The 54,885-nt window shown below is 36.7% G+C and overlaps 3 protein-coding genes and 2 long non-coding RNA genes across 8 annotated transcripts; 4 read left to right on the top strand and 1 right to left on the bottom strand.

The window, feature by feature from the left end:
* Positions 1 to 2,621: 2,621 nt before the first annotated feature.
* On the top strand, positions 2,622 to 11,685 carry LOC103443905 (uncharacterized). Of its 4 annotated transcripts, none has more exons than XM_017334608.3 (8): positions 2,622 to 2,671; positions 6,195 to 6,360; positions 6,445 to 6,540; positions 6,841 to 6,973; positions 7,133 to 7,236; positions 9,804 to 9,975; positions 10,109 to 10,249; positions 10,349 to 11,685. In XM_017334608.3, exons 3-8 carry the CDS (start codon positions 6,491 to 6,493, stop codon positions 11,363 to 11,365), a joined length of 1,617 nt encoding a protein of 538 aa, XP_017190097.1. In that variant the 5' UTR covers positions 2,622 to 2,671; positions 6,195 to 6,360; positions 6,445 to 6,490; the 3' UTR covers positions 11,366 to 11,685. The 4 variants fall into 4 exon arrangements, with proteins under 4 accessions (XP_017190097.1, XP_070678265.1, XP_008381030.1 ...); XM_070822164.1 differs by having other exon boundaries at positions 2,623 to 2,671; positions 6,470 to 6,540; XM_008382808.4 differs by lacking the exon at positions 2,622 to 2,671 and having other exon boundaries at positions 5,903 to 6,360; positions 6,470 to 6,540.
* A 3,128-nt stretch (positions 11,686 to 14,813) lies between these two features.
* Positions 14,814 to 16,891, top strand: LOC139196359 (uncharacterized). Its single transcript, XR_011581185.1, has 2 exons — positions 14,814 to 15,218; positions 15,311 to 16,891. It is a non-coding gene; the product is annotated as an uncharacterized lncRNA (long non-coding RNA).
* Positions 16,892 to 25,373: 8,482 nt separating this feature from the next.
* LOC103443904 (ATP synthase subunit delta, chloroplastic) lies at positions 25,374 to 26,412 on the top strand. The gene has a single exon (XM_008382805.4). It carries the CDS (start codon positions 25,511 to 25,513, stop codon positions 26,270 to 26,272), a length of 762 nt encoding a protein of 253 aa, XP_008381027.1. The 5' UTR covers positions 25,374 to 25,510; the 3' UTR covers positions 26,273 to 26,412.
* Positions 26,413 to 27,202: 790 nt separating this feature from the next.
* Positions 27,203 to 35,045, bottom strand: LOC103443903 (somatic embryogenesis receptor kinase 2). Its single transcript, XM_008382804.4, has 11 exons — positions 34,483 to 35,045; positions 33,538 to 33,670; positions 33,368 to 33,439; positions 31,082 to 31,225; positions 30,367 to 30,438; positions 30,194 to 30,265; positions 29,997 to 30,109; positions 29,344 to 29,475; positions 28,927 to 29,268; positions 28,320 to 28,714; positions 27,203 to 27,776 (listed from the first exon to the last, which is right to left on the bottom strand). The coding sequence occupies exons 1-11, from the start codon at positions 34,571 to 34,573 to the stop codon at positions 27,462 to 27,464; spliced, it is 1,881 nt and encodes a 626-aa protein (XP_008381026.3). The 5' UTR covers positions 34,574 to 35,045; the 3' UTR covers positions 27,203 to 27,461.
* An 8,612-nt stretch (positions 35,046 to 43,657) lies between these two features.
* On the top strand, positions 43,658 to 44,452 carry LOC103443902 (uncharacterized). Its single transcript, XR_011580942.1, has 2 exons — positions 43,658 to 43,993; positions 44,072 to 44,452. It is a non-coding gene; the product is annotated as an uncharacterized lncRNA (long non-coding RNA).
* The last annotated feature ends 10,433 nt before the right edge of the window (positions 44,453 to 54,885 follow it).

Below are 54,885 nucleotides of genomic sequence, written 5' to 3'. Positions count from 1 at the left end.
AATATTCTCATCCTAATAGTTTAAGTCGGTTGTGCCTTATCTTAAGGATTAAGGGTATGCATTAATTTGAGCGTAAAATTTATGCACTTATTACAATATGAAAACCAAAAAGTGAATTTTTTTTCTTTTTTCTTTTATCACGAAGATAACTTTCATTACATTCAAAACTAGTACAGGCCCAAAAAAAAGCGGTTAGACAACTACAGAGAAAGTAAAAGGCTCAAGCAAAATGAGAGCGATAACCCAAGAAACAACGAGAGGCCCACATCAGCTTAGGCCCGAAGGCTGCAAAAAACAAACAATAAAAATCCTACTCTTAAGCCGCAAAGACCACACCGCCGCCGATGTCATATCCTCATAGAAAGCCAAACTCAGAACCGAGAAAATAGACACCAAATCCAAGTTCCCTTCACGAACTCTTGCAGATATATGGATAGAGAATGAGGTTAAGGAGTATGTAAAATAACCAACACTTGGCCTCGATGAGGATCTAGCATAACAATTGAAGGAAGGGAAATAAGGGAGGGAAGTGGATCTGGTATCCAATATCTGATCGGCAGCCCATCAATCCGAGGACATGGTGGGATGAGGATGAAGTATCACAACTAGGGAGAGGGGAGGACAGAAAAATAAAAGACATAAAGCAGTAAAAGCAGGTGATGGGCATAAAGCCAGGGATAATTGAGACTCGGCTAAAGGAAAACTGAGATTAAACTCAAGGGAGAACCAAGAATAAAAAAATGAAGGGAGAAAACTGGAAAAGGTGAAGGAAGATGAGGAAGGAAGCTGAAAGGGGAAAAGAAAAAAATGAGATGAAAGGGGAGGAAAAGAGAGGGCAAAGGAGAGAAAAACTCATGAGAAAACAGAGAAGAGAGATGATAAAAGAAAATAAGGAAGGAATGAAGGAATGAGGGGTGGATGCCTTTGGCACCTAAGCCAAAGGCTAGGGCTGGCGGCAAAAGTTATTGAGATTGTGGTTCACAAACAGAGTTATAGAGAGAAAATGGGAGACTTTTTAGAGAGGTGGATTTTTTTTCTTTTCATGTTGGCTGTATGAGGTCGTGGTTGCCTTGTGTCACAATGTTATGTGGTTATTAAGTGCAAGCTTTTAGGGCTTTGTTGTGAAAAGTGCAAGCTTTAGGGCTTTCTTGCATTATGAGGTCACCAATTTGAGGCTTGTTTGAACTTCTTAAAGAAAAGAAATAAGAATCAGTGCCACATTGTATTACGGTGTAGTGGTATTTCTTTCCATTTGTAAGTGTGAGATCTTAAGTTCAATTTTCGACAAATGCGAATTTGAACCAAATTATTGTTAGTCATTGTGAGGCTTTGGCCCATTCCTCCACCCCATTGGTGTAGGTAATATCGTCTATTAAAAAAAAACAATGTGGTGACTCAGAAACAATTAATTATGAAGTTTTTAATTTTTTTTTTATGAATTATACATATCAATATTCATGGATTTTCAAAGCCCATTCAGATGCTTCAATCCTTCAGTCATATTTCGTCCAAGCTCTCATTGTATTCGTCTTTCTTCTTTCTTTATTGTACATATGTTTGAGGCTTTTTTGCATTATGAGGTCACCGGTTTGAGGCTTGTTGGAACTCTTGTTTTTTTTTTTTAATTTATAATTTGTGTCTTTCCTGATGTGTTTTTTTATCATACATTAAGATTTAATGTGAGAATCTTAATATTTTGGGTAATGTTAGGTAGACTAAATTTGCAAACTAAATGATGTGTTATCACTAAGAAATAAGCACATTAATCAACATTTAAGTAATAATCGAATCATTAGCTTATATGTCTTACAAAATTTAGTTTACAAGTGTAATCTCTCTAACATTACCCTGTTATTTTATTTTCCAACAAAGAAATGGATTTACTTCATTTATAGTCGTGGTCTAATCTCATCTAAATAAAAATAATTCACTTCTAATAAAAGCTCTTTCAACCGAAATCATTCACGAGTGTCTGACCATGTTTAACATTTTAGTTGTTTTGAAAGGAATTTCAAACAAGCTACTTAGTACTGGTTTAGTGGTATTCTAATAAAAGCGCTTTCAATCGAGTGTCTGACCATGTTTAACATTTTAGCTGTTTTAAAAGAAATTTCAAACAAGCTACTTAGTACTAGTTTAGTGGTATTCATGTTCAATTGTAAATGAGGAGTCTTAGGTTCAATTTTCGCTAAAGACGAATTTGAACTATACTATTGCTACTCATTGTTGTTAGAAGGAAATTCATAATCAACTAAAAACACTTATCTGGAATAGAACCTCCGTTGAGCAATCTTCTAAACGTTTGCATCTATCGTTGTATCGTTACAACTCTATAGCGTAAACAAATGATCATCCACTCTCTTTCGCTCACCTAATCACAACTCTATTCAATGGGGCTAGAAGGGTTATTTATGTGTGTAGAGTGTGAGAGCAGAGACCTTGTTATATAGTAAAAGAGGTGGAATCCAAGTAGGAAACTTCCCATCATGTAATTCTACTCGAACAAGACTTTTATCACCTAAACTTTAGTATTCATATTTGATTAGGTTTACTAATCGTATCAGGATTACTTTAGCTATAAAATCCTAATAATACACTCTCTTTATTAGCATACAAGTATTATTGAAATCAATCTCTGCAATCCTTAATCTATATGAGATGTTACATACAAGTGTGTAACTCTAATATAGCCTTACATTCTCCCACTAGAGTCAACACTTGTATACAAAAGACTCAAAATCGAATATTAAAATTGCTCTTAATGGCCATGAGATCAAAACAATAAAATCCATGATAAACAAACTTCTGTTTTGAGCTAATATCCATAAAGAACAAGAGGGAATGACATTTTACAAATTAAACACTATCCCCAATATTACTGTCATGAAATTAACAAACACATGAAGCTACAACAAGATATGAATGAATTAATGCATAGTATTAGTCTTATAAGTGCAATATGTGTATCACTAAGCATTTGGTCACCTTAATGACTGAAACCACAGTCAAACTGCAATACTTATAAAGAAGCCTTTATAATTGCATATCTGCTACAACACTCAAAAACACGTACCACTCACAGAATACCAATGGTCTGGTCCATTCTTTAATTTTCAATTTTGTATGTATGTCAGTCAAGATAACTCTCAATTCTGCTTCTTCCTCATTTAGTTATCACCATAAGACAAACTAAGAAACTCAAAGATCCCATGCTATAAAGAAAACAGATCGTCCTCTTGTAAAAATCAAATTCTCATCTTTTTATTTTCTCTTGGCTTTTACAATGGAAGCATTCATCTTTTATTTTATTTTATTGGGTAAAAGATTATTTACTACCCTCATGTTTTGTGGTTTTCAACATTTAATACATCAAGTTTTTTTCTTCTCAGATTCATACCTAAAGTGTAAATTTTGGGACAGTCTCATACATCCGTTAGTCAAACTGTTAAATCTGCCGTTAATTATGACGTGTCGCCTATGTGGACAATGACTGAGCACCACGTGTCATCCACGTTTTTTTTTTCTTCTTTCTTCTTCTTCCTTCTTCTGCAACTTTTTTTTTCTTCCTCCTTCTCCTTCTTCCTTCTTCTGCAACTTTTTTTTTCTTCCTCCTTCTCCTTCTTCCTTCCCCTTCTTCTCCTTCTTCCTTCTTCTTCCTTCTTCTTCTTCTTCTTCTTCTTCCTCCGAATCTGGGGAAGTTTTTTTTTTTTTTTTTCTTCTTTCTTCTTCTTCCTCCTTTTTCCTCCTTCTTCTTCTTCTTTCTTCTTCTTCTTCCTCAATCTTTTTATTTATTTTTCTTCCACCTTCTTCCTTCCCCTTCTTCCTTCTTCTTCTTCTTCTTCCTCCGAATCTGGGGAAGATGAAGGTTTTTTTTTTTTTTTGAGGAAGATGAAGAAGAAGGAAGAAGGAAGAAGGAGAAGAAGGGGAAGGAAGAAGGAGGAAGGAAGAAGGAGAAGAAGAAGGAGGAAGAAGGAGGAAGAAGGAGGAAGAAGAAGGAAGAAAAAAAAAAGTTGCAATCGGAGGAAGAAGGAGGAAGAAGGAGGAAGAAGAAGGAAGAAAAAAAAAAGTTGCAATCGGAGGAAGAAGAAGAATAAGGAAGAAGAAGAAGGAAGAAGAAGGAGGAAAAAGAAAGAAGAAAGAAGGAAAAGAAAAAAAACCTTCATCTTCCCCATGTTCGGAGGAAGAAGAAGGAAGAAGCAGAAGAAGGGGAAGGAAGAAGGAGAAGAAGGAGGAAGAAAAAAAAAAAACCTTCATCTTCCCCAGATTCGGAGGAAGAAGAAGAAGAAGAAAGAGAAGAAGGGGAAATAAGAAGGGGAAAGAAGAAGGAGGAAGGAAGAAGGAGAAGAAGGAGGAAGAAAAAAAAAGTTGCAGTCAGAGGAGGAAGAAGAAGAAGAAAGAAGAAGGAGGAAGAAGAAGAAAGAAAAAAAAAGAAAGAAAAAAAAATTCCCCATATTCGGAGGAAGAAGAAGAAGAAGGAGAAGGTGAAGGTGAAGAAGGAAGAAGGAAGAAGGGAAGGAAGAAGGAGGAAGGAAGAAGGAGAAGGAGGAAGAAAAAAAAAAGTTACAGAAGAAGAAAGAAGAAGAAGGAAGAAGAAAAAAAAAGAAAAAAAAAGAAAAAAAAAACGTGGATGACACGTGGTGCCCAGTCATTGTCCATATAGGCGCCACGTCACAATTAACGGCAGATTTAACAGTTTGACTAACGAATGTATGAGAATGTCCCAAAATTTACACTTCAGGTATGAATCTGAGACGAAAAAAACTTGATGTACTAAATGTTGAAAACCATAAAACATAAGAGTAGTAAACAGTCTTTTACCCTATTTTATTTTTAATTTTCTGCTAGCAATTGAAAAGTATCAGGCTTTTGTTATTGTCGGGGAACCTGGATGTGGAAAAACTACAGAAATCCCTCAATACCTTTATGAGGCCGAATAACAAAAAACAGAATCTCAACAATGCATATTAGTTTTTTTTGTTGGTTTTCCTATCCCACCTAGATATGAACACAATTTTTAAATAATAGCTAGAGTGTCGATTTCAGCATGGCAAGTTGTATCCACTGTATGTTTGATAGCACAAAATTTATTTCTTGATTGAAATCTAAAACATGTCGTGGATTCTGTTTATAAATTTAAGGGTTTACCCAATAGGTCTTTAGTCGTATTATGAGTAAGGTTCTAAAAAATGTTAGGTATTAGTCCGACGGCGGGCAGGGACCTAGCACCTAGGTTGATTTATGTAAATTTATTATATATTTTATAAATAAAAGAATGATAAAATGCAAAAATAGAAGTAGAAGAATACACAAAGTACATCCATCCAACAAGTTCAATATTTAAAAAACAGTAAGCATATAATCATAATGAGGAGTATTCTTAGATGATAGACTAAATTATTCTTGTTCATGATTCTTGTATTGGATTAGACATAATATCTAGTTTATTTCATTTCTTTGTATGTATTCCCTCAGTAGTGCTCCAATTCATTTTACAATTGGATGAACTTGTAGTCAATCCATAATTTGCAAATTAGGTATACCATTTCCATAAGTATACCACCATGAAACTAAAAAAGAAAAAAACACACAATTAATTAAAAAAAAAAAAACCACCTAAGCCGCCTAGGCGTTGCCTAGGACCATCTAGCTCCAGATTGATTTTTCGAAACGATTTTCCCTAAATCGGGGCGGGCCTTCACCGCCTAGGCCGATTTTTAGAACACTGGTTATGTGTAGCTCTGATACCATATGTTAGAAGGAAATTCATAATCAACTAAAAACACTTATTTGGATTACAAACTCCATTGAGCAATCTTCTGAACATATGCATCTCCGATTGTATCGTGACAACTCTATAGCGTAAACAAATGATCTTCTGCTGTCTTTCACTCGCCTTATCACGACTCTATTCAATGGAGCTAGAAGAGTTATTTCTGGGTGTAGAGTGTGAGAGCAAGGATCCTTGTTATATAGTAAAAGAGGTGGAATCCAAGAGGGAAACTTCCCATCATGTAATTCTACTCGAACAAAATTTTATCACCTAAACTTTAGTATTCATATCTGATTAGGTTTAGTAACCGTATCAGGATTACTTTAGCTATAAAATCCTAATAATACATTTCTTTATTAGCATACTAAGTATTATTGAAATCAATCTCTCCAATCCTTAATCTACCTGAGATGTTACATATGAGTGTGGAACTCTAATATATTTTTACAATTGTTAACTAGGGAGTGTTCGGACACAACGCACAGATCGCCCGCGCAAACATAGAGAGGTAAGCGGTACACGCAGGAAGGAAGGGAGTCCTTGTCCATTAAGCAAAACTTGTACTTAGCAGGTAGTCATCTCCTCCTCAGGTACTGATCATAATTCTCGATCATATCCTCGTCATCCAATTCCTTCAGCTTCTGCAACATCAAAATCCAATACGCAGAGAAAAGATTGAATCTTTTATTTGGGAACTAGGGATCTGGATTTTCATCGGCCATGTCGATGCTCGATTCCTTCTTCAACAAGGGCTTCAAAGCGGCCAAATGGTACCCCGTCACTCATCTCTCTCTCTCTCTCAGTTTGTCTCTCTTTTTTTTTTTTCCGTTTTAGTTTCGTCTCAATTTTTATTGAGATCGAAATCTTGGATCGATTTGGTACTTCTGTTTGTCTGTAGAGGAAGTGTGAGATTTTACAAAATTTTAATTTCTTAGAAAACCCATTTGAGTATGATATGCTGAAGATTTTAAGGACGGGGGTTTTGAATTATTTGCGTTCTGTGGATGTGCAATGCAACTTTGAATTTTGTGATTCTGTGATTTTATGTAAGTGTGTATTTCTATGTGCAGCAAAACCATGCTGAAATTGACAATTCCGCGGATAAAATTGTTGAGGAACAGGAGAGAAATTCAGATTAAACAGATGCGCCGCGACATTGCCAAGCTTCTTGAGACTGGCCAAGAGGCTACTGCAAGGATTCGGGTAATACATCTCTTCTCCTTATATTATCTATACTAAGAGATTCTGCTACTTATGGAGTATATGAGTTGGGTACCCTTATTAGAAAGTATGAAGAGAAAGTTTAGTTTGGGTATTTCTAACGATCATTTCGTAATGTTGTTATTGATATTTACATTTCAGGTAGAACATATTATTAGAGAAGAGAACATGATGGCAGCTCAGGAGATCCTTGAGCTATTTTCTGAGCTTATTGCTGTCCGCCTTCCAATTATTGAATCACAAAGGTTATTCTCTAAACTGATGATTTGCTTGTAAAATGTTCCTGTTCAGTTTCTATTTCTGATTGTTTTTCATAAAAAAAAATTATTTTAACCCAACCTTTTGGTTTAGCATTTCTGTAAGCTTATATTTTCTGTGGTCAGAACCCTAATCTGAAATTGTGTCAATATCTCATATTTCTCTCTAGGGAGGGAACATTTTGAGAACTGTATATATTGTAAGTCTAAAAGCTGAGATGATTTGGGGAGAATGGGTTATAGTGCATGCTGCTATGCCTGCTATCTTTTTTAATGGCTAACTATAGGATGGTTAACTTGGTTTCACCAAATCAAATTTAAGTCAATGTTTGAAAATTTGGAAAATATCTATACATATCTTTTAGTATGGTGAAAGAATGACTGTCAGTGGATTGTATAAAGAAGGAAGATTTAGTTTTAGATTGATGTTTGCTTCCACTTTCTGTGTAGAATCTCATTCTTAAAAAGCAATTGATACGTTGTAATCCCTTATAAACTTGCAAGCAATTCAGCAATGTGTTAGTGAAAAATCTGGGCTGATCTAGGGTGCATCTCTTGGATTTAGTAACAGGCATGTATTACAGAAATTATGAACCAGTATGATTTAGAAAAAGAAAAAAATAAAAATTTATTGTTAATAATCCTCAGTCCATAGTGTACTCATTGTTTCTTTTCCTTGGGGGAGAGGGATGGCTTTAAAAAAAGACCATTGTTGCTAGAATAAAGAATAAAATTTCTCTTAATCAATTAATCAAATGAAAGGATTTTTTATTTTTTTTAATACTTGAGGGTTTGAGCACAGGACCTCTAAAATCCCCTTGCTCCCCCCACCATATATGTTTCCCCACCCATATTTTATCAAAAAGTTTTATAGGAGTTTTATCACTATATGTTATTACTTTAGGATAATCTAAATTAGAAAATAATGCCCATGTTTTTTATTTTGACACCTAACTATATTTTCTGAATAACTTCTTTTCTTTCTTCTTTTCAAGTTTCCTTACAAGACCAAATAAAGCTCTGTTAGTTGCAACTTTGCTATAGATTGATGTGACTATTTTTTCTTCACGGAACACCTGACAAACTTAAATCTTCTTGGAGAAGAGCCTTATAAACCACATGTTATAGCAAAAAGGGCAAACGGCCCCTGCATTCCAAGTGGGTGTTAACAGAAGCAACCTCTTTAGACTAAGACAAAAGCACACATTCACAAACACACCCATCATTTTGAGATGTACATGGGTGCAGAGGTAAACTCGTTAAGAGAAAATTATAGATGAGAAGAAGAGTCTGCAATGGCATAGCTACATAAATTCTTACATACAATGCGTGGGACTTTGGATATGATGATATGGTTTCTCATAGCATTTTTTAAGTCAAGAATACATCATTTTGTTACTTAATTTTTAGTTTTTAGTGTCTGACTAAGCTTGTAAACTAGCCTATGTTTCTCATGGTAGGCAGAAATTTGGCTGCTGCATTTTGGGTTAGATCAAAAAAGCTTTTTGAAATAATTTGAAAGTGCAATGATCATATTTTCTTTTTCGCCTAATCAATAATATTACATGTTTGATTGGTTAAAGGTCCGAAGTCAAACATTTTTGAGTTTTTGGGAAACCCAAACTTAATCCTTTAATTCACTTGTTTGTTGCCCTGTAAAATAGATATGCATGAAAGAGATTCACTTATTTCCAGTTCCATAGAAAACATGCTGCTAACAGGCTTTCTCTCTGTAAGCTTGTTCTGGGTTTCTAGTTTCATATATACTTAATTTGTCTTCTAGAAATAGTTGGGGAGAGAAGAGAGAGGAAAAAGAAAATTTGAGAACTAGTGATTGGTTTTTCTTCTTGTGGAATACAAGCACTTTAGCTAAGCTGGACAGATGTATATTTCTTCCCAAATTGTTACAAATAAATTATCAATACCATCTCTTACCAATATATTTGAGTAACCAAACAGAGTTTGTCATTCAAGGATTGCAATTCAGTCACTAAACCCATCAAATGCTAGCGGGGAGCACTGTCTGCTCTCTAACCGGTGGTTTATTTGTGCTTCTGGAATATGCAGTTCAATAGTATCAGTTATAGGAAGTTTTGTTTGAGTTTCATATTTACTCTGTCCTTGTTCCTTGATGGAGGATCAGATGAACCTATTATGAAATTTCTGACTTTACTAAGACTTTACGAACTTTTGTGGCGATCCAGATGGCATACCATGCATTATACAACCCCAACCCTCATGTATCCCGGGGAATTCGATTAATTCACATTGCACTTCCACTTAACCCACCATGTTATTGTACTGAGGTAGCTTGCGACACGTGCACTTCTAGCATCACATAGCTTATTATCACGGTTAGTCTGTGTACCTTGGTCCTTGACTAGGTTCATATGGTTGATTATTCTCAAACATTTGTCGCATTAAGTGTTGTCTGTGATACTTGATTTTTTGGCATTAAAGTTTGTTGAAGTCAACACAAAAGAGTTGGTTAAGTTTTGTAATTACATACATTTTAAAATTCACATACTTTATTTATAACTTTTCGTTTGGTACAGGGAATGCCCTATAGACTTGAAAGAAGCAATATCCAGTGTGTGTTTTGCTGCGCCAAGATGTGCTGATCTGCCGGAGTTGCTGCAAGTTCAAATGCTATTTGCTTCAAAATATGGGAAAGAATTTGTAGCAGCTGCAACAGAGCTCATACCGGATTGTGGTGTCAATCGCCAGGTTTTTATGAACTTTCTTTTTGTAGTGTACTCCCTTTTTCTCCCATGATCTTTTGGTCAACTAAACTTGCAAGGGTGTTGTTCATTATATTTAGTTTCCTACTATGTGTTTGTGACATTCGGTTTTGGTACAGTTGATAGAACTGCTATCTGTTCGTGCACCCTCACCTGAGAAAAAACTGAAGCTTCTGAAAGAAATTGCTGAAGAGCATGACCTGGATTGGGATCCTGCTGCATCTGAAGCTGAAATTTACAAACCGCATGAAGATTTGTTGGTAAGCATATATGCCCCTGCTTGGTCTCATTTTTCGCTTGTCCTTTTTCCCTATTTCCTTTTCACCTATGTCTGCTTAAATCTGTCCTCTCATTGTCAGAGTGGTCCGACACAGTTTGTTAGTGGGTCTAAATTGCCCCTTCCTAAAGAAAAACAGGATGAAACATTGCAATACAGCCCAGATCAAGACCAGAAAGAACTGTCTGATTCTGATGACGGTTTGGACTCATTAGACTTTCCTGAAGTACCCAAGCAATCACTACGACCAAGTGCAAATCCAGCCTCAGCACCAGCAATGTCTCCTCCTTTACCAACCCATCCACACCCTGAAATTGATCATGACTTGTCAAAGAAATTTGGGTCCGTTGAAAGTCAATCTAAAGAGCCTTCCTTTGAGTCTGGAGAAGTGATGGAAGAAAGATCAGTAGCTAACAATCAGGAACAGTCTCATGTCTTGGTTGGTGCTGTGGAAGATAAGCAGTTTTTGCCATTTATTTCTTACCCTTCACTTTCTTCTGCGTCATTTTCAACGAGACAAAGCAATCCACCACCAAATCTTTCAAGAACAAGAAGTGAGGTCAACGTCGATTTGCAGGATGTGTTAGCTGCTGCTCAGGCTGCTGCGGACTCTGCAGAACGTGCAGCCACAGCGGCTCGCTCGGCAGCTAGTCTTGCACAGGTCAGAATCAACGAGATTACCAAGAAAAAAAGTGAAGTCGTCCCAGAAACTAGCTGTGAAAACCCATTTCATGTGGACGTTCCTAATCAGTCAGATACAAGAGAAAAACCAGACTCCAATCATCTTATCCCTGATGGTGGATCTGATGGTGTAATAGATTCTCCGGTACCCCATCCAATCCATTTATATGGCCAGGGATCAGAGATATCAAATGCTTCGTCTATCACTATGGAACCACTTAATGTTGATTTTGATTCCGCACATTCCAATGACCATGCTTCTGAGCATGAACCTGTTCGTCATCAGCCTCAGAGATTGGCTTCAATGGGGGATGACTCGTACTTCTCATACCCAAACTTATTTACATCGCAAAATTCAAATGTCGGATCTGATGCTCAGTCTTCTACAGATAATCCTTTCCCATCCCAAGGGCACTGAGGTATGAGTATTTATCGTTTTATTGCACGGCTCAATTTCGCTTTCTTTGATCTTGCTGAGCAGGGGATGTGTTTGTACTTTCACACAACTTTTGTTATATGGTGTATTCAATTATTTGTAATTTTGTATAGTAGTGCAGTGTACTTGTTTATGTAAGTTGAATGGGTGTGAGTTTGTGCCTTTGATTCTGTTGAGGTGTTCATGGTCGAGAATTCATGGTATGTAGTCTTGGTTACATTTGGGATAGCAATGTACCAATTGTATTGCTGCTCGAAATAATTAGATATATGCAATAAAAAAAAAAGTTTCTTGATATCTTATTTACTGTGTAAACAGAAATTTGAACTTGAGTGCAAAAGAGTGGCAAACCACGTACATAGAAATAATTATGATATGAACTTATGACGGCAGAAGTCTGGTCCTTTTTCTCTGATAATACCCTGTATTATGCCAACTATATAGCAGTGGTAGAAGACAATATTTTAAATGGAAAACTAACCAAAAACTCCAAAAAACTTTCCTTTTAATCATCAGGACAGAAGTTTTATAAAATGACAATCATGCCCTTCAAGCATTTGTACAAGATGGCTTAGTATTCAACAAAATTCACGTGGTTTCACCAAAAGAAGACAAGGACTGATAATTGCAGAAAATGTTGATGCACAAAATTCAGAAGATCATGGACCAAAGTAAATCCAGCCGTGAATCACACAAACGCACAAGAACACAAAGATGTATCGTGGTTCACCCCAATGTTTGGGTTACGTCCACACTGATGTTGATTATGTATGTATGTATGGATTACAATGGATCGGCAAGGGAGCTCTTTGTGGATGCAGCCCTTGCCATTTTGCTCTCTGTTTGGATGAGAGGGTATTGCCCTCTATATTGTGAGGCATGTGAGATGAGAGTCTTTGTTTGGTTGTCAGGCTTTGAATGTTGAGTCCTTAATGAGGGTGAGGGATAGTCCCTTTTATAGAATAAGGACTCCCTCCCCTTTTACATTTGTCATGGACCTAGGGATGAGGTCCAAAGATGAGGCCCAATATATGGTACCAACAGAAAACATTGGGATAAAAGGAAAGGGTGGCAAATATTTCAGCAGCCAAGACAACATAGATTCACATGACCTCCTTTAAAGTAAAGACAAGTCCGTTAGTTTTCAGAAACAGTGCTAACAGCTTTCAGAAACAGTCTGCTGTCATTACTCAAAAAAGTTGTAAATAGTTGAAATGTTATTTTGTCTTTCAAGAATTAGATCTTGTATATAAGGGAGTTTTTCCTCCCATGCAGAACACACCTCAACCACTCAGTACCTGAACACCCTACTCTCATACTCACATCATCTTCATACTTTCAAGCATCTGTAGTCTTCATAGCATCCTTGTAAACACTTCCTTATAAACACTTTCTAGTAAACAACTATCTTTGTAAACATTCCATATATCAATAAAAGTTCACATGTACATATTCAAGCAATCTCCAAGTCTTAAGTAAGCTTTATTTTCTTTCTTTAGTGTGCTTGTTTAATTAGACTTTTAGTCCAAAACAGGGAAACACTATTGTAGTTATATTATTAACCAACTAAATTGACGATTATACTTTGTTCGAGCACTCTGTTATAGTTAAATGCTTGCTATACAAATAATTGGACATTAACCATGGTACCTCTGAGTTCTTCATACCTCTGAGTTCAGCCGTTAAGGCCTTATACTTGTACTGTGAGTGGCCGTCATGCTGAAACATGTTGAGTTCCATGTGCAAGGTCTTATGTCTAGTTGTTATAATGGCCATCCAACTATTTAACCGAGTCTGCGTTGCGAATTTGGTATCAGAGCCAAATTTAGCATTTTAATAGTATAATTATAATAGTAAAGTATCTTGAGGACGGAAGTCATTAACATAACTGATATCACACTTGTTTATTTTGCATGAACAACATATATTATTGTCCTTGTAGACCTTGTTAGCCATAACCACCAGGTATTTATTGTTCCAGACACCTAACTATAAATAGCATAAAGAGAAGATTAGCATATATATCCAAAAGAATAAACAGGACTTTGAAGAAGCAAAAGTTTTATCTTGGTTATCTTGAATATCTTTCATTTATTTGTAAATATAATAACACAGAAGTACAACATAAAGTTTTAGAAGCAAAAAGAGCAATATATCAAGCTTTAGAGACCTTGAGAAAAGAAAGAGAGTTTCTAAGAAACCAGTTAGCAATAACTTTAGAGAAATGTAGACTGTAGTTTATGATAGATTATCTTAATTTAGAAATTAGTGAACCTCAAAAAAGAAAAATAACATTAGACCAAAATAGTTTAGTTTGTTATTTTCCATTGAGAAAGCATAATCATATTTTGCATAGTGAAGAAAATCCACAAGCCAATAGTATTGTAGATCTTATTATTAGTCAAGCAGAAAACATAAAATTAGAAAATAATTAGCATAATAATTTGTTAAACCAGTTGTTAGAGCATTTTCAGAAAAATTCCATAAAAATAATTAGAAAAAATTTAGATTATATTACATCTCAGTTAGAAGATAATAATACAAATATTCAAAGATTTCCTAGCAAAAGAGAGATAAAAGAGCTTGTTGATCTCTTAGATAGTAAGCCGAAACAAGTAGAATTTAGATCACTAGAAATAGTTGAGCAGTTAAAATTAGAAGTTTAAAAAATTCAATTATTACAAAAGGAGTTGAGTGAACAAGTAGATAAGTTGCATAATAAAATAGATAAATTATTAGTTTAATAACAAATTCTAGAACTAACAGAAAATATATCCAAGTTTTGAAAGAAATTAGTAAGTTAGATAAAGAACCAGTAGGTTTAACAGATTTTTCAATACAAGTATCCAGTAGTAATATTCCCGTTAGGCAAAATAATTTAATTATTCGATTAGTTTTAAGTTTGGCTGAAAATTAGATCAAGTTGAAGAACAAATTGCAGAAATAAACCAAGTTTTACATAACGCATCTTCATCATTTCCACCATCTTTGCTAGATAAATTAGAAAATTTAACTTTAAGTGCAAATAATAATAGAGGACCTAAGCTAAATCCTTTTGATAATAGAAAATGGAACTCTTTAGGAAAAAAGGAAAAGAAGTAGTTAGAGCTGCAGATATTTATCCAAATGAAGAAGAAGCACAAGAATTTATTCGAAGAGGTTTCGAGAGAACACAGAAAAATAAATATAACTTGTATCAATTAGGTTTATTTGAAAACAGAAGTAGAATTGTAAGTAGCATCAGTCAACATGAAGTTAGCTGTATTGATAAAGATGTGACGACCCGTCCCTAATTTTCATATGTAATTTCTCCCCGAATATGTAATTTAACAATTATGCCCTTATTGGCAAGTGACGTGGACTTATTCTTATCTATTTCCCTTTTCATTTCTCGCTATCGCATTTAATTGTACACGTTGTTGCGGGTGTACGAAAATACTATTATGGATAGATTTTCAATACTCTTTTCAATACAAAAGTCTAAAGTCTATCCCTAACTTCTACCTAGTCCATCCCGTGCACCCTCATCCATTATTGACTCCCTCACCTATCCCATCTCTCCCTCATTTCTGTCCCCCAATCAGAAAAGCAACCTCACATCACTCTCTTTCTCTTCTCTTTCTCCCTCGCCGAGCTCCCTCTTCCTCTCTGCAACCTTCACAAAAACACACCAAAACTCACAAACGTGACAAACCATCTACACCATTGTGTTCATCTCAGTCCCACGATCACAACCATGTCCCTGAAATCTGGTGTAGACGAGTTTTGACTCACCAACTTGGAAGGTCGACTTGGCGAGTTCGACATAACGATTTTCAGGCCATTCATGACTTAGGTAAGCCTCGAGAAACCCTTAAAACCTTCATTTCACTTCTATGGGTTGATATTGATCTCTTGTTTGTGTTTTGAATGTATGGTTTTACCCAGAAAATTCAAGAAGAAGAAGAACTTGCACGTCTTTCAGTCAAGGACCATGACCATTTGGTCACTTTCAACCCAATTTTCCGGTCAACCTCGACCACATTTGGGCTCCTACTAGGTACAAACTTGTTCTTTACATTCCTAACTTCATAATGGCTTTTGAATCACTGAGTTTGGTTAAGTAACGAGTTAGAAATCAAATCTGGAAGTTGGGAAGAAAATTTCAGTTTCTGGAAAATTTGCAACCGTGGTCATTTGGCCACTTTCAGGCCAAATTTCTGAATAACATGGCCCGTATTCAAACTTTCTGTGAATTGGGATCGATACATCACATTTCTAGCTTTAATTTGGCTTTTGTAGAAGTGGATTTGGTTAAGAATCGAGCTCGTTAGAGCTCTGGAAGCTGCAAAAACTGCAGAAAATCACGAGGAAGGTGAGTACACCTGTACTCGTGGGCGCGTGGACGCGTGTGACCATTTTGTACAGCCACTTTGGGCAGGGTGTTCGGCCTCCAGTCGGCGTGTGGTCACCACGTGTGTGTTCGTGTCATTGAGTAGATCGATTTCATATATTTAAACCCTAGGTTTGAGCAAACTATGGGGGTTTTATTTAGGTTTCCGTTATGTGCTTTAATTAATGTTATTTTAGTTATTTCACATATAGGGGAAACTTATCCCGAGGATTTACAAGGCCAAGTTAGGCTTGGGGGCTACGACCTAACAATGTACTTGTGAGTGGGTAGTTGTTTTATACCTATACATATTTATAGTTTCCATAAATGCGTATTTACTTCACTTTTACGCTTATATTGCCAAGTATCGTTATTGTGATATATATTGTGATAAATGCTGCTATATGGCTGAGATATTACTGTCAAGTCATTCATACATACTTATATACATGCTCATCTTGCTGCATCCCGGTGTTAGTACTCGCCCCAGGGCGAGGGCCAGTCTTTCACGTATATGTTCACATCTGCACCATTCGCTTGCCTTGGATCCAAGTTAGGTGCCAGTCTTGTTAGGTAGATTGCATTAGGCAATCCGACTTGTATATGATGTGCTTCTGCACCAGTCTTCACGTGATCGTAGTACTAGAGAATATTGATTACACCCAGTCCTGTTCGTGACAGAAACTATATGTTCGAACTTGTGTGTCAGCTTAGATGGATGAACACTTAGTTATACTTGATTATCACATGATTATTATTGTGGTATTTGATACATCATTACTTGGCATATTCCTGGTTATATTACTGCCATAATATTATCAAATTACTATACTTGAGTAGTATATTTTAAGGAAACTATATTTGTTTTACGGCGAGGGGTTAATATTTTCAAAGTTAAAGGTTTTCTTATAAACATTGTTTTGCTGACCCACTCAACTTTGTTTTTCGCCCCTCTAGAACCTAGATAGCTGTACTTTTTGCAGCACTCGAGGAATCTCGGCAGTTCTGATATTTTCTTCTGTTTAGACATATGAACTTATCACTATTATGTAATAAGTGTACTTTGGTTGTTTTGACTACTCTTCTGTAGTCTCACTGTCTATTACGCTTTGAATAATTGTAGTGGGTTCAACTCACGATTGCGCACTCTTTCACTGTTTAGTTCTAATTAGTTTTAATTTTATTCACTTTTTGCATCACTTACCCTTATGGTTACGTCACCTCACGGTGATGGCCAGCATGCTTCGACCTTTCCAGGTCGAGGTGTGTCAAAAGAAGTCACACTTAATTTAATTAGTAAAGAAGCAGTTACTTATTTGAGAAAATCACGTTTTAGTCAGATTCATATAGGAACAATATTAATTGGAATAGCAGGATTAACCAGAGCACAAGTAGGCACAAAAGCATTAGTATACATATATGATGATAGATGGGATAATCACCAATAAGCAGCAATAGCAACAGCTAAAGTAGACTTAAGTTCAAACTTAGCAGTCATAGGTTGTATTCTAAATTATGTTAAGACGATTAATGAATTTAGTAAATATATTAAAGTGAGCATAAGAACGAAAAATTATAATATGAAAGGAGAGTATAAAAATTTGTGTATTAGCTTAATGTATATAGGTAAAGTGTCTGATAGATATAATCATAAGTTTAATTTAGAGTTTCAAAATTTAGTTCAAACATTTGGTAGTAAACATGTAAATATGATAGAAGCAAAACCCGTAGATAATAGCTTTTTAGAAGGAACTCAGTGGACATTACCTAATTTACAAGTAGCAACAAATAGACAACCAGATAAAGTACCAATATATGAAACTAGTACAAGTCAAGCAACAATTAGGTTTAGTAACTATAAGCAACTAGAAAAAATAGAAGAAGATGAAAGTGAAATCGAAAATGAGAGTATACATATGGCTTTTGATAATTTAGATATTAATTTAGTTGAGCAAAACTTTGATCATATTGTAGATAAGCTTATATAAGATATTGATCATTTAGATGAAGAACAATATTTGGAAAAATATAAGACATATGATTTAGGACTACATAGAATTTCAGACGAAGAGATGAAAAATTTAATCTTAGAAATAGGAGTGGAACATATTTTAGGATCAAAAGAATATAATAATTTATTAGAATTGAAAGCATAATGTAATCCAGCATAAGAAAGTAGTACATTAAGAGTAGAAAATCCAGGACACGCAAGTAGAACTGATCAACAATTTTTGAGACCAACAAAAGAACAATATAATGAAAAAGCAAAAGTAGATTATATAGAAGAAAATATGATAAAACCTAGAAAAAATAGGATTCCATATTTGAGAGGGTTAGAACAAATTAATATAGCTGATAATATATTAAATTTAGATAATGTAGATCCATAAGATTGGGAAAGAACGATTGAGAGATGGGAAAAATGTTGCGTACATGCAGCATTAATGTTAGATTTTAGTAATTCACAAAATATGTTAGATTACTTTGAGCATACTTTGGATGGTTTAGTTTTTGATTATTTCTAGTCATGGAAAGTCCAAAATCCAGAATAGCATCAGGTAGCTAAAACACATTTTAATATTGATGATGGTTTTGTTACTTTGATTAGACAAGAGTTTTTAGATCATAATAGGTTAGATGGCAGAAGCAAACAAGAACAAATAAGAGCAATTAGAAATTTAGAACAATTACAAATTTGTGATTTACAGTATATAACAGAGTATACCACAGATTTCTTTAAATATTTAGGAAGAACAGGTAGAATTAGTGATATTAATTTATTAGATACTTATATGACAAAAATAAAATGACCAATATGTGAAAAGATTTGGAATAAATGGCAAAAGCATCCAAAGAAGAATGATATTGCAATAGGACCTAGAATTCAACATGTATATGATATACTTAGACAAGAGTGTAGTCAAATAAAAGCTAAGAGATAAATTAGGAAACAATTTTACATGAGTTGTAAAAATATAGATGTACCACAACAATATGGTTGCCATAAGAAAAATAAGCATAAGAAAATATACAAAAAGAAATACAAGTCATATAAACCTTACAAACAGCATACGAATTTCAGTATAAGACTTTCAAGAACATATAGGAAGAGAAAATATATTCCAAAACAATTTAGAAAAAGAAGTGGCAGACCTTGGATTAGAAAATATAAAGCGCCAAAAAATAAGAGTAGTTGTAAATGGTATTCATGTGGAGAAGCTGGACATATTAGACCTAAATGTCCAAAATTAGGTAAACAGTTGAAAGAAAAATTACATTTGATGGAGTTGTTTAAGTTAGAAGAAGATGAGGATATTCAGTTAATATACAGTTTAGATGATTTAAGTGATAATGAGAGTATTTATAGTATAGAGAGTATTAGCATGATAGATTCAGACTCAGAATATTCAAGTAGCACAAATAGTGATCTAGAGGAGTATATGTGTGCATTCATAGAAGAACAACATGAAGAAGAATATAAATACATTAATTTAGGTTGGCCAGAAAAATGTCATAAGTGTAATAAATTAATTGCAAATAAATACTATAATACATATTCAATATTATGTGAAAAGTGTTATAATAATAGGTTATTAGAAGTTAATTCAGCAGAAAATACTAAAATATTAGAAAATATTGTTCATAGTATAGAAAAACCAAAAAAATAGTTCTTTAATTACCATAAATTGTGAAATAGAATTAGCAAAAGAACATAAGATACAAACAACGGCTATGATAGATATAGGGAGTACAAAGAGTGTCATAAGAGAAGAGTTTGACACACCCCGACCCGGAATGTCCATTAGGACTCCGAATCGAGCTGTGCTGGCTAACACCTGGAATGTGACGAAGCCATAAAGTGTGATGATGTGGAAATATTGTGAATAAATTTAAACCTAAGAGTGCCTAAATACCAGAGTGCACAGGTGAGCGGGAATGAACCCACTTCACACGTGACATTAGAGCATAAGCAAGTACAGAAAAGTGAATTAAGAATCGTACCCTCGAATAATCTCCAATACTAAGAATCGCCACGATTCCTCGACGATAAGAAAGCTCAGCTAAGAAGACCTAGAGGATGAAGACAAGATAAATTATGAGTGGCCCAGTAAATAAAATTTTAATAGAAACCATATAAATTTCTATAACCTTTTGCTATAACATCTGTATAATTTCTAGACTTAGAATATAAATATATATCAATTCAAGTCATGCTTCACATATTTATAATCATATGCTAACTTATAGCATATTCATCACGTCTGCTAGCTCACCACGTATTCACCACATATGCTAGCTCAACACGTATTCACCACATATGCTAGCTCATCACATATATTCATTATATATATGCTAGCATTTCATCACATATCCCATCATAAATATATGCTAGCAATTCATCACATATCTCATCATAAATATATACTAGCATTTCATCACATATCTCATCAATCATGGCTGGCATGTAAGTCGGAGTCACCTCTAGTGACCTGTACGACATATTCATATCTCATCACATATCTCATCAATCATGGCTAGCATATAAGTCGGAGTCACTTCTAGTGACCTATATGACCTATTCATCAATCATGGCTAGCATATAAGTCGGAGTCACTTTTAATGACCTATACGACATATTCATATCTCATCACATATCTCATCAATCATGGCTAGCATGTAAGTCGGAGTCACTTCTAGTGACCTATACGACATATTCATATCTCATCACATATCTTATTAATCATGGCTAGCATGTAAGTCGGAGTCACTTCTAGTGACCTATATGACCGTGTTGGAGTTACTTGAAACATAAATGTAGTCATACCATAACCACATCAGTTCAACTAATACCGTAAACTTACTTGAACTTACCTAAACTTACCTGAACTTACCTGAGTGTCCTGCATTAACCTTTGCACTTCAGAGCGTTCACAATAATTATGTGCAAGGAATATACGTATGGATATGCCATGATGAAATCTAAACTTAAAACATTTCATAATATTTCTAGATATATAAACATACAAACAAATGGTCTAGGATGCATAAACTGTAATGACCCATTCCCAAACTATTTACTTTTGGGAGTAATCATCGACGATAAGTCTAATTAAACACTAGTTAAATTAACTATCAATTAATTCCCTTTCCTTACTTCAATTTCTTGATTATTCATGCAATGATTTATGATCTACATTTAACCACTAAAACATAGGGTCAAATCTTATAATCTTTCCACCAATGTCCCTCAAACTACTCAATTTCCCAAACTAGACTATTGTCACGATTATTCGTTCTCATTTATTATATGGCTGCATCTAACGTTTTGTTAGATTGCCTACGTACCCTAAACAGGGATCAAGCCATTCATAGTTCACGATAATTATTTATTGTAATATGCATATGGATATATCACGATGAAATCTAAACTCAACTATCTCATAGTATTTTATAACATATATATATATATATATATATATATATATATATATATATTTGTCATGGCATAACTTTCTTAGTTTTTATTTAAAAGCATTTATAGAATTGGCACATAATTATATTTTTGCTTTGTTTTTGGAAAGGCACATAATTAAAACTAAACAACACTTGATTAAAAATGTAAAACAGGGTAGCCCGGTTCAACTCGACCCATTTTAAAAAGACTGGTGATATTTCCACCCGTTGTCTTATTTCCCCACCCATCATTTAATGAAAATGTTAATAACATATTTATCCTTTTAAAAGAAGACTCTTAAACCCCTATTTATTTCAGTACTAAAATTTTGAAAAGACAAAAAATAATTTAAAATAATAAATAAATAATGGTGGATGGGGTGTGATATCTTTGGGGGAAAGAGGTTGGGAAAGATTTGGGTTAGAATCGGCCGAAAGGTTGGTGGAAGGAATGAGCATGTGCTGGACGAAGGCGAGAAACTTCAATGGAGAAAAAAAGAGAATTGAGTGTGAGATCTGCGGTTTTGACAAAAAATGAGGAAGAAGAGTGGTTTGGGGGTCCGGGGTCTTTGTAGGGCGACGATAGGTGTGAAGGAGATGATAAATGTCTAGCTCTTAGGTCTTGCATTTTCTTTCATTTTTTCTATTTTTATTTATTTAATTATAATATTATTTAAAGATATATTAGTGTTATTTAAAAAAATATTATGGTTATTTTGGGAATAATGGTGGTTGGGGAAATAACATTTTATTTTTTTAATTTTTTATGATGAGTGAGATTATCATGTGGGTGGGAAAATAGGACCTGGGTGGGTTTAGTAGCACTCTTTAAAAATTAAAAAAATTAAAAACCTAAAAGCCCCTTCCTTTATTCCGCTTCCTCTTTTCCCCATCAGATCCTCTCTCTCGCTTCAAAGCTCCTAACTTCTAAACCACCAACCAACCAAACTCCAGATCAAAATCAACCCTACCTTACCCGAGCATCATGCACCCGCCTCTCAAAACTATCTCCCTGATTTCCAACCCGTCCCGATTCACACCCAGACCCGTATCTGGATTCACCACATCCGCCTGCACTATCCCGATCATCATCACTCCCTGCCTCGCCTTCAGCCTCGCCTGCTCTATCGCCGGGAGTTTGTTCCACTCCGGCTTCCATGCGCACGACAGCATGATCCCTGCTGTCTCGGTCATCCCGTACTCGTGACCCACCACTGACCCGGGGTCTTATCTCTGCAAAATATATACCTTTTTCTCTACAAACGAATTTTTTTCTATCTGTTTTGGGAATAGAAATCGAAAAAAATAAATTTAATTGTTTTAACTTAAAGAAATCTATTGGGGTTTTGGTTTAGAGGGAGCAGAATGGGGCGGATGTGTGGTTGCCTCTGATGAGGGCTGATGGTTTTAAACTTTTAAAAGGGAGTTGCAGATCTTGGAGTTGTGAGGAGGGAGAAGCCATGGCTGAGTTTGGGGTGTGGTTAATTTTGATCCGGAATTTGGGTTGCTGGTGGTTCAGTGGTTCGGAGCTTCGAAGTGAGGGAAAGAGAAGAGCTGAGGGGGAATAGAGGAAGGAGTTTAGGTTTTTAATTTTTTAATATTCACGTGGGCTTATATTGGCATGTGAATCTCAATTATTATTCATGTGAACGTCACGTCATTAGTTAATGAAGATTCTAATGAAAAATTTAACGGATGTATGAAAAAAAACTTATATATAAAATGTTCAAAACCAAAAAACTATAGGTAGTGAACTGAGACTCACGCTTAAGACTATAACGAGGAATCTAGCGGAGACTATCCTTGGATAGCCTCCTAGAGCATTTCCCCGACGAAGTTTGAGGGGAGTCATTTGCCCTTTCTCGTTGAGATCCAGCCCCTCCGCCCCTTCTCGTTGCCATCCGACCGGATCTCAACAGCAACCGGTGCTAGAGGGACCAACAATGGGATTGGTGGACAGACGGTAATGGTCGGGGGCAGGGGAGAAGCAACGGCAGTGATGGGTGCCGTGCCGGAAGCGTGGCGGGGGGCAGCAGAGGAGCAACAGCAGAACTTGATGGCAAAAATAAACATATTGTATGATGTTTAAGTTTCGTTTTTTAATTTTCATGAATAAAAAACAAGAATATACTCGAAATCTGTCACGCAATCAAATTTTCTTCCTTTTCGTTCTTCTTTCTTTTAGAACAAATGTGAACACTAGAAAAGAACATTAAGGAGAAACAAAATTAAAACAAAGAGCTATTTAATTGAAGGTGCATATAAATTGTGACACAGGGACGGAGAATGGGTGACTATCAAACATTTTAAATGGGTGGTGGTTAATCCAACGGCCTAGATTCAAACAATTTTATTTTAGTTTTATATTTATATATTTATTGAATCAAACGGTTGAGATCGAATATAATTAAATTTAACGGTAAAAAAAAATGTAACAGTCCAAATTTAAATCCAATGGCTAAAATAATTAAAAAAAATTATTTAACTCAAAATTAATTTACAATTTAGTGATTTTTCAATATTTATTGGAATTTAAATATTTTTAGATTAAAATGTTTATAAAATTAATTTACGATAGTCTACATAATTTTGTTTTTAAAAAAAGCCTAAATTCATTCTTTAATAATATAGAGCTAAAATTTTAGGCCTGAATGGTTGAAATAGAAAAACTGTTTATCGGTTAAAACCTAAATTTTCTAGGCTAAAAATTTTAGGTTTTAAGCCAAAGGTTGGAGATGGTCTAAGGAGAAACAAAATTAAAACAAAGAGCTATTTAATTGAGGGTGCATATAAATTGTGATATATATAAAATAATAATACAAAAGAAATACATAGAGGTTGACACAGGGACGGAGAATGCGTGCCTGTCACATTGTTTGATTATTTGACACATTAAGGCTAGCCCAACCTAACATTAAAAATTAGTGTAGAATAACGTATAAGAAAATGCACACAAAATGAAGCCGAAACACCAAAAACCTAAAAACTATTTTAAAGTTATTTTCACTTTTACGATTTTATTTTCATTCATTTTTTTTTTCTTCCCTTCACTCGTACCGTCATTTTTCATTTCTCTTCAGTTGCAAAAAGTTAATACTAAAAAATAAAAACAATATAGTGATCAAGTGGATCTTAAAATTCAAAGAAAATTGAATAAAAATGAGAATATCCAACGCATGCTGCACTAATAATTTGTGATAGGGCCATTCGAAAATGCTTGTCTAACACACACTTATGCTGAAATTGTGCTTTAGCGGTTGTATTAAAGCACATCAATATTTTGATAAAAATACAAGTGATACTTTGATAAACATTAGAAATAACTCGTGAAAAAAAAAAAGAGTATATAACAGAAAGTAGTCCAAATACATTTTAAAGAGTAATGTTATTCATACCATGTTTTTATACCATATTTCTATACCACTTTAGGTGACATCTGATGTGGACAGTCGCATCATTTGAAAATTTTGCAAAACCCAAGGAAAGGAATGAGAAAGATTCATCGTATATCACAATCATCATTTAATTAACTAGTTTTTCTTAATTATTAGTTTATTAAATAATGAACTAAATTTAAAAATCTAATTATTTCAAATGATGTGGCTATCCACATCAAATACCACCTTAAATGATGTGACTATCCACATCAAATACCTTCTAAGATGGTATGAAAATATGATACAAAACATAGTATGAATAACATTACTCCATTTTAAAATCTAAATGCACTTCTAATTTTATCCAAAAGCGCGTTCAAGCACATAAAAAAAAAAGCAAACACTTTAGTAATCTAAAAACGCATTATATTATTTTAAAAACACTTACGAACAAATTTAGGGAACTTTAATGAAAAACTTTCGGTACTGTTCACTTTAACGAAAAACCACATTTTTACACTAAAAAAATTAATACTGGTACTATTCACTTTACCCTTTATTTTATCCTTATCGTTAAAATTCAAAATTTTCAAACATTTTTCATTAGTTTCCATCAAATTTAACTCGTGTAAACTCTAATAAGAAAAAGTTTCTCCTATAAAACATAGAAAATAAAGGCTATCCTTTAAAAGTTATCCACGCGTCAAATCCTTTATCTCGGTATCTCCTCCTCAAGATATAAGTGGCTATGAACTTCAAATTCCGGATAAAAGCTCATCGCATCTCAACCGTCAATCCCTCTCCTTCTCCCCCATCCCAACCGTCCGTCCATCCTCATTTAAATCCCCAAAAGGTCCAAGCCACTTCTTTCCAACAAATCATCAGAAAAGAAAAAAGAGAGAAGAGAGCCACCCAATTCCACCTATGGCTGCCCTCCAACACACCGCAATCTCTCTCCAATCCAAAACCACCGCATCCCCACCACTCTCCTCCGCCCTCACCCCGCGAACCACCACTCTCGCCTTCTCCTTCTCCTCCACCTTCTCCCCCATCCACCTCAAACTCTCCGCCTCCACCCTCACCGCCCGCCGCACCGGCTCCGGATCCCTCGGCGCCCGCATGAACGCCTCCGCCGCCGCCAGCTACGCCTCCGCGCTAGCCGACGTGGCGAAGTCGAACAATACCCTCGAAACTACCAGCGGCGACGTGGAAAAGATCGAGAAGTTCTTTGGCGAGCCGTCGGTGTTCGACTTCTTCATCAACCCGACCATCGACCTGGAGAAGAAGCGGCAGGTGCTGGACGACATCGCCAAGTCGTCGGCGCTGCAGCCGCACACGATCAACTTCCTGAACATCCTGGTGGACGCCAAGCGCATCGACCTGATAAAGGAGATCGTGAAGGAGTTCGAGGTGGTGTACAACAAGATAACGGACACGGAGTTGGCGATCGTGAGCTCGGTGGTGAAGCTGGAGTCGCAGCACTTGGCGCAGATAGCGAAGCAGGTGCAGAAGCTGACGGGGGCGAAGAATGTGAGGATTAAAACGGAGATTGATCCGAGTTTGGTGGCGGGGTTCACAGTGAGGTATGGGCAGTCCGGGTCCAAGCTTATTGACTTGAGCGTGAAGAAGCAGCTGGAGGAGATTGCGGCGGAGCTTGATTTGGGTGACATTAAGCTCAATTTATAACTCCACATTTGCTCTTAATATTTTATTTTTTTAATTTTAATTTTTTTGGGTTAATGTGTAAAACCATATTTTTGAGTATATATACATGTCATATGTATGTATGCTTTCTTCTTGGGGAGTTTGACATGGATTCAGGCAAATTTTGAAGGTTTTTTTGGGTGGTTTAGTTAGTTTGAACCTTGAACTCAATGGATTAATTCATGGCATCTTTAACGAAAAGCTATTAGTACTTTTCACTTTAACGAAAAGCTTGGTACTATTTATTTTACCATTTGTTTTAAAACTTAAAATTTTGAAACTTTTTTCACTAATTTTCCTTTAAATCATTGTGTTTGGTGATTTTGCCTTTAACATAGTCTCTTGTTTCTATTTAATTATTCAATTTACCGGCAAAAATAAAGAGTGTGTGGGTCCTGAACTTTTACATCTTAGCTCAGTTCTTAAAAATGACTCAAAGCTAATAAGACTCTCTGCTTAAATAATAGAGAAAAGAATGTCTCTTGTACACAACCTTACTCTTATTTTATAAAAAGATTATTTCTACGATTCAAACTTATAATATTCAATCACAAAAGAGCAATTTTCAGTACACGACCTTGAATAAATAAAAACCCACATGTATGTGCATATCATCAAACTTCCAAAAATTTGGATGAAAATTCGTGAACCTCGGTTACCGAATTAATCGTAAATTAGGGTGAAAGTTCATGTATCAATTGGTCCAATACCTACTTTCCCTCCTCAACTTCTGGTCATCACACCGGATGATCTGAAGAGAATCAAATGACAAAAATTCACAAGAAGTTTGCGAACAACATTCTAAATTAATCCAAAGCAAATTTCAGCTGCAACTACGGGACTTGAACTCATTCCGAGATGGGTTTGCCCGCGTATAAACGGACACCGGACCGCACGTAAGTACGGAGAGCATAAAGATTAAAAGTGCCACAGCTTGTTATATGTATACATAAATGAAGGGCTTTGTCACACTGCAGCAGATGATACAAATTGCACCTAACTAAAGCAACTCATATGCACAAGTGTAATGAATAAAATGCAGAATGGACTTATAAGATACATTAATCGGGATAGCTATCGTCGTTCGGAAAGAAAGAAAAATGTAGGTTAAAAAATTAAGTAGAAAATAATTCCTCCCTTCCTCCTTTTACCAGCGTCTACAGCACGAAGGTCACCTTGGACCAGATAACTCGACTGCATGCAAATTTTCGGTTGAGTCAACAATCCAGTCAGAATTTGGGTGAGGAGCTAACTCCACTTCTTGGCGGAGCACTTCGACCTTTTGCCACTCATCCCATCTTTCTGCCAACCCATCACCTTCAAGCATCCTTACAACTTCCGACATCTTAGGCCGGTCCATTGGGGAGCCTTGTGTGCAGAGCAGTGCAACTTGAATTAGCTGCTCTACCTCAGCCTCCACATAATTACTCTGGAGATCAGGATCAACCAGCATTTCTAGCTTTTTCTCCTTCAGTAATCCTTTCACCTGGAAAAGCACTCATCTCCGTTAGAAGTTGTAGAAATTTCGTATTCGTCTCTCTTGGCAATGCGGAGAAGCCCCACAAAGATTGTTGATAATTCCTCAATTAAATCAAAAGAGAAGAGAGGAGTTACGCAAGGCATGCGCATGAATGGGGAAAATATATGAAACCACAAAGCAAATACAAATTTTTTGTCATCTGACTCAACATATACCAAATATGACACTGGATTGAACTTAGACGACACAAATATACGGAAACTAGTCAGACTGCAATTCTCAAGACTTTCTTTAAAGTTCATTTAAGCATTCCTACCCTACCTTAGGCTGATACTCTCTCAATAGCTCTTACTTCCATTCTAAGATTGGATATCATTATCAAGAAATCAGCTTGTTGGTTTCTACAGGTTTACACAAGGGATAAAAAGCTACAATGCAACTTCACAGCTACAGTCCAAGAGAATGTTCAACTGCGGCAGCAGATCACAGCAACAGCGGCAGAAGCAAATTGAAATCAGAAAAATGAGTAATAATGGAACAGATACATACCCAATCAAGCAACATGACATCATCATCATTTGCAAGGCGAGCAAGATCAAAAGCCCTTTGACCAGTAATAAGCTCCAGAAGCATGATACCATATCCGAAAACATCAGTTTTCTCAGATGACTTCCCAGTAGACAGGTACTCTGGAGCTATATGTCCAATTGTGCCACGTACAGCAGTAGTGACGTGGGTGTCTTTGTAGTCCATAAGTTTAGCCAACCCAAAGTCCCCAACAACAGCCTCAAACTCCTCATCCAGCAGAATGTTCGCAGCTTTGACATCACGATGAATAATCTTCGGATCACAGTGATCATGCAAATAAGAAAGACCCCTTGCAGATCCCAGTGCAATTCGCTTCCGACTTGGCCAATCAAGAGGTGGTTGGTTTGGAGGGCGTTCTAGAATAATGCACAAATAAAGCATGAATATGACAAGGATATAGAATGGGACAATATACATTAAGAAAATAATAAGAAAGTGGAAACCAGGGTTAAGAATTTAATTTTTTTTTTCAGGTTATAATTAAATAAACAGCACATTGATGTGTCAAAGAAAATTTCCAAAGTAGAGTATCATCCTAAAAGTTTTCTAAAATGCAATGAAGCTATACCTCTTAAACATGAGGCAACACTCCCATTAGCCATGTAAGGATAAACAAGTAACCGCTCGGTTGGTGTCATACAGAACCCACGTAACCGAAGAAGATTTCGATGCACAGCCATGCTGATCATCTCTACTTCAGTTTGAAACTGCAACTCCCCACCAGGGGTGCGCTCTTCTTTCAGTCTTTTCACAGCGACTAGAGAACCATCTGCTAGGCGCCCCTTGTAGACCTTACCAAATCCACCTCTCCCCAGAATGTTTTTGTTACTAAAACTATCTGTCGCAACTTGTAATTCTCGCAAAGAAAACCTCTTGAGCTGCCCAAGATGTACTTCAGGATCTTCCTCAGCTGCAACAGATGAAGGTAAGTTTTTAAACAAACTATTGAACTGAAAGTGATTCATATTTCAGTTTAATTACTAACCAGGTACATCAAAGAAAAATTCTTGTGGCTTCCTCCGGCGCCACCATGCAAATGCAATTGCAGGGGCAGCAAATAGTAAAGCAGCACCAGCAGCAACTCCACCAGCTATAGCCCCAGTGGCACTATTACCTCCTGATGTAAGATGAAATAAAGATTAGATACCAGTCACTCGCAATTTTATAAGCCAATAAAAAGGTTACATGCAAACACTTCACCATATTTATAATTTAGAAAGATAGTGCAGTTCATTCAATCTCTGGAAGCCTCGAACGACAAGAACACAAGTAAAATGATGAAATCTAACAACTAAATATGCAATGACCGCCTTTGCAGGGAATGAATGCAATAAAGCCTCCCATAGGTCAGCAATCGCATTCTTAACCAGGGAAAAATATCGAGAAAAAAAAATAGTACAACAAAAAGAAAACAAAAAATACTGTCCAAGTAATGTATAAAATTGCAACCACTATAAACAAAACTAGTAACTCCTTGCAAGAGAACTTAACAATAATAACCAAGCTACATATAGATGTTAAAACTTAAAACATTCTAGGCCAAGACTAGGTAGCGCCATGCTGTCGCTTCAGGAAGAAACATGCTACATGGATCACCTGAACCCCTGAAATCTAATAGTCAACAACAGGAAGAATTACCTGGTATTGAAATTGGCGGTGGTGGGACAAATGGTGGGGGAGGTGAAAATGGAGGAGATCCTGGGCAGGGGCGACCAGTTACTGGGCCACATAGATTCATGTTGTTAGCAAAACTGCAAATGGGAGAGAACATTCATCAGAAATCGTCAACAATAGAGTCAGAAAATGCAAGAAAAGTTTGTACATTAACAAGAAACCTTATGGGAGTGAATAAAGAAAAGGAGCCATTGTCTGGAACTACTCCTGAAAGACCATTATTTGATAGATCCCTGCATTTTGAAAGCAATATCAGAGCATAGAATCTTGCAATGAACAATACTAAACATGAGATGTGACGTGTGTGAGAGACTGGGGTCAGATTGGCACTCACAGTACTTGAAGTGAAGAGATATTAGTCAATGACATGGGAATCGGACCTGCCAAGCTGTTGTTGTTAAGCCGCCTATCCTTGCACAAAGGATTTCAAGAAAATACATGGTAAGATCAACAATCAATCAACGAATATTCCTCATTTGAATCAATAATAGACAACAAAATAAATAATTTATGCTAGTCTAACAGAACAGCACAAGCACAATGTTTTATATATGTTTGGAATGAAATGTTTGTACACTTGTTTGTATAATATAATTATGATGATTTTATAACACCACCTGATTTGATATATGTTTGTGTTCGTGAAGGCCCACAAAGATTGAACTTAGGCTCGTTTATACAATCAACATCCCAGGGATTTTCTATGCTCACGGAACCCTAAACCTTTATTTTGCTTCATCTACAAATGAAGTGCATGGATTTGTTATTTTATCACTGAATGTACCTTTTCAAATCCAAATTTAGAATCTTAAATGTGAAGCAGCTCATTTCAAAGTATCATGGCATATATTATTTTCCTTTCTTCCATTTACCAAGATGAAATAATAAATATTTACAAAATATAATTGTATTTTTCCAGGCAAATAAATATTTCTTTCAATCATTGTTAGGTCATGAGGCTTCAGAATACAAGCCAAACATGCATGACATGGTACTTATGTCTACAATATGGGCATTAAAGAAATAAGGTAAAAGATAAGTATACCCACAGGAATCGTAGTTTTGACAGCTTGCCCAAGGTGTCTGGGATTGGACCTGAAAAACTATTCAAATAAAGATCCAAGCTCACCAAGCTGGTTAGGTTCCCCAGTTCCCTAGGAATTGGTCCACTTATGTTATTACTGTAGAGTTCCCTATCATAAAGGAAAGAAAAAGATAAGTTTAAAAGATAGTTTAGGAAAACTGTGCAATACTATCAGATGGTTCAGGCAAACAAATGATATGAAAAATCTAGATTGTGATCTTAAAGCGTGTACGCCAAGAAAAAAATAACAATGTTAGATAGTATTAATAAGTTATTTCCAGATAATCTGCCAAAAGAACCCAATCATTTCCTTCGGGTCTGGGTCTGGGCATACAAAGATGTTATTACAATATGGCTTTCCCCCAAGGATCAGCTGCAACAAACATCTCAAAGAATGGGCAGAAGATAATCCCAAAATCAAATATAAAGTTGTACATAAATAATAGCATGCAAATTTTATCCACTGTAACAAGTAAGCTATCACTGAAACTAGTCTAATATCATAGTACACAGCTACTGACAAACAATATTTTTGATCAGGATGAAAAGCAACCAAAAACAAAAAACCAGTTAACAATTTCGCAAACACTGAACGAATGTTCGATGACAAATTTGAGGACATTCCCACAAATACATAGGGGACTTAAATACTGTGAACTAAATAAAACTTGACTACCAATAGGGGAAAGATCTCTACATGGAGCCACATCTCATTGTTCAGAAATGGCGAGCTACCAGAACTGTGACAAAGAACTTTCAAAGTTTCTGATAGAAGCTTGCTACAAAAGTCTAAATCAATAAATATATTACAATTTTGGGTTGATCTAAACTGGCCTCAACTTGATTACAAAAGGTTGTATATTTTGCAGCTCATGTCAATATCTGGTTTGGTTTACTTTTCATCCAGGTATAAAATATACAAGTTCTAGTAGTCATAGAAAAACCTCCTTTAAAATAGACAACACGAGTGCTCATAAGGACAATAAGTGTGATTCTGCAAATGATGAATGCAACCACATATGTTATCCTGCTAACTGGGCAAGAACAGGTTGGCTGATCAAAAAGCTTGCACTTGCTTCCCCCGCCCATGTCTATACTCTGAAATGATTAGCTATTTACATTATCCTATGCAGTATGCAATCATGAGGCTTGCTTTATATTATCAACAAGCTGTGCTCCATAAGTTCGTCTAACTATCAACCATCATATGGTTGAATTGATTCAACTGTGAAATAAAAAAAAAGTACATAATGACATGTGTGTCTAGGGAATAGTTGCTTCAAAGTGAATTTTCCCTATAGATTCATCTATTAAATTAAATTTTGGACCTATCAGAATATATGGATTGTGCTAAAGATTCAAGATTCAAAACGAATTTTTATCTGTTTAGACAAAACTTTAGAAAAAAAGAAGTAAATAACTCGTAAAAATTTATTCGAAATGCTTTTATATTTCTAGAATTTTCAATACATGTTTGACATCTTCTATGCGAAAATGTTTAATTTTCAATCGTAAGCCTTTTCTACATCCATATGATCTATTAAAGTAGATCGGTTTTGCCCATATAATGAAAGCATTTCTACGTCCATGTCATTTTAAAGATACTTTTGAGATTGAGTAGAATAATTTGCAATAACTTAACTGTACTCATCAACTTGGGAAACCTCATTTTGTTTACCTTTACTTTTATAACAAAATCTAAATGAAGGCCTATCCCAACACAATGCCACCTTTTTCTTTAAAGTAAGCCCCAACCCATCACCAACCTTCGTAGTCAAGGTTTAAGGGCCTACTACTTACTGTTAATACTTCTCAAACTCTCATAACTTTAAGTCCTTCTGTTAAATAGATACCAGTACATCTAACTGAACTAGAAAAAATTCAAAGAGCAGGCTAAGTTCTTCACCATCATAGTGCTTGATTTACGTTTATTTGACGTAACTGTATTTGCACATCAAGTTTGCTAACCAATCTGACAACCATGACCCTAATTCAAGGTATTAGTATTGCCAGTGAAGTAGCTCAACGAAAGGTCTTCCAAATGGAGAGAATATAGTGCCCCCAACAACCTGATAGCCCATGGCCTAGGCTCCACCATGGCGCTAAGCTGATAACTACATTCTTTCATATGCATTACAATCAAATAACTATGTATTAAAGCAAATGGAATGAGTATAACTACACTAGGACAAACAATACTTAGGAAAAGAATGAAAGCAACAGCGCAGAATTAAACTACAAAGTAACTTACAAATACTGTAAATTCTTGAGAAGGCCAAGCTGCGGAACAAGTTGACCAGACAAGGCTGCGTTTCCAAGATCACTGAGATTACACATATAACAAATCATGAAGAGTATTCTTCTGAAAGGGAGTGATGCAAAAGCAAGTTCTTTAAAGATGTCAGGACTGAGAAAACATACACTCTTATGACGCTATTTTCATTGTTGCATGTAACATGAAACCACGTACAAGGGTTCACAAGAGTAGGATCCCAACTTTGCAGGACATTGTTGGGGTCCTCCAAGTTGGTCCTTAGATTATGCAAGGCATCGCCTGTTTGAAAAAACAAGAAAAGCAATTAGTTGCGGACCACAAGCCATAAACACACTAGATAGTGGTAACCTATCAGACCATAAAGTTTGAATTTTGAAGAGCACGCCATTCTAGAATATCAAGAACGAAATATAAAACCATCATGCAGAAAAAACATATAATCCATAGAGATACAAATTTGTGGGACTTGATGTGCAAGGCAAAATTTAAGCCTCACAATTGATCACAAGCAGAAACATATGATTGAATTCAGGTTTACAATCATAAAGTTCTGTGGGTACAACACTTCATTAACTACGGAAGGCAACTACTACCCTCAAAGTCTTATTGACTCATATGACTTACAAAATAGATAAGAGGTTTTACACAGAAATCACACATCAAAAGGCCATAACTGGGAAATCAAATAATGGCACTTAATATCAATTGTAGCAACTGAAACACCAATACAAGCCGTAAAATAGTACGATTCTTCAAGGCTTTATCACATTAAAGTTCAACTTACACTTCATTATATTTAATAGTTTTCAAAGCAAATTGAAAGCTTAAGAAAACACTCTAGTATTCAAGATTCATAAATGGCTTTCAAGTCCCAGTACAAGGTAAGCGACTAAGTTTAAATAAGCATACCAAATTCTACCACCCATTAAATTTTACAGCAACCTATTTCCAGAAATTCATAATATGAAGAAAATAAATAAATTTATTAAATTTTTTGTACTAAAAAGATAACAAATTATAAAGGAAAAAGAATGAGAAAAAGGAAAATCAGCAAAAGTAAAGCTAGCTGAAGAAAGCAAACAAGCACAGACCTTCCATATTAGCAAGCACCATTGTCATCCATAGTGGATGAGCTACCAAGATCAACCAGAGACAAACTGAATTCCCAACCCTTCTCTCCATTTCTCTCACTTGCTTTTTACAAGTCTCAGATCCAAATGGTTTCTCACCCCCAAACACACCATCCCAGAAACCCCCCAAACCCACCCCAACTCACTCAGATTACCAAATCCCAGCTCACAAATCTCACCCTAACAACAAACCCACCATTACCCACTTCCCCAAATCACAAAAATCACCCACTCTACCAAGATCAAAACCCTAAGATCTCACCAACAAAAACAACCCACCAATTAAAAAAAAAAATTCACAGATTTGCAACCATTCCATTCGCTTTCTCTGCTACCCTTTTCGCCAAACCTCCCCTTTTGCTCCCTCTCCCTCTCCTCTCAGCATTTGCGTGGGATTCTTATTTCTTAATAGTTATCTCTCTCTCTCTCTCTCTCTTTGTTTTTTAATTTTTTTTTTCTTTTTCTAATTCCGCTTTTTTTGAGTGAGGCGTGCGGACACACAGAGAGCGATGAGTGAGAGAGAGAGTGTGGAGTGAGAGTGCAAAAGGCCGGTAGAGGAGAGCTGCCCGAACAGTGCTGACCGGTGCCCGGTGGCAGACTCAAAACGCCTTCGCGCTCGTATCGTGGAAAGGGACGTGACCGTGGGCAGGGCAACCCCGTTTCTCAGTCAAATCCTGGGCTTGAGTACGTGGGGGCCCACATCATTAGCCACCTCTGATTCGGTCCAACACGTAATTTTATTTGATCATCAAGGAAGTGAAGTGAAGCCGAGCAGTCGTATTACAACACAATTTTATTTGATTACGACATTACTATTATTTTTTTATTTTCTTCTGGATTCTGAGTTGTTGTACACTTTTGTATTGTGTCACAGTATTTATGCACGTTGGAATTATTAGGCTCTATGTATCCCTGACAGTGTTTTCCTCTTTGTGGCAACCAGGTCTTGATTTAACCTACCTAGGTAAAAAATGAAAAGAAAGGAAACATGCTAAGATAAAACTAAAAATGGGCTTTGAAAAGTTTACGATAAAGTAGTGTTTGTCAGTAGTCGGATAAATAACTTGGAGTAAAGAGAATTACTTCGAGAGTAATAAGATTACACTAAATGATAAGTTTGTTCTATATAAAGTAGCTGAAAGATAAAACATAAGGACGCTCAACTCACAACACAAAAAGACTTTAAAATTTTGTAGCCTACCTTTTTTAAGTTCCTTTTGTAGTTCAGCACATCTGCAATTGTATTTATGTTTTAAGTATTGATTTCTTTTAAGAATACTTCATTCCAAAGCACTTCAGCAACTAGCAAAACTTGCTTGACTAGCAAGAGAGTTTGCAAGGAATAGGTGTAAACGTTCCTTATCTCTTGTGCTTAGCATTTCTTTAGGTTATTACTTTGTTGTTGGATATTTAATTTCCTTTATGTTCTTACATTTTCAAGAATCATGAAGAAGAGTGCACTTTGAATGATTGCTCAATCATGATCAATGCTTGGAGTGACCCAAAAAAAGAACCGTAATAAATTTGTATGTCAATTGCAAGGAAGGCACACCATATTTGTTTGTTATAAGGAATGCTCTAGTGAAGCACACACCGGGGAATACATCTTTGAATATGTTGACAAGTGTGTTGAAAATTGGGCTTGAAAATGTAGTTCAAGTAGTGACCGATAATGCTCTAACAATATGGCGATGGGCAACGTGATGAAGAAAAAGAGGCCAAACATATTTTGGACATCATGTGCCACTCACACTTTGAATCTCATGCTTCAAAGGATTGGTAATCTCCCTAGGTTCAAAAGAGTTATTGACAAAGTAAAGACTTTCACTATCTTCATTTATGCACATCATAAAACTGTGGCATTGATGAGGAAGCATACAAAGAAAAGAGACATAGTGAGGCCTGGAGTCACTAGATTTGCAATTTTTTTTCCTCACAATGCAAGGCTTAAGTGATAAGAAAAAAGACTTGAAGATTGTGGTTGCTGGTGATAAATGGGAACAATGCAAACATTCCAAGAGTACAAAGGGGAAAACAACATATGCTACCATAGTGAGTGCATAATTTTGGAATGGGGTCTCATTTTGCTTCAAAGTGTGTGAACCTTTATTTAAGGTACTTCAAATTCTGGATGGGGATAAAAAGTCATCAATGAGGTTATTGAATAGAGAGCTACAAAAAGCAAAGAAGGAGATTAAAGAGGCAATCACGAACAATGAGGCCAACTACCAACCAATTCATATTGATGGAAAAAATTAGTGAGCGACTTGATAGTCCATTAGATTTGGTGGGCTACCTCTTGAACCCTTATTACTTCTTTAAAGATCAAAGCATACAACATAATCCAATGTCATGGATGAGATTTTTGCTTGTGTTGAGAAGTTCTTCCTCGATAACTATGAGGTCCAAAACCAAGTGATAAATGTTGAGATGCACAAGTATAGAGGAAAAGAAAGTGGATTTGGAAGACATTTGCCTAAGATTGGATGTGTTGAGAATGATGACAACTATTATCCAGATATGAATATTCATTATTCACATATGCTTATTTTTTATCTATTAAATTTAGCTTTACTACTTATTTTTCTTTACTAATTGTGTGCTTTTTTTCTTCTTTAGTTGCATGGTGATATAATTATGAAAAATGGTGTACCTAATTTGCAAAAGATGACTATAAAGATTCTCTCATTGATTACAAGCTCATCAAGTTGTGAGAGAAATTGGAGCACTCTTTAAGGGATACATACAAACAAAATGAATAGACTAGATACAATAAGGTCAAATAATTTAGTCGATGTCTAATTCAATGCAAGGATCATGAACAAGAAGAAAATAGAGAAGGAGACGAAAGTGGACATACTACTTGCATGATAAATAGTATGGCGCAAGGATGGATTGTGGATGATGGTGATGAAGAACTTGAGCTTGGTTTGGAAATGGATGGAGAGACATCAGAGGTGGGTATTTCCCTAGAGCCTTGGAGGAGTTTTAGAAATGTTTAAGTAAGAGAACCCCATGAAGAAGATTTTGTATCAAATGAGGACACGAAAGAATAAGAAAAAGATGATGAGAAGCTGAATTTGAGTCCAACACGGAGATAGTCTTGGAGGGATATGGACAAGAAGACATTGATGCCTAGCTTTGCAACTTTGTAAGTATCTTATATTATTATATTTTCTTATTCCTCCTATTTTGCATTTTATGTGTTTTCAAATTGTGAACTTGTTGGGTACATGTATGTTTTTAAATTTTGGACTTGTTGGATACATGTACTTTATTGTATTCTTCTACTTCTATTTTTTCATTTCATCATTCTTTTATTATCTTATCCATACTAGTATAGCTTTTTTTTTTTTTTTTTAAATATCAATAGACACTTATTTTCAAGATATACAATAATTTTACTTAAATTTGTCTAGGCGCTACGCCCCAGCCGGCCACTCCTAGCATCTTTTAAAATCTTATGTATGGCAAAGGAATCTTATAAGTAATTCTCTTCATCATCTTTTTTTGTTGTTGTATTGATTATAACCAACCGATATATAATTGAGATAACATATTGTATGTTATTTATTATTTTATGTTGCGTATTTAAGCATTCAAATTAAATTTATCTCAATGATATGTTTGAATCCCAACAAACAAACCATGCGAACTTAAATTTAAAAGAAAGTTATAGAGCATTTAATGTTTCCAGCATAGAATATTACCCATGCATGCTTATAAGGAGAAAAATGGGAGAAAGAAAGGATGAACATTGCCAAAAATATAAGCCCCTCCAAAAGCCAGATGCATGAAATTTTAGGGCAGAGTGCTATTTTTTTATTAGCACCTATCACCAATATAGGCGTAATGGGAAACAGTAAGGTGGAAGCAAAAATAATGATTTGCTATATAAACACAATTAAAAAAGAAACACTTTGTGGAGCTTAAAGACCCTAGAATCCATAGCTCTAGCATAACTATTCTGCAGTGAGCATGCCATTCTCAAGTTGCCAAAAATAAGCCTTTACATCACCTCAAGCAATCCTCTTCCATGTTCTATTTTTTGAACCACCAAAGCCAAATCTCTTAAACATCAATCTTAAGCTATTACACATCAATAATCAATTAGAAAACGCTCTCCTTGATATCTCATATTGATGGGAAGAAAGACCTTGAATGAGCTTACAAGTAAGTTAAGCTACTCTCCATATTGGCAATTGCTTTTATGATGAAACCTCAACTTTCTTCAATAAAAATGCACGCTTTTTACTCTGCAACCAATCTTTTTACACCGGAAACTACTACCTTCCCTCTCTTAACTCTTATAGCACTTTCATTTTGAAAACTATATATTAAACTCATCTAAGAAGGGGGTGTTGAAGATCTTAGAGAGAGAAAGATAATGCATCCAAGCTTCCACCCAAGGGTGGCCGAAGTTGGTCGAAAAAAGGCAAAAATACCATTAGACTTGAATAAACTATGGAGGCTCAATTCACCTCGTACCGAGGCTTTCAAGGTTAATTATATACTCAATGTCAGGTTGTATATGAAGGCGAGATGAAGTGAATAGGGTTGTCTTCATTGGAGCTTTGTTGGATTTTGGCTGGATTAGTCAGAATATGTATTCAAGAACTTAATGTTTTCAACGTGAAGAGAGAGTGGTGGCAGAAGTAGTTGTTGGCTATATATAGTTGTTGGGTCTAGACCTGTTATTTTATACTTAACCCGTTAACCCAACCCGACTAACACGTTAAAATTAGTATTTGGGTTAATGCTTAGCTAGTTGGGTTGTTGTTCAGTAAACTTGTTAAATAAGAGTCACTTTGGGTCAACCCACGAAACATATCAGCACCCGTTATTAAGGGTGTCTTGTGTAATTTCAATGAAGACTTTACAAAAAGAGAAAAAAAAAAAAAAAACCCTTGCTGACTCTTTGTCTCACACTCTTGTTTTACTCTCTAGTCTCTATCTACTCTTCATCCACTTCGTTATTTGGCAAAGGTCACTCACCTCTTCAACCTCTCTCTTCCTTGTGAAGCTCTGTTAATATTTTCCTGTTTCTGGTGCTTTTGAGAGGCAGCTGGCTGTCCTGTTCTCTGTTTTGCGTGCTATCAGTATCAATTGAAAGTTTAAAACCTTCGGATTTTGTGTTTCGGTTTCTTTTCAGCTTGGCTTGTTTTCTTTTGTCTTGTATTGGCTTGTTCTTTGCTTCATTTGAATTCAATTCACCATGATTTTAATCATCCATTTGAATTCAAATGAAATTGGTAAGTTTTTCAATTAATTGAGTAGTTCTTTCAATTAATTGAATATAGATGAATCGGGCTAGGAGGATGGTAGAACATGGTACTAAGTCCAGGTTGTGAAAGCTCTGATGAATTAGAAATTTTGAGCACATAAGAAAGTTTTTGCAGGATCTAACATTTACTTACTCATCTGGGTAAATTTTCCAGGCAGGATGAATATCTTGTACCTGAACTCAAAAATTGTAGTTGATCCTTCGATCTGTACTGCTATAGATGTTAGACTGATAGTTACTATGATTTTGATTAGTGTTGGGTTGTAACTTGATTACAAGGTTTTATCATACAACTATTGCCAACTGTAACTTGTAAAACATACCAACTTTGCATTTGGGTACTTTTAAACGTGTTGGACCTCCATACTTGAAATCTTGATTAAAATATGTGTAATATGAATGGGAATGTAAAAACCAAAAAGAAATTGTTAGTGGGTGTTAATGGGTGACTCACTAGTTTAACGAGTTGGATTTGGATGACTTATTAGTTTAAGGGATGGGTGTGGGTGACCCGTTAACTTAACAGGTCGAGTGAAATCCGGCCCAAACCCAATAAATTCAACCTGTTTATAGGTCTATTTGGAGCCATTGGGAAAAGAGTAATGCTATTCATACCATATTTTTGTACCATATTTTTGTATCACATTTTCATATCCCCTTAGGTGACATTTGATGTGGACAGCCACATCATTTGAATTAATCAGATTTTTAAATTTAGTTCATTATTTAATAAATTAATAATTAAGAAAAATTAGTTAATTAAATTATGATTGTGGTATACGAGGAGTTTTTCTCCTTCATTTCCTTGAATTTTGCAAATTTTTCAAATGATGTGGTTGTCCACATTAGATGCCACCTAAGGTGGTATAGAAATATGGTATAAAAACATAGTATGAATAACATTACTCTTGAGAAAAAGAAAAAGAAAACTGTGCAGCTTTTACTTATATATATAATTTTGGAAAATAGATCACGACTCATGGAACGATCCATATTAGAGCCAATAATCAAAGATCGACTTAAGATCAAACTTCTTATATAGTTGTTCACCCTAAAAACTACCAAGCTTACGTGGCGCGCAAGCCTAGTAATCTATGAGCTAACTACATTCTTCGGTTGTGTGCGGGGCGTGCCAACTCGTCGCCCGAGCTCAGCCGAGGAGTAAAATATGTTGATGTCATGTTGGGTGCGCTGCTGACTTCTTGATCTTGTGACTGCGGCCAAGGAAGGAACTTGTCTCGGCCTTCGGGTTCTAGAGCCTGAAGACAAGGCTGCTAACTTAGAGAAGTTCAATATCAAATTCGGCTTCCAATGTGCCAAATGTAGTAACTCGCAACATCTCACTTCGCCGAGAAAGCTGATGAGATGACCTCGACAACAAGGATTCGGAAATCCTTCTCGACCGAGACTTGGATAGGTAACCAATCGGCCTCAACGTAGTGCTGTTTATGCCAACTGAAGATGCTGCGAGATCGGCTGATTCTAAGGCGACAGTGCTGTTTATGCCAACAGTGTTGTTTATGCCAACTGAAGATGTGTCGGCGAAAAAGAAAATAAAAAAAATCTCAAAATTGTTGAGAAAGTTTGCGCAGGACAGTTTTGTGTGTTGAATTGAAGGTCCTCTTTTGTTGCATCGAGTCTTGTATTTATAGGAATGAGTATGCGGTTGGTAGTTTTGTGGACTCCAATTGCACCTCTACCACCTCCTCCCCGTGCTAATACACGATATCACCGCCACTTTTTAACTCTTGATAAGCCAATCCCTTTGCTAACAATTATCACAACATGAATCGGTGATAGCCAGGCTCAAAATTTCAAATACCTGACCACGTGCATACATGGTGATGACTTTGGGAAACAATTCCAATAATTCATGGTATGCCATCCTTATCTCCTGCTCATCCCATGCATGATATAACTCACGTGGCATATCCCTATTTGACCGGCCAAGTGAAAATATTACAGATGCCTCCTCAAGTTGAACCCCATCGAGTATATCATTGGTGAAATTAGACTTCTACATGATAAGATGAAATATAACTATAATCATGTTGGAGAAAAAGTCTATTTGTTGATGTAAAAATACTTTAACATAATCTCCAAGATAATCACTCTGATGGATAATATCTTGATAATAATTAAAGTGAAATAGATTAAAAATATTTGTAATTCACTTTTCATCCGATGGTTGGGAGCTATGCCCACCTAACGGCTGATGATGTAATTTTGGGTCCAAACAATAGTACACCAATGTGTTTTAAAATATAATCTTATTTAAAAAAAAAAAAAATCTTCTTAACATTACTCTTTAACAAATGTCTTAATGTTCCTACGTACATACTCTCAAAGCACTCAATTTGGCCTAATGATGATCTCTATATTTACCCCTCTAATTTGGCGATCGAGTCTCTCCATCTTTGCATGTGTGCGCGTATTTTATTATTAGCAGCAACTTGTCCCACATAGAATATGTCAGTTTGTTAAAAACACATTAATTAAGTTATCGTGATCTAATTAGCCGCAATGATAGATTAGAGAAAATATAATATGAGATTAGGTGGTGACAATTAGTTGAATACAATTCATCCGACATTCATATATATTCTTTGATAGAGTATGTTGACATAGCTGTTAAGTAGAAATCGTTACATACATATGTTAGCCCGATTTGAGTTCCCACTTCCCACTGGTCATACTTTTGCTTTGAATGGATAAAAAAAAAGAACCATCTGCACTAGTAAATTCCAAAGTCTAACTAGAATAAAACATGAACCCTCCTCCCACCTCATTGTTTGTGAAGGCCGTTCCCACAGAAAGACCAAACACACAAATTGTTTTTTAATCTTTTATTTATCTATGAGGCCTCTTTATCCATTTATTTTAAGTTATAGTGGAACTTAACTCCAGACTTTGAATTCAAAAGTGAATGTTCTTAGTCAACTAAATTATAGATTTGTCATTGTTTTTTAAAGGTATTTGTTTTATTTTAAAATGACAAAATTTTAAATTATTTTAATTCACAGGGAGAGGAAATCGAACATACGAATGCCACATGACATGATAGGCATGTTGATTCTTTGCCAATAATATTAAGATTTAATAGTATTCCTCTTCATTTATAAGGAAAAAGTAACTGACGTAGTGAGATATATAATAAGAGAAAATAGAAAGAAATTCCATCCAGAATCCACTAGGAAAATAGAGGGAAAACTCACGTTTATTGAATAATAGTTGAAAGATAAAAATTCCAACACCCAAGAGGTTTAAATATTATGTGTCCTAAACATAAATTCAAACTGTAGAAGGACATAACGTTCAAATAGGAAATAAAATGAACAGTTAACAAAGTACCGAAAGTATTCCTAAAACTTTACGTGTTGTTTGGGATGGTAAACGAAGGATTTGGCCAAAATTGCCCCTATATCACAAGCAAAGTTGCTAAGTATTGTTTCTCGTGTCATTCTCATTCAAAACGACATATTTTATGTCCCGGACGGTTTTTGAGATTTCGAAGATCCTGTGTGAAATTTATCAAAATGGCCTCTCCTTAAGAAAATTTTTCAAAAAAAAAAAAAAAGAACAATGTAATGATGCTAAAAAGTAATAACTTAAATCATTAAGACTGACTCTTGTAAGTTTGAATCAATAGGACTGAATCAGATTCAACACTTACATATTGCCAGTTTGATACTTAATTATTGCTAACGAATTATTTATCACATTGTATAGTATGAAACCTGATTATTTATTGGATAAATTGTTTTGGGTCAATGAGAACCGCAGATTAATTTATTGTGAAGGAAGTGACAAAGTCCATGCATGAACGATCTATTTAATGGGAGGGGAGGGAAGAAGAAACTAAAGTAAATCAAGGAAGAGATCATAAACACAAAACTGGAAAAATCATCGACAATAGTGTCAACACAGGAGGAGATGATGAGCACTACTACTGATGATGTGGAAGTAGTTGTATTCGATGCTTATTACAAGCCCAAGCTTCGTAGCTCATTCCTTGAAGCAACAATAAGAGCTCTTTTCAAGTGTTTCGGTGCTGAGAAGATAGAACAAGTTGCGGAGTGCCCAGGTAAAACTGCAGAAACTCCCGTTGCAGATACGCCAGTTTCCAATGATCCACCCGCAAATCCAGAAGCTGCTCCTACTCCTGTTGAAACAGACCCGGAGAGTTCGGTACGGTTCTCTCTCTCTCTCTCTCTCTCTCTGTGCTGTTGAAATAATGTTCTAATTAATTAATTATGTATTACACAGAAAGCTCCTATCCTTAAAAGTAGGCCAGGCCTATCTGACGGGTCTGGTGGTAAGATTAACTAGAGTCCCCAGGACCTAACGCAAATGGATTGACGAGCTGCAGAGCCTGCTACATGCAAATTAATCGTCCGCGCACGTATTGTAATACTGGAAAAATTATGTAGACAGTAGACACTGTTTATCTTTATTTCTATCAATTATAAATTTTCTTTCTGCATTTGGTTTGTTGGATTATGTAGTCCTTCTTTTCCGGTACTCTGACAAGGAGTGCATTAATAAGTTTGTACAAGGCATGATCATGCGATGTAGTACATATATAATGTAATGTGTTGATTTGTTTAGTTACAAAATAAAAGAATTTAAGGGAGGTTTGAGATTAAATTATCATTTTTTTATTTTAAATAGTAATTAAGGGTATTAATCAATTAGTATTTTGGATTAGATACCCATTTAATGAAATGTTGCACAAGAAACTAATATAAACGCAACTAAATCTCAATGTTAGTTATTTCGTTATCTTGTCACCCATACAATGGCAAAAGTATCCTCATCTAGTTTTTAGTTAGCACATCCTCCAATTTGTATGTTGCCCATTTTCATTCATATTTATATATTTGGGAGTTTGGATAAAAGCAGAAGAGGAGGGTGTTAGGTAGTTAACATCCAACACTCCGTTTCAATATCGATCCTTATAATTTATAGATTCAAATGTATAACTCCAATGCAGAGTCATAAATATTTATAAACCTCCAAACTCAAATAAGTTGTAAAATTTTCGTATGTGCACAACATAATGTGCAATTTAAAAAAAAAATTTTGTTTTTATTACATGTGAGGAAAACATATACATATCATGTTGAAAATTAACCGTGCATGGCACAGTCCAACAATACGTAAATCACAACTAAAATCTCAACTCTCAAGTTGCCCTATGTACTACCCCTTATAGTAAAGTAACACACCCACACCCACACCTTCTCCCCTCTTTCTGCCTCCCTCTTTTAAAGTATAAATTTTTTTTATATATGCAAGCATATATTTATATTGTGAAATTGAAAAAAAAATCTATTTACACACTTGCGTTCACATATAATAACAAAACATAAATAACCTCTATGTAGTTCTAAAAAATTATGGCGCCTCTTTTTCCAACGCTACATCTTGACATGCTCTCTAGTAGGATAACTAAAATTTGAATTGCTATTAACTACGACTATATACAAGTTTTATTCTATAAATGATATTTAACGACTATTAACGATAGCTATTCTTTTTGGACCATATAGATAAATCTCACAAATTAGTCTTGCGCGTAGAATCTGATGCTTTGGCTTACACCCAAGAACTAGGTTTCTTTTAGTACATAGAACGATATTAAAAAAATACTTAGATTAATTTAGAGGGATGAGAACTTGCCTGTAAGAGAGCTCGCTCTCACCAACTAACCTAAACCACATATTATATATTATATAAATGCACAATAATAGTGGAAAACATGGACATTTAAGCAGAGAGTTCAAACGCCAAGCCAAACGAAATTAGTGAAAACTTGGCAAATATATAACAATTTCTCTCTAGAGGCTAACTTTCAAATTTGAATTGAAGATTTTCTGTGATTGGAGATCAATATCCAAAAATAGTCCTGCACAACGCTTCTCTACTTAATGAACTGTAGTTGGTGCTAAAGGCCTCGTTCTCCAGCACTGGTTTTATATATCTCAATTCCAGTCAATGAATGCTCGAGAACCAGTCCCCTCTTTTCTCATGTTTACATATTCAAAACCTTCGTTGAAGTTTGATCCTCAATAATCCTTTAATATATGGAACAATCTATAGGCTGAAATGCATGTATTATGCAGTTGACAACTGCGCAGAAGACAAAATGAGAAAGTCGCCAGTTAATGTCATTCTTCTCCGGTCGACTTATTCCGAATTTTTTATATTTTTTATTATGTATTAACTACGTACCCACATGCACTTTTATATCCGAAAAAGAATACGCTGATTAATTTGGATTCGCACTGCCATTGGTCGTATACTTTGTTCTTCCAGAGGAATGGATTCCAATCAACATTACCCCACATGCATCATGCATGCATACACTTACCATTATATATGAGCAGAAACCACAATTTTATTGGAAAATCATAAAACCAATCATCTGGTGCCAATGGTATACAACATTTAATAGGATATTGTACCCAACTACTTCTGCAAGGTTTGTATGTATGTATTTGGCCTTTTGTTCTATGTGCTGGTTGGTTAATAGTATTTGCACTTGCAAAAACTGAAGTCATGCTGCCTGTGGAGCAAAAAATAATTAAGAAAAATATGGAGGTGATACATGGATTTTAAGGTAAAAAAGACAAGATTTCTATGCACAAGCAGTGGACGATCATCTCTCAATCAAGTCAAAAGTGCTCAAAATAGGTATTTATTCAAAACTTAATTCATCCATCCTCATCAAATATTCTCCACAAGGTAACCCCCAAATCATTCATTTCTAAATTATATGCTAATTAATTGATTAATTACCCAATTAATCTATTAATTAGCTAACAAATTATGAATCTCACCCAAAAAACCATCCAAGTGGCCGCTCCATCTCCTCCCAAAGGGGCCGGCCACATCCCTATATAAACACCCTCATTCTCTCCAAAACCTAAGTTCTACACTCTTACTAAATTCTCTAAATTCTCCAAACACTTTTCCCTTAAAATTCTAACTTTGGCATCGGAGGTTGTTCAGCCAAAGCCCTTCCCCCCATTCATCGTGGGCGCGTGAGGCTCTTGGCCTTAACCTAAGGTGTTGTTTGTTTTGTACGCGCAATTATGTCCAAGAATAAGGAGGAAGAAATTTGCATCCACAAATTGGTGCTTTCATTGAGAGTTGAGTCACACACTTGTAGAAGACTCTCACATCTAAGGTTTTTTGTTTCCTTGCTTATTTGTAGATTTTTCGTACGTTCTTATTCTTGGAATTTTTATTTCTAAACATTCTTCGATAAAACGTAAAAGAAAAGTACAATGACAAGAGATTCAGAAACTTAGATGAACGGAAATTCCAACGTTCAAGGATTAGGATCGCGGCGATCTATGAGGCTCAACACAACAATGAGTGGAGCGGCACCACCCCCACGGGGCACCACCGTGGCAACCACCACAACAACCACTGTCACGCCCCGATCCCGACATACGTCCAGGATCGACACGTGACGTTACCAAATACTCGTATTACTCACATACCCCGCATCCGGGATATGGACAATGCACAACTCAAGATTTGAATTTCATGATAATTTTTCTTATACTTTATGGATGCATCTAACCTCCTCGTTAGATTGCCTACATACCCTCAAAAGGGATCAAGCCATTCGTAGTTCACCAATCATCAACTCTAATCTTTTCGTAAAATACTTCTAACAGAAAATCATAATGCACCATATTACACATCAACCTTACGTCAAACAACAATTATCATCTTTCATACACGCATGAAACCCATTCTCACACAGATACTTTCCAATTCATCCATCATATAAATCACTTTGTTTCACAGAATACCGCAAATCATAGTATGTAACATATCAAAGAACCAATGAAGCACAATGTTATTTTCAAGTCACATTAATCAATTACTCTAATCATAATAATCTCAATCATACCCAGCGTCATTCCACAATCACATCAATTAATTAATCATGAATCAAAGATACATGATCTTAGCATTTAATTGTTTAATCAATGAATGCAGTAACATATCATTTCACAAATTTAACCAAGGAACTCTAACAACTTCGAAGGAGTCACCCAGACATCCAACGGTTCATTTGAAACAAATCACAATAGCTCATAATCATAATCTCATACAACACCATGAAAAGTAGGGTTAGAGCGACACAGTTCGGCCGAAGCCTACATCTATGAAGCTGAAAACAAATCCAAGGGACCAAGACACCAAAGGGATTCCGGACCACTCAACGAAATCTCGGAGTACCATGCATATAGAATCGAACCATTCGATGAAATACAAGCTGGATACGATTCCGGACCATCACTTAACGGAATTGCAGAATAGAAAGGATTCCAGACCATCACTCAACTGAATCCAAACAAGCATATGATTCATCCATCAAATGTATCAAGTACAACTAATCCTCCTTACTTCTAGAATGCATATGGTCCCCTTATGGGGATATACCAAGCATGACCATTAGTGACCCCCCAACGCGGATTAACCAAGCAAGGTCAAGATAACCAAGTAGGTAGTGAGTCCCCAACGCTGATTAACCAAGCAGAGTCATACCTACAGAACTGTTAGTTAGTGATCACTCAATGCAGATTAACCAAGCATGGTCACCCCTAAGTATAAATGGCCATAAGGATCGCCCAACGCGGATTAACTAAGCACGATCCATAATTAGTATGGTCCCCTAATGCAGATAAACCAAGCCGGACCAGCCATACACCACTTCTACATGATGTAGTCTCATCATCACACCTTATACATAATTATACGCATACATGCTATCGATTTTGCATATCAACTAGCATCTAGTCATATGGAGCACAACACAAGGAATTCCCTCAATTACTAATTCTACTAAAAATCTAATAAAGTACCTAACTCATCTCCTGACTTTCATCTCCATCTCATGCTAGGTAATAGTGCCAAGTTCAAATAAGTATTTAGTTGGCAATCATATCCAAATAATTATCAAACAATATTTAGATCCCATAATTGTCATAACGTTCTTCATTATCATTCACATTATTAAAAGTTAATTAAACACATATATATCACAAACATCATCAATACACAAGCCAAATCATATTTAATTAGCATATGTCTATGGCTAAATATATAAAATTCACATTTCAATAGAAATCATATTTATAAGGCCAATTCATATTCACAAATGATACTAATGTAAGAAATTAAGATAATAATCATATTTCATATATTCAAGTCCCTATCTAACCAATGTAGGCCCACTAGACTTCACTTAGTCCCCCGTAGTACTAATTTTAGTAATTAGGACGTTTCAAGACATGTTGATCAAAAGTCAACTTTTGATCAAAGGTAGGGTCCACAATTCTACACAATTCAATCCGGAAGATCCACATGTTGAATTTAGGATCCGTAACTTTCCAAAGTCCATATTATCCTCAAATAACAACATACTAAAATCTCAACACAATCCGACGGTCGGATCTCCGCCAATTTCAAAATTCAAGTGGCGGTCAACATTTAATTTTACAAACTTAGAAATCCAATTAGGGAAGATCCATACATTGGATTCTCAATTCGTAAGTTTCTATGATCCAAATATATTATGTTCTATCACGCATTGCGGTTTGGTGACGATCAAACAGTTGGATCGTCGAATCATATTTTTGACCTAGCCACGTATCGTAATGAAATTAGGTTCAAACAATCAAACCATATCATAAGGATATCAATTATGAAATCAGGGCATCTAATTGAACTTAAAAGGACATCGTCGGCCCACTAGCTAGGCTGTCGCCGCACGCGCCCCCCGCAGGTGGCGGTCGGTCGCCCCGACTTGCCGGAAAATTCAACTATTTTTAAAAATTACCAAAAATTACAAAAGTGAAGATCTCAAAGAGTAGAGCAAACTTTATACCTATGGCCAAGTCCAATTTGGCCGAGAAACACATCAATTTCACTCAAACCTGCCGAAACCCTAGAAAAGGGTGTGCTTTGATTCGGCTTCCAATCGAACTCCGACACCTCCAACATTGCTTGGGCTTTGTTCCTAGGGTTGAGGGAAGTATTTTGGTGGTGGTCATGGATGGTGAAACTTGCCGGAGCCACCGGGAAAAGGGATAAAGCCGTCGGAACACCCGTGGGTTTGTGGCTTTGAACTGGAAAAATGGGAAATAAGTTAGGAAATATAATACTACCAGGATGTAGGGCTCATCAAGGGCTTTCCATGGACACCAAGATCACCCAAAACGGAGTTCGTATGAAGGAGAAATGGCCGGGTCAAAAATGGTGGTTCGCGGGTCAAAAATGACCCATTTCGGGTCCCTCATTTCCCCTCCTTCTCTTTCTCCTGATTGGGCAGCTCCTAACCTTTTAAAAATCTGATTAGTTCCCTCCCTCTTCTAACTGATTGGTCCCTTAACCCAAATATCTGATTGGGCCTCTTTCCCACAAAGTGGGAGTCTAAATAATTCCTAAAATCTATAGTATCACAACTTTAAACTCCCGTAACTATACCGTTATAACCCGAATTCGCAAACGGCTTTCGCCTATGCGTTCATGATCTCGAAATCTAATCAACAATATAAATTGTGACCTCGAATGGTCTACGGATTTTAAATAATTAATTTCTCAAAAAATAATATAAAAACTCAATAATACCAATACTTAGATTATAATAATGAAATCTAGGAACGGGGATTTCACAACCACCCTCGACAAGGCCCACGACAACACAACCACGGCCCAAGCCGTGCCATTCAATCCTACACAGGCCCAAGCCTAAGGAGAGACGGTCGGCCACTTAAGCCCGACGTGAACCCAACGCGTTGCCAAACCGAGCCCTAGCCTGCCTCTCATCCACATGGGCCACACGCCGAGCAGCCCATTCCTGTGGCTCAGCCTACTCTTGCGGCCCAGCCTGAGCCTCCTCCTGTGGCCTTCCAAGTGGCCTAAATTGGTCCAAGATTAGTTCAGCCATCCCGGTTTCAAATTTTAGGACCTACGATTAAACCGGGGGCATTTTCACCATATTTCTCCGTAGATTTGACATTTCCCAACTCAAATCTCGTGCCCGGAGTCTACCACACTTCCACTGCCCAGGGAGAGGCATTCCTTCCAAGCTTTTCCAACCCAAATGGAGAACAACACTTGTATCGACAAGTCACAAAATTGACGAGCACCCTTGCACAGCAGACGACCTTGGTGAATTAGCTCTTGCAGCGCACCGAGATGCAACATGCCCCATATGAGGTGTCCCGAAGTAGGACAGGGGCAGACAAAGAACCTCTCCAGCAGTGTCCTGGCAAGCAGCCACTCGACCAGCCACGAACCGAACGTTTGGGCAATGTACATTCTTGATTGGGCCCTTAAGATAGCGTATACTCCTGTCTTAGCACGGAAAAGAGTGTGCACTTTTAACTAGGCCCATGGATGAGCATACATTCAGGGTTGGGGCCACACTATGATAGTCAACATGAGTAACCTTCCAGGTTAAGTGTTCATCGCGACTAGGCCTGCAAGGAGCATCTGCCACCTCACATCGGAGTAGGCAGCACTAAGGACGGAGAGAAGCAGTCACTCAGTCCCGCTTAAGCTCAACCAGCAGCCTAAGAACAATTCCTTCGCCTGTTAAGAATGAGCCACATACACAACAGCCGTGGCATAGACGAGTCGAGCACGTAGAAGAGCAGCCTAGACCAGTAAGTCACGACCAGGGGCAGCTGAGAGCTCCGTTACCCTCAACAAAGGTAAATTCAGGAAGAAGTATAAAGGCTTCTAATCGAGCTATTGCATAATTTCTAATGCAACAAGGTCACTAACAAGGCACTACGATGAAACATGACCAACATAAGTAGGTCACCCTTCACGGACGAGATCGAGCAGGCAAAGCCTCCATGCTTCAGCATGCCATATTTCACATCATTCAAAAGGGATGGAGACCTGGAGAAACACCTAAAACACTACCAAAAAGCAATGATCCTCTATCAAAATAATGACAATCTCATGTGCAAGATATTCGCCACCACTCTATAAGGCAAGGCGCAAGATTGGTTCTACACCCTGCCCCCACAATCCATCCTGGACAAATTTTCTTTGGTTTTTACCAAAGAATATTCATCCTATTGCTCGATCAATAAAAAGTTCTACCACTTGTTCAACGTCAAGAAGAACCCAAAGGAGTCACTTCGTGACTACATGAAGAGGTTCAAAGCAGAGAAGACAAAAATAGTCGGATGCAACGACTTGATAGCTATAGTAGCCTTCCAAAAAGGACCCCAATGCACATTCAAGGCAAATTTGAGCGATCTTGAATATGAAGTTCCCCACTACTCTAAAGGAAATTCAAGTTCTGACTGGATGAGTAACCGCATCTAAAGCAACAATAAGCTCTACCCTCATACGAGATGAGTTGAGGGCCCAACTATTTGTATTCCACTGTTTAAAAGCTCTAATCGATGTGGAAACCAGCTACCAGAAATTCAAAAACTAACTTTGGCGGCAATTGTTACAACTTGGAAGCTCAAGTTATACCTTTAGACGCACGCAGTCATCCTCATGACGCACTATTCCGCCCAATCCAGATGTGCGACAATAAAGGCGCAGACACTGGCAGTGCAAAGTTTTTTTATGAATGCAACAACTTAGCTCAAATGGCACGCCAAGGGCAAACGAACACTATAAGGAAACTATGAAACAAGTTTTGTCCTCGTCGCCTCAGAAGATTCTACATATGAGCAACATGTACCGGTAAGTTGAGCACCACCTCCTGCTACATGTCACACGACCTCAGTCGACCCTTGCTCCATAATTCAACTTTATAGCGGCATGATACCGGCAGTTGAGCATCTTCTGCTATGTGTAACATAGCCCCAGCTCCACGTTCTGGAGGTAGCTGAGCATACCCTAGCCATGCCCACTTCACCTAATAGAGACTTTTAGTATTTGTATGTCGACAACGCATCCAACTACAAAGGCTCGGAAGCAGACATGGTCTTTGCCAACCCAGATGGTTCGATGTTCGAGTAGGTGATTACTCTAGGCCTCAAGGCATCCAACAATGAAGTCGAGTACGAAGCCTTACTAGCAGGCATCTGAATGGCAAAAGACTTGACGGTGAAAAAGCTTACAATTCATTCTAATTCCCAGCTAATTACCAGCCAGACTATTGGGGAATACACGACAAAACATCCAATGATGGCGCAATACTTAGGGAAAGTATGCAAGCAAGTTGTGGCATTTCAAACTTGCACCCTCAGTCAAGTTTCGCAGGCAGACAACGCCCATGTGAACGCACTAGCCGACCTAGGTTCCGCCTTCGACCACCAACTCAAACGCTCTATCCCGATGGAATATCTAGATAAGCTAAACATAGAGGCGGAGCCGGCAGCCGAAATGTCACAGGTGAGTACAACTCCAAACTGGCAAAGTTCTATTATAGACTACCTGGTCAATGGTACACTCCCCACGGAAAGGTTAGAGTCGAGAAAGCTCCAAATAAAGGCAGCATGCTACTATATGTGGAACAACATTCTTGCCCGAAGATCCTACACTGGACCACATCTTTGCTGCCTAACGCCTTCCGATGACCTAAAAGCTCAATCCACGAAGGCGTTTGTGGAAATCACTCCGGAGGCCGATCCTTAGCGCAAAAGGTTCTTAACGCAGTCTACTATTGGCCTACCATGCATCAAGACACTAAGAAGTTAATGCAAAAGTGCGATCGTTGCCAACGGTACAAGCTGGTACCAGCACTGCCTGCTAACGAACTACACCCATAGACGAGTCATTGGCCATTCATATAGTAGGCAATCGACTTGGTAAGACTAATGCCATCCACTACCGGGGGTAAAGGCATAATGATCATGGTAATCGATTACTTCACGAAATGGGTAGAAGCAGAGCCCATGACAACCACGACTCAGACGGACATAGAGCCCTTCATATGGAGGAACATCATTTGCCCATTTGGCATCCCTTATTCCATCGTCACCGACAATGGCCAGCAATTCGTGGGCAAAAATTTGGTGAAGTTCTTAAAAAAATATGGCATCAAGCAGCACATGTCCATGCCAAGATATCCTCAAGGCAATAGGCAGGTCGAAGCATTCAACAAGATGATTCTTAATTACCTCAAGAAATCCTTCACCAACAAGAAGGGAAAATGGCCAGACGAACTCCTCGGATGTTTATGGGCATATCGCACCACCAAAAGATGAGCAACCAAATAGACTCATTTCTATTTGGCATTTGGCTCAGAAGCAATCATTCATCCCAATGTCATCGAGCTAAGTATCAGCACTCCATTGCCAAGTATTGAGCATAACAGTAACGAGATGGCCACAAGCTTAGATCCGGTAGAGGAGAAGCGCAAGCAGACCATCACTCGCATCGCAGCCTATAAGTAGCAGGTCATTTCCAGCTACAACAAAAGGGCCAAGATCCGGCAGTTCCAGCCTAGAGATCCAATCCTAAGAAAAGCCTTCTTCACTGTTTGTAGATAAGGCTCCAAAAAGATGGATCTTATCTGGGAAGGTCTGGACAAGATCAACAGAATAGGCAACAATAATAGCTACACCCCTGCCACCATGAACGACAAAGAGATCGAAAAGCAGTAGAACACCTACAATATGAGGAAGTACCATACGTGACCTCCCACTACATCAAAGTAGGGGTGGGCATGGGCTGGGCCGGGCCCAAATTTAAAAGGACCGGACCAGACCTGCTTAAATAGGAAACGGGCCGGGTCAGGCCGGATATTGCAAATCTGATCACTAGAACCGGACCTAACCCAGCCCGTTTGAAACGGGTCGGTTTGGGATGGGTCTACGGGTCCTCTTTATTTTTTTTTGTTTTTTGGCAGTTTTTTATCGCCTGCCAGAGTCCACTCACTCATCTCATCCTCCCGATCTTCAACTCGCTTATCGTCTCGGCCAAGACCAGCCCAACCCAGATCCAGACTCGCTCCACCATCACCGTCAGATTTACCATCACCACAACCTTCCTCTTGCACTTGTCGAGCACCTCGAAGCTCTCCACCCTCACATCTGCCGCATAAAACCTAACAATCATTTCATAAATACCAC

Source organism: Malus domestica, chromosome 05, assembly GCF_042453785.1.
Source record: "Malus domestica chromosome 05, GDT2T_hap1".
NCBI lineage: Eukaryota > Viridiplantae > Streptophyta > Magnoliopsida > Rosales > Rosaceae > Malus > Malus domestica.
This window is presented reverse-complemented; position numbering and strand designations above follow the sequence as displayed.

Coding starts and splice junctions, on each gene's coding strand:
- LOC103443905 (XM_017334608.3), top strand. CDS start 6,491: ATGTCGATGCTCGATTCCTTCTTCAACAAGGGCTTCAAAGCGGCCAAA. Junction 6,541..6,840: donor GGCTTCAAAGCGGCCAAATG/GTACCCCGTCAC, acceptor TTCTATGTGCAG/CAAAACCATGCTGAAATTGA. Junction 6,974..7,132: donor AGGCTACTGCAAGGATTCGG/GTAATACATCTC, acceptor TTTACATTTCAG/GTAGAACATATTATTAGAGA.
- LOC103443904 (XM_008382805.4), top strand. CDS start 25,511: ATGGCTGCCCTCCAACACACCGCAATCTCTCTCCAATCCAAAACCACC.
- LOC103443903 (XM_008382804.4), bottom strand. CDS start 34,573: ATGGAGAGAAGGGTTGGGAATTCAGTTTGTCTCTGGTTGATCTTGGTA. Junction 33,440..33,537: donor GAAAATAGCGTCATAAGAGT/GTATGTTTTCTC, acceptor GTGTAATCTCAG/TGATCTTGGAAACGCAGCCT. Junction 29,269..29,343: donor ATTTTTCTTTGATGTACCTG/GTTAGTAATTAA, acceptor CATCTGTTGCAG/CTGAGGAAGATCCTGAAGTA.